The sequence below is a fragment of the Sipha flava genome, unplaced genomic scaffold (genome assembly GCF_003268045.1).
Source record: "Sipha flava isolate LNK unplaced genomic scaffold, YSA_version1 112_pilon_pilon, whole genome shotgun sequence".
In the NCBI taxonomy this organism is placed as follows: Eukaryota; Metazoa; Arthropoda; class Insecta; order Hemiptera; family Aphididae; genus Sipha; species Sipha flava.
Genome location: NW_020271731.1, coordinates 69,919 through 142,007, shown reverse-complemented (window position 1 = coordinate 142,007; position 72,089 = coordinate 69,919). Strand labels below are relative to the sequence as shown.

At 26.6% G+C, this 72,089-nt stretch overlaps 3 protein-coding genes and 1 pseudogene across 5 annotated transcripts; 3 read left to right on the top strand and 1 right to left on the bottom strand.

The window, feature by feature from the left end:
• Nucleotides 1-24,728: 24,728 nt before the first annotated feature.
• LOC112689695 lies at nucleotides 24,729-26,355 on the top strand (annotated as a pseudogene).
• Nucleotides 26,356-34,005: 7,650 nt separating this feature from the next.
• LOC112689688 lies at nucleotides 34,006-34,721 on the top strand. Its single transcript, XM_025563523.1, has 2 exons — nucleotides 34,006-34,483; nucleotides 34,579-34,721. The coding sequence occupies exons 1-2, from the start codon at nucleotides 34,006-34,008 to the stop codon at nucleotides 34,719-34,721; spliced, it is 621 nt and encodes a 206-aa protein (XP_025419308.1).
• Nucleotides 34,722-37,550: 2,829 nt separating this feature from the next.
• On the bottom strand, nucleotides 37,551-44,386 carry LOC112689635 (enolase). 2 transcript variants are annotated; one of them, XM_025563441.1, is made up of 10 exons: nucleotides 44,283-44,381; nucleotides 42,178-42,264; nucleotides 41,678-41,786; nucleotides 41,421-41,600; nucleotides 40,877-41,031; nucleotides 40,672-40,796; nucleotides 40,376-40,613; nucleotides 39,283-39,475; nucleotides 38,740-38,973; nucleotides 37,551-37,736 (listed from the first exon to the last, which is right to left on the bottom strand). In XM_025563441.1, the coding sequence occupies exons 2-10, from the start codon at nucleotides 42,243-42,245 to the stop codon at nucleotides 37,608-37,610; spliced, it is 1,431 nt and encodes a 476-aa protein (XP_025419226.1). In that variant the 5' UTR covers nucleotides 42,246-42,264; nucleotides 44,283-44,381; the 3' UTR covers nucleotides 37,551-37,607. The 2 variants fall into 2 exon arrangements, with proteins under 2 accessions (XP_025419226.1, XP_025419234.1); XM_025563449.1 differs by lacking the exon at nucleotides 42,178-42,264 and having other exon boundaries at nucleotides 44,283-44,386.
• Nucleotides 44,387-44,508: 122 nt separating this feature from the next.
• On the top strand, nucleotides 44,509-48,450 carry LOC112689651. 2 transcript variants are annotated; one of them, XM_025563461.1, is made up of 5 exons: nucleotides 44,509-45,240; nucleotides 46,365-46,527; nucleotides 46,600-46,835; nucleotides 46,901-47,072; nucleotides 48,236-48,450. In XM_025563461.1, exons 3-5 carry the CDS (start codon nucleotides 46,609-46,611, stop codon nucleotides 48,368-48,370), a joined length of 534 nt encoding a protein of 177 aa, XP_025419246.1. In that variant the 5' UTR covers nucleotides 44,509-45,240; nucleotides 46,365-46,527; nucleotides 46,600-46,608; the 3' UTR covers nucleotides 48,371-48,450. The 2 variants fall into 2 exon arrangements, with proteins under 2 accessions (XP_025419246.1, XP_025419253.1); XM_025563468.1 differs by lacking the exon at nucleotides 44,509-45,240 and adding an exon at nucleotides 45,513-45,977.
• The last annotated feature ends 23,639 nt before the right edge of the window (nucleotides 48,451-72,089 follow it).

Genomic DNA, 72,089 nt, shown 5'->3' with positions numbered 1-72,089 from the left:
GTATTGAAAATTTAATTTTAAATAATTCGATAATTTAATTTTATCTATAACTTGTTCTTCGATATCTACAGAAATATCAATTATTCTTCTAGAAATCGTGTCATTAAACAAAGGTAAATCATTCATTTTTTTAGCAGCGGAAGGCCCTAAAAGTTCACTAGTAACATCAAGTAAACAAGGTTTAATTAAAGTTTCCCCGATATTATACGATTTTTTGCATTTGGCTATATGAAATGCTACCAGATAAGATGCTTTAACTAATGAGTAATCAACCTTAGAAGTTGCAGACATAACTTTTTTTTGAGCCGTTAACTCTTTACCTTTTCGAATAAAAAAATCTATAGGTTTGTTATTAAATTCTTTATGCTTTGATTCCAAGTGACGAATAAGTTTAGCAGGTTTCATTGCTTCATTAGATAAAATCACAGAACACAATACGCATTGCGGTTTCGGTATGTCGTTAGAATCAGAAGAAAAACAAATAAATCCATACTTAATATAATCATCATTATAATTACGAACAAATGTACCTTTTTTCTTCTTCTTAGATGGTGATGCAATGATATTATCAACGGATTCCGAAACTGAATTGGTGGCAATATCATTATTATTTTTTTTGTAAAAATTCAGTAAGTTTGTTTGTTTAAAATTCATTTTTATTAAACAAAATAACGTCGTACAGCCGCCACGTCACAGTTGCAATTGAAAGCTGAATCAATAATGTAGATATGAAACTAATTGTTGCGATAGTATACGGGTAATATAATACACTAATAAAATTCCTAACGCTACACTAAAAATAAATCAGATAACAACACAATACGGACCGGCATCTCTTTTATCGCGGACCGGTGCCGGTCCGCGGACCGGCGGTTGAGAACCACTGATATAGATTATAGATTTTATTTGTAAAAATTGTTTATAATTATTTATTTTTGAATTTTATATACACAAAAGTATAAAAATCACGACTGAATTTACTATGAAATTGATTATAATAAAATAGTATGTAATATCTTGGTGTAAGCAATTTTTTCTACACAAATTTGGATACAAATAATTAAGTTAATAATGGTCGTACACAATTTTTTTTTCAATTACATTACATTAATAATATTTTTAAGATTTACATATGATGTCTAAATACCTTACTTTCTGAGCAGCAAACGAGCTCTGGCGGATTGAAAATACATAAAGATTTCTTAAAAACAATCCGTTCTTGTGGAAAATACTAAAAGAAAGTTATTGTAATAAATCAAACTTGAAATACTTTCGTTAAAATAAAAATATTTATTATAATTAAATTAAAACAATGATAGTTTATCTTCAAATAGTCAATACAAAATAATTATTATACATCCGCCTTCTTGAAATGTTTTCATGATGATGCAGTATCATCAATTAATAATTTATATGGGTAATATAATTTGTTTTCCAACAAACCAAATAACACATTAGCTCTAAGTTATAACAATAAATTATGAAAAATATTTATATATGATTTTATATGAATATATTTTTTAAGCGTATGATATGCGTTGCGTGAAAAATAAAAACAATAGCAATGTACAACATTTGAAATGTTTATACACCGAAAATTCTATGAAGAGTTTGAAAGAGTGCTAAATGCTAATCAAAAAGTAGCACTGTTAAAACGTGACAATATTTGAAAGTGAACTCTGATTCAACGTCTACTCCGTATATTATGAATACCTCTAATAATATTAATAACCTTCTCATATCAACCATCTATTTATAGTTAAGATTAATTTTTAGTTTTTTTTAAATAAATATTGAATTTAATGTTGATCAGGAAATCACGGTTAAAATAATGTGTAGCTTCAAATCCTTTTTTTAAAATTCCATGGGACTAATAAACTACACCTAGAAATATTAAACAAAAGTTCCATGATACTCTATAATTAATATTTCCAAAATCCTTATAATGTAGTTGCAAATTATGTTAATACATTTTTGTGCAATAAGATACTTCAACTTCCGGAAATTAAAATAATAGTAATAATATTTGTTTTACCTTTAAATCCTATATTAATCCCAACACGTTATTTTAAATGCCGTGTAATCATTAATTTTATTTTGTTTAACGTTTTAAAATTCAGACGATTAAATTATTATTTATTATTATGAGATAGATATTAGATTAAATAAATATAATAACACTACATCAGTTATAAGACTTTAATTTAATTTATTAAACATTCAAATCGACTATAAGCTCAATTTAAATTTTCAAAAGTATAAAAAAAATCATGAATTTAAGATAAATCCATGTAGAAATAATAATAATTTAAATTTGTTTTATATAATAAAAATAATTTAATCAGTTGATAATTGATTGCTTAAAATATAATTTATACAATTATAATCAAGTGTGTGAGGTTTTTAAATTATTTTTTGAACTGAAAACTGTTTTTAAAAAAATTTAACTAATATCCTCCAGATTAAATACATTTAACTGAGATTGACGAGGATTATTTTATTGTCTTCCGATATGTGATCTCCACTTTTTCATATCAGTTAAAGTAACCATAATAATTATATTATCCATAGCATTTAATAATTTAGAAAATTACATAATTTTATCTGTTATTTCAATGTATTCGTATGTTATTTTTAATAGTTTTGAAAATATTACTTATAGTAATTTAAATGATTTAGATAATATTAAATTAAAATGTACAAAATTTAAAACTTTCTTATTTTGTCAATTATTAGTTGTGCATTATCAATTATCCCTTGTTCTTCATTGACGAATAATCATTAAGTCATTATCCAAGGTTTTAATATTTAGAAAGTGTTCATTTGGCTTATCATGATATAAATGTTATTATAATCCTTCATAATACTTTTATAGTCATAATAAAAATGGTAATCTCATAAAATTGCTTAAAATAAAAACACATTCGTATTATAGCTGTGATTATTTAGACAGAAAAGGTATACTATTGAAGCTAAGAAATGACTACATCAGCCAACTTTACCCACCGAGTGCTTAGGACATTTTTTTTTCAAATTAATCGCTCAGTGGTTGAAACTTTCAAAGTACCAGAACTCTTAGAAACCTTCATAAATCAACTGCATTGTAAATTTCCCTTCATTAGCCAAATTACATTTAGCTAAACAAATATGTAAAATTACAATGTTTTTTATTGGTGGCTATTTATTTGGACTTCATATTTCTTGTCACACGGTTTAGAAGATTTAATAACAATTTTTAATTTGTAAATGTTAAAATCCATTTAATTATTAAACATTTAGAAAATATCTTTAATCATTATAATAAATCAAAAATAAGTAATGTATGTATATAAATATATAAATGTACAGTAAAATAAATTAATTTAATATAGTGTTGTAACAAGTAGGTATTAAACTAAGTTGATTACTGTAAACCAGCGGTTCCCAAACTTTTTTTTCTGCTGTGCCTTTTTTTGGATCCAATTGAACCATGTTGCCTTTGCTGTGAATAACATTCAAGACAGAATCGTGTTCATTCATTTAAAACCATATTTTTCCTAAGCAGGTAGTTTCGAAGGAATCAACGAACTCTCATATTTTACACTTTCTTTAACTATTTAAAATGGCACCGAATATTCAATTCATTTTCAAACTCATGTATAAAACTTTTATAAAATAATATTCATTAGGTAAAATAAATCCAAATAATTTTTCAAATGATTAACAAATTTAAAACTTAATAAGAATTATGATATATTTTGTAACAACAAATAATACATAGTAACAACATTTGATAATCAACTTTGAAAATCACAAGTTATTTTCTAAATATATAACAGCGACAAGAAAATTAGAATACTTTCCTTCGTCGGAAATCTTAAGTAGGAAATAACCTACCTTTAATTGACAGTAAAGTATTAAAAACAATTAATTCTTAAAATAAAGTAATTTATTAATTTATATGTTATAATATTAGACACGATCCATTAGTTGATTTATATAAATATTTTAAAAAAGTAAAGACATTAGGATCCCGAATATTATCTATAGAACTAAAAAATCAATTGTACATTACACTGATCCGACCAGTAATACTATATGGAGCGGAAACGTGGCCACTAAGAAAATCTGACGAAAATAAATTTTTAATAATGGAAAGAAAGATATCTAAAATATTATAACATCCTTACCTGAATTTTAAAAGAAGTTTCTTTTTATTATAAAATAATAATATAATATTATTAAATAATTGTGTGTTTGTAAAGTGTAGTTTATTTTTGGCTGGGACTAGGGGGACCCCAAATGTATGTAAGCATTGAAACCCGTGTGCGCGGCACACTCTGCATACCCGATTTTTGCGGCACTGGTTATGCCAGTATATATTATATAATGCACCATTAATCAAAACGATGTATATATAATTGCTTACAATAGAGAAACAACGAATACAACACATTACCAGACTACACCTTGTTCTGTGTATTCTCTCATGCAAAGTAAACGGATTTCTATGATGGGAAAACACCTAACAAATCGTAATCTCAGGATCTCTCGCACACGATCAGAATAGTAATAACTACACTACACCGAGAGACAATGTGATGTTATTTTGTACTTGATTTCGGATATTCTTGAACCTATTATTATGAATACAAGAACTATTTTCTAAATTAGTGTATTATTATAATGATAATTAATAATAGCCGCAAAAATATATAAACAGTTGTTAATTTTTTTCTACAAATATTTCATCTTGTTCATCGAACGTTAGATATATTTAATTTTAACTTTTATGACATATAAATATATTAAATATCATTACAACCAATAATGTATGATACCTATTTATTACTCTTTTAATTTTACTTAAATACAAGCTAGTCATTTTTAACATTGAGCCATAGTATACAAAGTAAAATTCTAAATAAACCAGTAATATTATTTATTTAGACATTAAGTGTCGCTCGTTTTTATTTCACAACATTGGCTGTATCACCTATAATAATTTAAATGTTATACAAAATAAAAGATTAAATATTAATTAATTTTTATATCAAATATGTTTTCAGAGTGACATAAGTCTATGTTTATCAAAAAAACGTTATTGATTAGTAACTAGGATAACGTGGAGCTAATATTTATCATCCATGGTAATTATATACGGTTACTTGGTAACAGTTATTAAATACTTTTTACGAAAACTGCTTAAAACAAATGTATATGATATGATGATATCACTACGAGGATAATTATTGTCTTTATTTTTTATTTCTTATTTTTTAAAATATACAGTTTTCAATTTAACTATTTACTAAAATATAATGTCTACGTATTCTACGATATTTTCGTGGAAGAATGAAAAATGTTGTCACATAGTACAATTTAGTCGGACAACTATTATCAGCTCAAAGACACATTTTCTATACATATCAATCACTACGTCATATTAGAATCATTAGAAAACTTAGTTAAGCACAAAAAGGGCCTACAAAAAAGATGTATCACTATAGGATTCTCTGCGTTACGTAACTCTGCGCCAAGCTAACGAATTATCAATATTTCAAATTATACATCAATGATTTATTAATATCAATAATAAAAAAATGTTTTTCATACGGCTTTTTGTTTGTTTAAATATATAATAATCATTCCAATATCAGGAGTATTTTGTTTTATTCATAAAACATTGATGAAATATCTATTTAGAGAAAAAAAATTAACTTTACGAGTTAAAAACTAAAATTCAGGCATGATTATACGTACAAAATAAAAAATCTAATATCTAGGAGTATTTTGTTTTAATTGATCTATTACTTAAAAAAAAATGAAACTTATTTGCTAAAAATTATAACAAATGCATAATAATGTACACAAAGTGGAATTTGTAAATATTTTCATAGCAAATAACAATATTTATGAGATGAATAATAATAAAGTGGTCTGGACAATAACGTATGCCATTGTTTTATGGGGATATAGTTGTTCAAGTGGAAAAACTGTTAAATTAAGGATTTCTTTTGATGCTGTTAACGCACATACCCACTCGACTCTTTAACAATGGGTACACGTACGACCATATTACATATACAAGTAGGAGTACTTCGTGTGCTGATGTCAAATTTTAACAACGGATATCTCAATATGTTTCTTCATCCAACGCCCACTAAGTCCAATGAGCGTTTAAAGAGACCTCATTCTTCGTCATTGTTCTACATCAATAAACATTGACACGACATTTGTTGACATCATATGCGGTAAACATAAAACTTGACATAAAACTCTCGTTACATTATCTCCATAATCGATATGAATTTACATTTAACTATCACATAATCTAGGTTAATGTGTTTTTAAAAAAATAACAATTTGAAGTAACTTTTTTTTCAATTACATTTCACAGAGTAATAAATACGACTACTTACAATTATATAAAGTAGATGCAACTATTATAATTTTGACATGCTTCAAGAACAAACGACTTTTTAATACACTTTAGAAATATTATAGTTAACAGTTAATTTTTCAGTGCTCAGCTATAATAACTTATAAGGCATTATATTGATTATTACCCTAATAATTAAAAATGAAATAAAACCATATTTCAGAGTATTGGAATAACAACAGATTTCTCACGAATATTAATTTCAACCAAAAATCTTTATCAAAAAAAAAAAAAAAAAACGACTATTTTGAAGAGTAAAATTAGAAAAAAGGGTTTATAATTACTAAATAATAAATAAACTTGGGATATGGAACTATGTATAAGTTATATTGAGCCCTTTTAAAATCAACATTTTAAAATATAATTCTTACAAACACAAAAAAATTGGCATCCATACATAAATGACAACAAAAAATGTATAGGTATCATCAAAACTCATTATTTTGCTCTATACATCAGGGATTTTGATAACAATTGTGTTTATATATAATTCGGAATCGTCAGTACTGAATCAACAATACTGCTAAAAATAATATGTTTATGTTAATATCTTTTTTGAAGTTCTTTATAGTAAACATACTATTATTTATTTATAATTTAATATTCTGGAGCAGAAGATTTTTCTGAGAATGCCAACAACAAGAAATATCCAACCAATTGGGTTCCGGGTTCAAACCCTCCTAGGGCCAAAAAAAAAAAAGAAAAGATAATTGTTTTATTATTGATGATGTGTAATATATTCGTAGTTTCATTATTACGCTTTGAACTTAAAATATACAACTATAAAAATATTATGATAATTAAATAATTATATTGATAGGCATTTGAAAAGTTTTGCTATTTTATATTCCAATAGCTATTGATTTACCGTAATGTAAAAGTAAACTGTAAATTAGTAAAAAAAAGTTGTATAAAATAATATTTATTTATACCAGTTATTTATCTTATTTATCTGTGCAAAAAAAAAAAGATAACGATTATTTTTGTTAACCCCCCCCCTCCCCAGAGCAAGATTGAATTTATACCACTAATATCCAACCATATGTATCGTCAAAAATGTCATTTTGAAGCAATTCTCCCACACGGCACACATTTCAACTGGGAATATAAAACACAACACGGACTATGTTATTATATTCTCTGCAAACATAATAATATATTCTTTCTCGTCACAAAACGATGTTTTGATTTACGCCAGTATAAATTTCAAAACTAACGAACGATAAATGGTTATCCGTCGGTGGCATATTCCGGAGGAAATAACATGTTTACCACACCGAAACTTGCAAATTGTCTTCCGTTCATATTTTTTATTTTTAGATTCAGAGTGAAACAAGAAATGTATTAGTTTTACCATATGTGTCTTTGTACACGATTCTGACCAGAAGGTTTTCTCCAACCATCACAATTTCTAGAGAGTTTTTATAAATTATTAACTATCTGGTTGGTACTAATTTAGTTGGTATACTTTTGAATTTCTCAAAAGTTTGTTGAATTGTTATGAAAAACAAAAAAAAAAAATAACAAAAAACTCGAATCAAAATCGAGTTTCAATTTTATTGCCAGCAATTTTTTATTTTTATTTTTGAATTCTTTCATTAGACTATAAAAAAATATTACAATTTTCTACACAATTTTATATTTATTTAAAAACATACTTTACCAATAATCATAATTATCAATACCGAAATATTATTATAATTATAGACATTAATAAATATATTAAATTTTTATACTGATAGGTGACACCTATATTACCTATATTTTATTGCTCAATAATAATAAGCGAAAAAAGGTATATTATTGAAAATAAATATGAGTTATGCCCCAAAAACTTTTTAGGGAGGCAATTTCCTTAGAGTCTTTCCCCTCTTAGGTACACCACTGTAGTATGTATGTATAAAGGCTAGATACACTCGTAACGTTAATAATATAAACTTCTCGTACGCAGAAAACAATTTTTATAAATAATTATTTTACCTATAAAGATTATGGTTCAGAAAATGTACAGTAATTTTTTGTAATTGTAAATATAGTATATTTATAAGTATTTAAACGTAAAATGTATTATTCTTCTTCTAAAATCAATTTTTTTTTTTTTACAATGATTTAAGTTAAAATATTTCACGATATTTTCAAACTTCGATTTTATTTAACTGAACGAGCGGTAAAATAAAATAAAAAATATCACTCTATCGGTTGTAAAGTAAAAACACAAAACTGTTAGGGATCAAAACAATTTAAATTTAAAAACATAAAATGGATTTTTTTTCAATACGGTGTGATTTAATTTATTAGTTAGATTTACTATTTATTATATTTAACTTAGTATTATAATCAAACAACAATATTTAACTTATATCTGCGTATCTGAAACCTTGGCATAATTTTTTATGAACCCGCACCTTTCTATGTATTAAATAACTATCCGGGTATCCCAAATTTCTTCCATTTATAATTTATATTATCAGAATATATATTGCCATCTTAAATTTGTATTCATGACAAATAATTAAAAGTAAAATTCGCATTTGTTATTATTTCATTGGATATTCATTTTTCAAACCAATAAATTACATAGTTTATTTTTTATTCAACCATTTGTGTTACAATAAATGAGACTGTATATTATAGTGCATTGAAATATTTTATAGGTATTTAAAAAAAAAAAAAATGTTCTATTCCAGTTCTAACCACGTACCAATGAATTTGAATACTTCATTATAATAGCCTCTAAATGTATTTGTATTAAACGGACAATTTATTAAGCTCCTAGCACTAATTATAGACTAGTTAAGACATGTTAAAAATATTATGAGGGAACAAATATATAGTGTATAGTTAAACATGTTTCAACTAAATAGATTTTACTCAATATTTCAGTGACTGAAAATAATTTGACTTAAAATGATTCAGTGAAAAATGTATTTAATCATCATACCAAAATAATTCGTTCCAATAAATCAAGATTTTAAATAATCAGCGACATTGATAATCAGTATCGCATGTAAAATAAATTTTGTATAACTTTGTTTAATTCGCTTTTCGACGCAATTAGCTTGATTAACATAATTGGTATAGATTTATTTAGATGCATAAATAAACAGAATAAAAATATTATTACTGCATATGATTTCACAGACCACATAAAAATAAAAACAAAATGTTCTAAAAAATACAACTGTGAAATTTTAGTTTATGTGAGTCATTCAAAAAAATAAAACTAAACTCGTCTTGTTTACTTTTCTTATTAATACTTAAATGGTATTTTATCTACAACTTTTTCAACTGTACGGTTGATAAATATTAAATGATATTGTCCAACTATTGCAAACTATTAACCCACCATACACGAGCGGATTTTTGAAAGGACCCGGTCTGACGGATTAAATCCGTAGGTCTTCGATGAATTGGTCCGCGGACTTGATCCTCTGTACTACCCACTAACGTTAAAATAAATATCCTTTGAATAAAACGGATCGGATCTCTCAAAAGACCTAGTCCATTTATGTATGGATTCATTTTTTGGTAGTTTTCATAGGATTTGATCTGTAAAACTAGATCCACTAATCTTTTAGTAAGTCTTAAAAGACCACGGTATTTTAAGTTGTGTAATTTAGCTAAAACGAAGTTTTTTCAACCAAAATTTTGAGGTGCCTGTAATCTACAATGGATGACAGAATAAAAATGAAAACATTAAGTATGAACAAAAAAAAATTGCTGCCGCAGCTGGTCTCGTTGCTATATATAACTATATTTCGAAATGAAAAAATAGGAAAAAATGGGTTAAAAATTGGATTGCCAACAGAAATATACTTGGCCATATGACACTACTCCGTGAATTGAATGCTAACGAACCAAACGATTTAAAAAAATTATTTGAGAATGTCAGCATCAGATTTCAATAATTTATTAGGTATATTATCAATACTACAATACTTTTTGTAGGATCCGGTCCCTATCAATTAGTGGCCGACAAAAGATTTGATCCGTAGGACTTATTCGGTCGGATATTTTGTACCTAAAGGATTCCATCCATGATAACCACACATGAGCGGATTTACCAGAAGACTTGATCCTTCGAGGACCAAATCCTTCCGAAAATCCACTCGTGTATAGCGGGCTATTAAGGTCATAGTTCCGATTATAGTCAACGAATTGAACTGTATGTATTTATCAGAAAAACCATCTATTTTCGCAAGAAATATATTTGCTACCTATATTGTATTAGTGCAGTGGTCTTCAACCTTTTTCAACCCACGACCCACTTTTCCTACCAAACATTTTTCGTGACCCATGTCAACTTCGTTAGCCATGAAAACCAAATAAAAAAGTTAAAATTACTTAATGTATGTCATTGTATAAATGCTTTTATAACTGAATAAATTAATATATTTATATTTTTAGGTAATATTTAATTTTTGTTATAAGTAATGATATAAAAAAAAATGCATGTAATGATACCGAAAAATGTATATATTATAATATACAAAAGAAATTAGTGCGATATTTGTCCCGGACTGTTTTCACACGAAATACCTCAACCTCAGCTCAATTTCACACAAACTAATAGATTTAACAAGTTAATATATATGAAAAGTAAATGAGTTTTATGGATTAAGTCGAGCTATCGCTATACGATTACTTAATTTGATTGTTCATTCTTTTTTTTTTTAAAAAAAAAAAAGAAGGCTTCAACAGCAAATATTATTAACTATTAGATGTTACATATTAGATGTATTAGGTGTTAGATTTAAAATTACAATATTTGACATATTATAAAGGTGAAGTAAGGTATAAAATTAAGATTTACTTATAATATTTGTGATAGGTACTGTATAGGGAATTTGACCATTTTCAGAGTTTGTTTTTCGCAAATACTTTTACCATGTTGGATGGCATGTTCAGGTCGGTCAGTACGTATTAAGATATATTGTGTACACTCCTCCACTACGTGATCGACAGTTAATAATTAGTGACAAGTGTCCCATATTGGTTTTTGATTATTTTTCTAGTTAGGTATAAGAAAAAAGTGTTCATTCTAATCTTCTACAAATTTAAAATAGTATAAAATAGTACGGTTTTGGGTTTATTCAAAAACATTTTTATGCAATATCATAGACATACATTATATAATATATATGAATACGAATTTTCTAAATTTTAAACAGAAAACTTATTGTGACCTAATCTTAAAGCTTATGCGACCCACCAGTTGAAGACCACTGTATTAGCAGTGTTGTGCTTAAATAAAAAAAATTATCTAGATATAGATAAGATATCTAGATTTAAAATTATCTAGATACAGATAGATAAAATCATTTTTATGTAGATATTTATATAAGGCATCAACATTTTCATCCGTTTGTAAGCGAACTCTTTTGGTCTTGGGTAATGATTGTGTTATGTAACGATCCATTTCAAAATATAAAATATTTCACCAATAAAATAAAATTGAAAGTTATAGACAAAATTATGAAAAATATGAAGACGGTCTGACGATAAATACTGAACACGTTGTGGATGAGAGTGTGCTGCGTACAGTACAAGTTTATAATAAATAACGGACGTTTCACGCCTAATATTCATTTTGTTGTACAATAATATTATGTTGACATATCAAAGTACGAATTTATAGAATTGGGGTCCTGTAATGACAATTATTTAGAGCACATGATTACATGAACAATGGACATAATTTATATATATAAATATTGAATTTAAGGTGATCGAATGATGATGGAAAACAATCAATTTGTGTGTAGGTAACGCGTAATGCGTATTATAATACAATATTATATTGTATAGATTGGTATTGCTATTTCCTTATCGAAAATTATTTCTGTATTTTAGTATTTATGAACTAAAATAAACCGCGCAGCTGCAATAATAACCAATTTAGACCTATGGTACGTTATCTCTGATTCTAATATTCTTGTAAATGCTCTTTCGGCGTTCGTAATACTACAGAACAATAGTAATACGGGTATGAGACTTCCCCGTATAGGCCATACTATGAAGTTATAAATAATTCTCACCTCCCATGCATATTATGTAGGTAATATATGCCTATATACATAATAAATTGTCATTGTTCATAATTAATAATAAATTTTATGTAAAACTATTTTAAAACCAATTTTTGCAAGTAAATATACAAATGAAATTTCTTATTTAGTTATTTATTTTATATTGAATGATAAAATTGTAGATTAGTTATTACTAATGATTAGATACAGATTTTGTGAATTATCTAGATGGCTATGATTTTTATCTAGATGAAAATTAGATGTCAATTTTATTTTTTATCTAGATAAGATAACGATATGAAGTTTTTATCCAGATAACATATCTAGATAAATTTATTTAAAGCACAACACTGTGTTTTAAGTGGATTACACACTATGCGATTCGAACGCTCGTCTCCGTGTGTTTCGAACGTCGTGATTTCAAGACGCAAACGTGTACTCCTTATACATTAAGACATTTAGACGCGTGTCGATGCGTTTTTCTGCGTTTTGAAATTGCACTACGCTTTCACACTAGACAATTTGGGTGCATTTCTCAAAAATAAAAAGCGCGACAAATATTATTTGAACCATTAAATTATTTGTACTTTGTTGTATACTAAGATAGTACTGCTGTTACCTCTCATCGTGAATGAAGTTTGCTGTTCAATTCGTATACTATTATATATTTATATCGTACTTCGTTGTATTTCGTTTTGTCTATTTTTTTTTTTTTTTTTTTTTTTGTTTTAATATGGAAGTATTAAATGATATTGAAGCCGCATGCGTTATTTTTGCACTATACGAGGAACACGAATTCAGCAAGAAACAGCAACAAGACAAAATCAAATCAAATAACAAGATCAAATAATGAAATATGTTATTGAAAAGAACTTACCAATATTCCATATAGATTCCTTCTTCGATACCTCATTAATAAATGATTCATTGTCAAACATATTTGACAATTTTCAAATACGTGGGTACAAATATGTAAATACTAAATACTTAAGTACAGGCACGTAGTCAGAAAATATTCACTAGGTGGGCCAATGTTAGGTTTATGAAAATATTGTTAAGCAAAAAAGGAACTGTTTGTTGACAGAAAATGTAGACACCAGGGGTGGTTCTAGGAGGGGTTCAGGGGGTCAGCTGACCCACAGTTAATATTTGTTGACAAAATTGGCCTCTTTGAAATTTTTTCTCTTTTTAGACCTTGATTTGAACTCTTGGACAGTTGGCCCATCGGAGTTACTTGAAATATGAATGCCATGTATATTCAAAATTTAAAATTTTTCAATTCATAATTTATATTTTAAATCATATCATTTTAGTAGATTAATTAGTATTTTAATTAGATTATATTTATTAATCGTAAATAAGTTATTATCGGTGGTATCACTAATTCTAAAATATAATATAAATGTACTTATACACTTTTATGAGCATATTGTGTTTTTTTTTTTACAAGGTATTAAATTCAGTTTCATCCCTAATATATGGCCTCTTGAAATGGCTTGACCCACAGTTCCTCGACTCTGGATCCACCTCTGGTAAACACCTTAGTTTTTCTGTATCAAAATAAAAATTTGATTGATTAAAATATTTATTAACTGACATTACATATGTTTAAAAATTATTACATATTAGAATTTAAAACACATTTTGTTGTTATATGGTTAATTATTTAAAATTTATTATTATTGTTATTTATATTCCATTGTTTGCTTTTATTTGATTATATAATAATTATAATAAAGTTAAATTCTAATACCTCTAGTACTTACTACTTACCAAGTTTGTATTAATTTACTATGACTTTGAAAGTATCCGTGTTATTAAGTACACATGTATTTCAAAATACCTGAAAATCTGTGTATTATTAAATAAACGGGTTAATACACGTGTTTAGTAATTATACGTGTATCCGTGTATTTAAATACACGTGAAATAGTAAGCCCTAATTTCAGGTGATACTGATTTTTTTTGCAATTCTCTTACTGATGAATTATTTCCTGCGTTTTGTCTCTTGATTGAATTTTGAAACTTTATAAAGTATTTAATTCCATCTCAAATAATCAATAATTAATTTTAATTTATTTATTCCACATATAATATTAATACCTATACATGTATTTATGTATTTATATTTATGTCTCTGAATAATTTAAACCTCTACGAAAAAAAATATTAACATTTTATTTGTTTTTTATTAATATGTAATATATATGATGTTTTTATATAACTACAAACATACTACCAAAACCGATTAGTGTATTAAAATAGAATGAAAAAATTTATAATGGGCAATGACGAACGATGTGCTTGAATATTGTAAATTTTATTCACAACTTTTTCCATATTTTCTCACGGTAACCTCGAGTATCAGAATGACGTGTTAATAACTTGAAAAAATAATAATACCCTATATACGTGAATTGAATTAGAATATATAGAAACAGAGTATTTTATTAATTATGTTACTTGTAAATCATAATTTTAGATACCTATGTGTTCCGTAGAAAATATGATTTATTTCGTTTATGTTATATGTACCTAGTACGTTATTTTCGTTTGATACTATTTTTATCTTCCCAAAATAGTTAGAAAAAAAATATTTTTTTATTTATTTAAGTATTTAACACCCCAAAGGGGTAATGAGTATAGTTTTTAAATTAATAAAAAGAATATAAACAATTTTAAATGATATATTAATACATGTTTAAAAGAAAAATATAAGTGAATATAATATAAAAGACAAGTAAATTATTTAATATTCATTATTAGATTTTTTTAAATTAAGTTGAGAATCAAAAAAGAAATTGAAGTTAAATACATTATTACATGTTTTTAAAAGGCGGTACTCCGGACTATTTTTGATAATATTTGTCGAGCAATGAAGTACTAAAAAAGGATGATTGTTTCTTGAATTGAAGGTTGAAATTTTAAAATTTATTTTACTTAGAAATTCTGGTGAGAAAAGTTTACCATTTATTAACTTATAGACAAAGTTTACATCATTAAATAATCTTCTAGAAGCTAATTGTTCTAAGCCTAATTCTAAAGCTATGGTATCTAGAGAAACATCTACTCGATTTAGTTTGTGTGACATTATCCTCAAAAAACGGCGTTAGATTTTATCAAGTTTATCAATAAAGTTAATTTGTTTAGGATTCCAAATGACTGATGCATATTTTAATATTGATCTGACGAGTGAGCAGTATAGTACTTTTAGAAAGTTTGAATTTTTAAATTCGTGATAATTTTTTCGGTTTATAAAATCAATAGCTCTTAGAGCTTTACTATAAATGAAATTTATGAATTGAATCTATTTATGAAACTATAAATATATTCACTATTTTTACGCTAAAAGACTATATGACACATCAGTATTCGCTAAAGTTTGCTTATCTAACTAAACAAAAATCTCACGCATTTATAATTTAGAATACTCATCTTACTTATTTTCATTTTTGATGCCATTCTAACTCTCATTATTCTATTGCATGTACCTGATATCAAAATATGGGTTTAATCTAATTATGGAAGTTACCCAACGGTTTCTTTCAAAATATTTTACGTTCTAGTTTATTATTATACCTGGAAAATCAAATTACACATTATTGGACATGGTGTGCCTTGCCATTACATTTTCCAATTGGTGACCAACCGATAATTAATCACTGGATCAGTGGCTCAACCGAAGCTAATAGGCTGGCGACCGATCGACCACTCTGTCACGGTCTGCTTAGACTTATCGAATTTATCAAATTTTACAGCTGAAAATGTTTCATAAAATTTGAACAATTTAGTCAATACATTCAATAATGTGAACTATTTATTTTCCAATTTTTCAAAAAAAAATATAAAAAAAATTGAGAACACTCTTCAGTCCAACTTATACATATCAGCAATACTATTAAATTCCGTTTATAAATTATATAATAATAATATAATTTCAATATAATATTATAATAGCCTTAGGTCGAAATCATTTTTCAAATGCATTAATTTATAATTGCATTCTAATTTAAATAGATACAAAATATTACGACTAATATAAATAATGACGAAAACTCAGACCCAATTATCAAACACATATTCTTATTTTAAGTATCAATGATATGTATAATATTTTCAAATTTTTTTTAAGTTTTAAGTTGAAATTCCATATGAAACAAAATCCAAGCTAATGCATACTTGGTTGTTGAGATAGCCAAATAATTTGAAAACAAAGATAAATCTATATTATATGATCTATAACCAAAAATTAATAACTCTGAAAAAACAATGTACAACTATTGTTCAAGTAATTTAATTTTGTTAATTTTTGACAAATTTATCAATAATAACAACATCTAATCTAACCTGTTCTTAAAATTCAAAATTACATGATTTATAAAAATAATGTTATAGTAATTGTCAGCATCCTTCAATCATTAAATTTATGTAATAAATTGTATATGAATATGTTTCAATTTAGTCCATAAATCATTATTTATTGCATTGTTACAACCAGTGTTGGGAATAGATAATGCAAGATTTATCTAGATAAAGATAATAGATAAAAAAAAATATTTTCAAAAAATGTTATTTTTTGGTCAATATTTTATATTCTAATATCTATGAAAACTCAATTATAATCATTATTATCAATAGGTACCTAGGTGTTTAATGTTTATTGTAGTAATGTAGTGTACCATTAAGCAGTATTTACGTATAATGTACAATATTTAATGATAGTTAATAATTAAAATGTTACAAAAAAAAAAAAAAAAAAATGAAAATTCCTCTGTACGTATCAGGATGAATACAGAATACATAAAAAATTATTTTAAGTTAACAATATTGTTTTCCATATAATATTAATTTTATGATTTTCATTATTCTATAAGTAGTTACGATTTTACGGGTTCCAAGAGTGAATTAATTTACTATTCAGTGTATGAGTTGCATGTTGTAACGTTTGACTCTCCTCTATGTGTTGGATTGTCAAGGTATACGTATATATATATATATATATATTTCCAAGTATATTAGACAGTGTTTTTATATAAATAGATGATAATAATATTTCTTTTTATTTTTTATGAATAAAATTACAAATATGACACAAACATATATAGCATTTATATGAAGATATATTACTGATTATTTTAGTTTTAAATGTTGAATGATTGATGGAGAACAGTCCTCCCAAACCGTAAGAGCTGCTTGGCTTGTTCGCGGCCAAAGTGGCGGGCGGCTGAACCAGCGGTGGGATGTCCTGGAATGAGTTGGTAATATAAAAAAAATAAAACACAACTGGTAGCGGCACTGTGGATGGCGGCTAAATATTCTTATTGCTAGGGAAGTTTACGTCGTCACAATTGATGAAGTTCAACTGGCAAGTTGTCAGTTTACTTAACTACGGGGAACTATGTAACATACAGTGAAATACAACGAATTATATTCTATATGCATAGTACCCATAGAAGTTTATCTGAACAACTGCGAGAGAGGTAATTGTAATTTTGTTCGGCCGGGTATTTAAGCGTGTAAGATCTGGATGGGTATAGCAGAGTGTAGATTGGCGATGTTTTTGGTTTTTCTTAGTTTTTCTTTTAAATTGAAGATGTATTGTGACGCGGAGTAGTTTCGAGAAGTGCTTACAGATATATATTGATGATTTTTTAGCAGTGGAGATCACGAAATTAATTTGATAGATTAGAAAATGTAAAAGGAAATTCGGAAAGAAAATCGTTAGTGAAAAAAGAGCGCTCTATATTGGGTATTAAATGACGCGAAAGGTACGACGCGCCGCGCATATCAAAGAGAGCGGGTTCGTCGGTGTCAGTTGCATAATTGGACACCACTAGGTGGCGACACATACGTGGTTCACGCTACAATGTGTATACTAAAATCAAATTCCTACTATATTTGGAACTTCCATGAAAAATAAGAAATTAGGTTTGAAAATACCAAAAATATTTTTCCGCCATGAAAATACAAACAAAATATCATACCAAGAAATAATAATTATTTATTTATAATACAAAAATTATGATTATGAATACAAAATCTATATATATATATATATAAAAGAAGGTCAGCTTAGTTACAGAATTTATAATTCAAGAACGACTGGACCGATTTTGATGATCTCTGATTTGTTAGATTCATCTCCGTACGAGAATAAAAATAACTCTAATCTTGGTAAGAATACAGACAATTATCTAGATAAGTTAAAATTTTATCTTAGATAAATAATAAGATACCTTAGCGTTATTTATCTAGATAAGATAAAAGATAACAAAAAATCTATCTAGATAAGTCCCAATACTGTCTACAACACTCCAGTTTTTCGTAATAGTCCATTCGTTATTTTTAGTATTCTGAAAATTTCAATACAACTTGTATTTTATTTATTAGAATTAACTCCACACAGTGGTCGGAAACGTAATCTAGCTTGCCTAAATTAATATCTTTGAATAAAATCAATATTTTTGAATGCGATTTTTTTTTACAACAATCTATATACAGAGGTCAATTTGAAAATAAAAAAACATCTTTATGAAATTTAATTTTTGGAAAATGTTGAGTAATTTGTCCTTTTATTATTTATTTATTTATTTTTTAAATTTTTTTTATTTTTTTATTTTTTTTGTCCAGATACTGGAACCGGGATTGTCATGAGATGCTCACAACCAATTCTCTAACTATCTCTACATCTTTTCAAACCACTTTATTACCTTATTTTTTTATTTAATTAAATATAGGTTAGGTAGGCTACATTCAAATTATGAAAAATTTTATGAGATATTCTATAAGATTTTAATAAAGGCTGTACCTTTTTTTCTTCGTTCTTTCAGAACATTCACTAAATATTTTAATAGGATGACCAACATTATCAGTTTTTATTTTAGACGAAAAATTAAAAACTGTTTTAAGCTATTGGTCTTCTTTTTGAACAAATTTACTATAATGTCTGTAATATTTATTCCACTTTTTATTTAAAATTATAGTGAAATTTAATAATTTATTTTTTATTTATTTTTTGTTATCTGTATTATGTCCCTTTACGTTACATTGCTTATTAATAAACTCTTATAAATAAAGCCTGGACTCAACATTAGTAAGATTTAATGATCCTTTTTTCTGTCACAATTCAAATAGATCGCAAAATTTCAAATTTACTATGTCACTCTCTCCATTACTAGTTCCTAGAAAGAAATACATTTAAGGTGTACACGCAAATAGACACAATTTTTTTTTTTTTTTTTTGATCTGTGTAGCCCATTAGTAACATTAGTACTCATTTGTACCCCTATAATTTGTATGTATTATTAAATTGTAAAAACGAATACATTTTTAAAACCACCCTTTTAAATTTAAAAAATATTGAAAAATCGGAATTTTTCAACGTTGTAAAATGAAAAAATAATATTAAAACATTTTTAAAACTTCTAAAAATGTACTTATCTTGCTCTGCAGTATCCATAATATATATCAAAAGAAAAAAAAATCAAATCTAAAACGTGTGCACTTAGTAACACGTGATATAATAAAGAAAACGCAATGATAACACTATACCTTCAAATTTATATATTGTATACGCTTATCTGTGAATTCAGCAAGGTTAGAAATATCTAAATTTATCATAAGCTTCATTTTATCTTTAATAAATATAAAGTCGAAAATGATTTTATGTCATAAGTGGTATATGACATAATCTTAAATTTTCATTTAGGCAAGCTAAATTACGTTTCCAACCACTGTGCGCCAGTCGGATTTTTACAAATAATATGCAATTAATACAAGATATTATATAGATACAGTATTGTGTACATAGATTAACTTAAATAATTAAGGTTTAAGAATAATAATAATAACTGAATTACAAATAAGAAACAGGAAATAACGTTTAATTCATCTAATCGACTTTTGGTTGGCTTCTTTAATCCAAAAAGAAGTTTTAACTTTAAATAAACACCATGTACATATTATAATTAAACCAATATACATCCTTCGCTTTTCTTATAATATAAAACGTCCACTATTTTGAATAGTGTAAAATGTATGATTTTGAATGATATCTCCTTGCAGTTCTAGATGTTGGGTGCGAGAATGCAGTCTAAGTGAGATATAAATTACACTTACATTATATTACGGCGTAAAGATAGGACATACGTTGATGGAGTTCGTGGATGATATGGTTGAATCTATATATATATGACACGATAATTGATTTTAAGATGGCGTACATAGTACCAATTTTCGTAAAAATAGTACGTTCTTGACAAACCGAAAAGAATAAAAATAAACCATCAAACTGGGAGCATAGATCAATCGCAATTCAAAACAAGATTTTAAAAAGCACTCCATTTATTAATAAAGACAAATTATTATTATAAACAAAAATATCAAACTCAAATAATTTTTTACATGTATAATACATACCCAATCCGTCTATATAGAATTATAGATTATATGATTGAATGTCTTAAACATCTAATGTATTTTCAATTCTGTATTTCCCCTTCTGCCAAATCATATTATAATGTGTATTCTGAACGCAGTTAACAATTTATCACACCACTTTTACAAAATAGGCAATTTCCCGGAGATGTAAAAGAAACTTACATTGTAGTATTTACAATAGGTAATGATAATTGACGTATCGAAAATAAAAATCCACAATTTTTATTTAGTCTGTAATAATCTACAGAAATCATATTAATGACTTAACTAGTTTAATATTTTTAATAAATAAGTTATAATTTTATTTTTATTATTTTAATTTTTCCATACACAAAATTGTGTACAATAAATATTTAAAATGAAAGATTAAATGTATTCTATTTTTGTGACTGTATACAAATTCCTCTTATATAGTCATTAATATAGGAAAGTATTAATTTAACGTAAACCAAACATGAACTAATTTCAAATATTTATTCTTTGTGAATAAAAATGTTTTCGTATGACGAATAAAAGTTAGTATTTCTAAAAACAAAAATTAATAAATACATGCTACAGGTGTTATGATAGATTAAATGAATAGCTAACTGCAGAAACGGAACAAGTCCACTTTTCCTAATTTTTTAGGAATGATGAAAAACTGAACATGATATGTTCCCTTTCTGCAGTAAAGTGAAATTTCCAAACGCTATATTTAGCGTTTGGATAGTCGGATTTGACTCCTTTCTACAGAAAACGATGTATTTACGCGTACTTAACAAAAAATGATAATAAAATCAAATTTGATAAAAATGGACTTATCCCGTTTCTGCAGTTAGCGATTCAAATAGTCTACAGTGCTACATTGTTTTGTATAAATCAAAAATTATACTCATCACAAATTTAAACATTGTTTTACATTTTATTTTTAAAATCGCATTGGTGTGAGCAGCTTGAGGGTAATAATAGTATTAATCTAAACGATATTCAGTATTATACTCAAATCAAACCACGTAAGATTATTTCGAGGAATACAATGAACCACCAAAAATTTAAGTAGTATTTAAAAGTTGTGAAACAGTATAGTCAAAACGTGATACACAAGCAATGACATAGATAAAACGTATTTCTTACATTAACGGAAAAATTATACTGACCTAAAAACTTAAAACAATAATTTGACATTAATTATTTGACCGTTCTCGTTTTACATGGTTTTTGATATGATCCATAAATTAATATTAAAATTACTTACACTAATTTCAGAATACAATAACCATATGGTAAGTATTATTTTCGTGTATGCACATTATTTTATGTTTTGTTCTGCATGTGATTATACTATGACGAGTGTTGCTAAAATGTAGAAGCCGATTATTTTCCTATCAGTTTTTCACAGCAATTACTGAAATGTAGTGCAAACCCCAAATGTAAACTGTAACTGGGAAGTGTCCTTCAATTGCCTATATACAGTGCCGTCTTATATAAATATCATTCTTACAGTGGAGATATTAACATACAATTGTGAAGTATAAATTATAACACTTAATACAGTACTAAAAAAAATTGTTTACTTATTATTTTGATATAAAATAAGTTTCTCTTTATCTCCACATAAAGTTTTGATGGCAATTGTAATGCCGAAACTTACTAGTGAGCTTTTCGCATTCATTGCTGTAAATATATTTTTGTTCTTGTATAGTTCATTAATGTTGAAGTATAATATTTTATATTAGAATTTCTCTAATAAAAAAACAAAAATAAAAACTTAAAAGATTATAATTAAAATAATAGTTAATATAACAAAAAAAAACGTGACGAGGCAATAATAAAAATATGATTTTTGGCTCTCACTATGACGTCTAATGAGTTGGTTGATTATTGAAAACTTGTAGCACGCAAATGTGCAATTTCAAGCCGAAATCGGATATGGCTGATAGACTTATATAGTTTAAGGCATATGTCAGTCTGAATAGATCTTATCATCTGGAAGACAAAAAAGAAACAGTAGTCTGCTGGTGATCAGGCAGGATTATTTGTTGATAATACATTTAATTAGAGGCATATTGTATAACAGTATGATCCTATTTCTTGTTTTATTCTATAACATGACCATTAATGTAACAACCGATCAGACAAAATTATGAAAATTACACATATTTTTATAGTAAAAAACAAGCTATTATGATGCAGTGGATAAACATGTTAATGATTGAATTTAACAAAAAGATGACATATTATTTATTATTTTATTTTGAACCACATCTAACTTCTATAACAACAATTATAATCTACCATACGTCATTGAAATACAAATTTCGAATGTCAATAAGTTCTTAAAGAATTTTTGTGTAAATAAAGAAAATCTGTTCTTGAACCCGGGTAAATTTGAGGAAATGACTGTCATTGAGATATTTCCTTCTTATATATTTATCGGAATCTAGTCGCGAACGTCGTCCACAACACACATCTGTAATACATTTGCTATACGTTATAATATATATCTATTATAAATGGTTCGATTTTTTTTCAATTTTTATACTGTCGTATGCAGGAAAAAAAACACATCTAGTGCTGATATATTATAACAAAAAAAAAAATCAAAAATATTACACTTATTTAAACAAAGTCTTAAAAATGAATTAATAAACTGCTAATTAAGAAATCGTGCTTTACCGACTAGGGGTAGAATACGATTCCGTACGGTCCTTATCAGCGTACGGAATCGTACACATTTTAAAGCATACGATTCCGTACGTTTTGTACCTGAGATTTTAGTGTAACGTTGTCAGATTTCTAAATAAGTTAAAAAATTATGTAATTATAAATGTAATCTATTAATTTGTATAACACATATACGTATTATACGTCGTAGATATTATACAGTATCGGTCGACATCGACATCGTCTCAAAGTAAATCGCAATAACACTATTAGATTTGATATGGTTATTAATCATTACAAAATAGTTTATCAGTAACAAAATAATATATTCGTGTATGTAGGTACATCAAAACCAAAACTACTGATAATCTACAGCATACGACATAATATCTTAATAATAAATTAAGATAGGTATCGTTTTGCGTAAAGTGCGGTGCGTTATAAAAATATAAAAATAGTGAACATGGAAAATGAAGTGAAATTTATAACTTCGGAAAAAGGAAAACCACTGGTATTATTTAATTTCCATAAATATCGGCTTATACGAACACGAAAAGATGGTTTAAAAAAATGGTTATGTATACAAAAATTGTGTTATGCTATTGCATTGTGACAAATAGAAATTTAATTCATCAAACATCAAATAAACATAATCACTGTGAAAATCCAGTCCAAAGTGCCGAAAGACATGTACTGAGAGAAAACTGTAAACGCAATGCAAGTGGATTTATTTCTATCCGACCTATTAAAATAATTCGAACAGAACTCTTAAAAAGCGTAAATTCAGAAAAAATTGAACATAGCGATATACAGTCAATCAGAAAAGCCATGTATGACAAACGACGACAAATATACCCGGCTTTTCCAAAATCTTTAATTGAATCAATTGAACAACTCAAAAGTATGCACAATAATGATGTACTTAAATTTAAAGGTGAATAATTTATTTTTGTACCCGATAACAAATTATTCGTTTGTATAACTACAGAACAAAATCTAAGATGTATGATTAATTCATCAGATTTTTTTGCCGATGGTACTTTTAATTACGCGCCAAAACATATTCAGCTCTATACAATTAATTGTTTACAAAATGGATTTTATATACCTGTGGTTTATTTTTTCTTGCCTCATAAATCTAAACAAACCTACATTGACATGTGGTTATTTCTTCAAGAATTAAGTGAAAAATTAATTTTCAAAAGACTTGTTATTCAAAAGTTACATTTAGACTTTGAGATAAGTGCTCATGAAGCATGTAGAGAGGTGTTCCCAAATGTAGAAATTCAAGCATGTCGATTTCATTTAGGGCAGTGTTGGTGGCGAAAAGTAAATATGCTTAAAATGTATTATTTCTTTATAAAATGGTAATATTCAACGTTACAGATTAACTTTACATATAAATTCTGAACAGCGACTCCGAACAGCATATACAAATGACGACGAGTTAGAAAAATGGTTAAAGCTATTTTTCGGGTTGCCATTTCTATCACCACATGAAATCGAAAATGCATTCATTGAACTTGTATCTATATGTCCTAACCTAGATATAGGATTTTTATTTTCTGATTATATATTGAAAACATACGTAGAAGATCACTGTTTATTTCCACCGAAAATTTGGGCTCAAGAGCCATCGGAAAATCCTCGGTATGTATAATAATATATAACTATGTATGACTTTCTTGGAAAATTTTTTCTTATTATTAAATAATTATAATTATTAAGAAACATACTTGCTTAAAGTGTATATAAACATACATAAAGTATTTTAAACTAGAATAAAAGATAAAAAATATACAGATAAATTGTATCGCCAATTTGTTTATAACCACCACGATTAATTTTTGTGCGCATAGCATAAAAATAAATTCTAACATGATCGACTCTGTAATCGTCTGCGGTATACCGGTCGACCAGTTTTATCATATAACTACATTAATTTTATATAAACGTTTTGTTTTTATTTATTTATTTATTTTACTATATATTTTAAAGTACAACAAATGGATCTGAGAGTTTCCATAGAACATATAATGCCAAGTTTCATAGTCCACACCCTTCAGTTCATTTGGTTATAACAGTTCTAAAGGAAACACAAGAAGAGACTTGCACGAAAATAAGAGCTGTGTCTAAAGGACGTTTGAATCAAATGGCCTTAGCCGACAAACAGCGATTACATTACACAATAACCGAACATAACAAATTTTCAAATCATAGAAATATAATAAAATATTTATCAAGTATTTTTATTAATTACCAAGGTATCAAATTATAATTATTAAACCATTTACAAATTATATATTTTAAATGTTTATATTTTTTTATTTTTAAATTACAAAAATTAATTGATAATAATAAATAATAAATGGCAACGTTGCATGGAAAATCGTACGGAATCGTGTTGTTTTTGGGATCATTTTATAATCCATTGTTTGTTAGAAATCGTACGGAATCGTGTTCCCAAAAAGGTAAAACGTACGGAATCGTGCTTTACCGACTAGAACGGCCAGGCTATCAGCTGGTGCGCGGTTATATGTCGGCAACGCAATCAATACAGATAAAAAAATGAAACAGCAACAATCAACTACCTCCAACACTAAACCAAAACAATCGATATCTGGGTCATCGAACACTCAAAATAATTTGCGTGAAACTCGCACATTAAGTACAACAAGCGATGTATTTAATTCATCAGTTGAAATGGAAGATAATGACGTTAATTATGTTACGCAAAAACAAAAGAAAACTTCAAAACATAATCTTTCTGTGACAGATACACTTGAATCAAAAAAAAAACCAAACCAATGTTTACGATGGTAAACAGATTTTCCCCTCTCGCTATAAACGATGAACCTACCAGCAAAGAAAACAACTCATCAGAAAACAGCGAAATAAAAATAAAACCACCACCGCCAATAACCGTACGTGGTATGCTAAATTTCATAGGATTCCGAAACGAATTAATAAATCTAATCGGGCTTAAAAATTTACGTGTACGAGTAACCACGGGTTAAGCAAAGATTTCCACAATCCCCACTAAAAAATATCAATGGAAATTGGTGTAAATCTGATCTAAAAAAGCAGAAACCTTTCAATCTCATCTCTCGGATATTTTCCAACCCCATCAAAATATTGGCAATCAAAATTTCTCTAATCACATAGAAAGCTCACTTACATCTCCGCTTCCACTATACCTTACCCCTAAACCATTCACTTCAGGTGAAATCCAACACCTTATAAAATCTCTTCTCCTCAAAAAATTACCCGGACTAGACTTAATCACCACTGAAATGATGCGATAACTATCAAAAAAAGCACTAATGCACCTCACTCACATACTAAATTCTATCCTAAGACATTCCTATTTCTCTCTTCACTAGAAAGTATCAGTTATAATCCTAATTCCGAAATCGGGTAAACCTCCCGACATCCCATCGTCCTATCGTCCTATAAGCCTCTTACCATTTTTTACCAAACTCAGCGAAAAATTAATACTTAAACATATATCCAAAATTATAAACGACAAAAAAGTAATACCCAACACTCAGTTTGGGTTTCAAAATAAACATTCCATGTTCCATCAAGCACACCGTCTAACCGACATCATAGCATATTCATTTGAAAACAAATTTTACTGTTCCGCTATCCTAGTGAATATTGCTCAAGCTTTTGACAAAGTTTGGCTACCGGTCTCCTATTTAAATTAAAAATATTTCTAACACCTCCTTACTTCTTATTTTTTAAATCATACTTAGAAAATCGCCATTTCGTCACCAAAGTAGGCTCTGAATTCTCCCACTTATCACCTATTTTAGCTGGAGTCTCCCAAGGTGTTATCTCATCCCCATTATTGTACAACATATATGCAGCAGATCAACCAACATTCGCCCACGTCCGTAGCCGAATTTGCAGATGATAAAATCATCTACACTTCTCATAAAGGCCCATATACTACCGGTCTATTTCTACAGTCTTCTCAATGACCTAGATCTATGGTACTCAAAGTGGAAAATTAAGGTTAACAATGAAAAGTATTCCCATATCACTTTTACCCTAAAAAAAGGCTCCATCCCTCCTATCTCACTTTCTAGCCAAATTATACCACCAGCTTCCAATGTCAGTTATTTAGGATTAACACTTGATAACCGCCTAACCTGGGCAGAACATGTCAAACAAAAAAGACAATTGTTGAACACTAGGCGAAAAGCTCTATACTCCCTAATAGGAAAAAGCTCCAAACTCTCCTTAAAAAATAAACTTCTATTGTATAAATCTCTCCTAAAACCAATATGGTCCTACGGGATTCAGCTATGGGGCGCCGCTAAAAATTCAAATATTTATAAAATACAATCTTTCCAATTCACTACATTACGAATCATTACTAAAGCTCCCTTCTATGTCATAAACCATACATTACATACAGATTTAAACGTACCAACAATTACTGAAACAGCCACTTAATCATACAAACTCTTTCGTGCACTCCTTGCAAACCATCCAAATCCCCTAATACTTGCCCTAAATTCAAATACCATTCCAGGAAACCCACCGAGAAGGCTAAAGAGAAACTAGAGTCGGGACTTAGCCTAAAATATATAACAAAATAAAATAAATAAAAACCAAGTCAAGGAGTTACTACTGGGTAACTCCTTTAATCAAGTTATTTATGTCATTATACTATTAAAGCAAACATGCTCATTATATTAATAAATTTACATATTGTATATATTCCGATAAAATAATAAAAAAAAAAAAATAATTTATTTATCGTTCTTCTAAAAATAAAATATTATCTTAAGAAAGGTTAAACTTTCGGCCTAGTGTAATTGAATTGTCATGTTTCACTAACGGATATGAGGATAGAAACAAAACAGACACAAATTTACCTAATGCAAAAACATTTTTTTAAAAAAATAGGTATAAGTACATTAAAACAAGATTTTGGACAAAGAACTTGAAAAAATATTGATTATTTCCCATGAAATAAATATAAGAATCTTGTTTTGATATAGAAAAAGAAGATAAAAATACACACTTATTGAAAACTGTTTATGTTTTAACGTACAATGCACGCCATTTTTTACAAAATACAATGTATAATAATTAGTTATTATTTATTAAAATTTCAGCCTACTCTAAATGTACATTTAAGTATTGGATTTAAAAATTATGGTCCCTTGATTTTCGTTCTAACACAATAAGAATTGTTTACATTATATTGTAGGAAAACCCGTTGTTAAAATAAAAAACCACTCCGAATTTTTAAAAAATAAGCTATTTTTTATGAACGACAAACAATTATTATTGCTTTTTAATAATAAGATTAATGCGCAAATGTAAAATAACTAACTCATTTTATTGATTTTTCATATTTTATTTTATAAAATAATGAATTTTTTTTTTTTGTTTTGTAAAATTAACTTATCAAACTTTGAATACGTGATGGTTATAAATCTTAATCATCGATACATGTATTATTATGAATATAATTAATATAATTAATACCTACATATATATTTTATAATTTTGCAATAGTGCCCATGCATGAACGGAAAAACCTAAACATAGTTTCTTATACAGAATTAATTGGCCCATACACAACTAATATATATATATATATATATTGACAATATTTGACTAACATATTAGATGACCACTAACGTATTAATATTATTGATAAGTATTATTTGATTAAGTGATGTTAGTTTAAACTTCAATTCAAACGCAGATAATATTAAGCGTTTAGTGGTACACCTAACTAGTATATAGAATACTTACGTGTATTTTATAATATTATTATAACACTTGTGAGTTTTAATAAATAATAATATTTTTATACAAAAATTGGGATTTTCATTTTGTTGGCGCGTTAACGTTATATATGATTAACCAATTTTTCATGAAGATTCAATATACTCGTATATATATAATATATAGGGTCTACCATTAATTCCCAATTATCTAAATAGTTTCAAATGTTATTCTTCTTTTATTTCTTTTAAAATTTTATGAAACTAATGAAACATAATTTAAAAACTGTTTCAGTAAAGATATTGCGTTATGAGTATATCTTCGTGGGAAACTATAACTACAAGATGGTTCAGTACTACGATCTCCAAGAAACTCATTTTCCCTTTTTCCCATTCACTTATAAATACATTTATCGACCACGGTGTCAAAGTATAAAATATTTCGAAATATCTACAACACGAAAATATATGATAATATTATCCATGATATTTATTGTTTATTTTTTTAAAACATTTTTTTTAGCGTTAAGTAATATTTCAATTTTCAATTTCAAATATTCAATATTAATAAGAAATGTCTCAAAAACTTGACCCTATATTTGTGCTATACGAAAAAAAAAATTAAATACTTAGTATTCACTAAAAACGTGTGATGTTAAATATGGGTACCGAATGATGAATAAATAGTTTGTACAATAAAAATACAAAACAAATTTTTCTTATATTCTTTGCTAATAATTAAGTACTAAAAATAAATATACAAAAATAGTATTCACCGTGAATAATGATGAATCATCGGTTTATTAAAAATATCACTATCGAAGTAAAAAATATTCTTGGGACGTATTCAAAAAAATACATTCACATGTAACAATCATCGGTACGCTAATTATTTTTTTTTTATACGATTTGTTTCAATTATTAAATCGTGCACGTAGTTAGAGATTCAATGATTGTATTGTTGCTGAGTACATGTTATTACAACAACGAAAAACGTATATTGATCCATGTAAACGCATATTCATCAATATTTATGTAATTATAAAAATATATTTTAAACTGTGCCAAAAAATTAATCGTAAACAATAATGTAATTAAACCGTATTGAATCTTTATAATTTATTTCATAATCTTAAAGCTGTACCTAAAAAATGTTTATTTGTCCAACATTCCAAAACATTGCGGTTCAAAAATTGGCAGTCAACAATCGTTAAGAAACTTAACTTATAAAAGTAATGTCATTATTAAATTATAAAACTAAAATTAACTAACGGCAGTCGGATAATGAGAGTACGTTTCGATCATAAATCAAATCCATGGCACGCGAAAAGATTTTGTGGGCACGCGAAAATGTTTACTTAAATATTTTATAATATATAATATAGGATCTATAATATATTATAAATAATTAAAAAAGCAATATTATTATAATTATTATTATTATTATTATTATTATTATGTACCTAAATTAACTTTTTTATACTAATACATTAATTATACAATCAAATTATAATATAATAAAATATAATATTTTTAATATTTTTTTCATGACACGCTCTATAAAAAAAAAAAAAAAAGGTAATTTTGGGTACGCAGTGTTCAAAAGGTTTGCCATCCCTGACCTATATCTATTCACAGTAACTGTAAAATTCAAGAGAATACCTTTAGAAATGGAGCGAAAAAATTAAGCAAAAATGAAAAAAACTTGACAAATATTAAGTAACGGTTAAAATGACAAATCCTTTGATGCACATGCGAATTATGCGCTCAAAAGGCATTGTTTTTGAGCATCAAGAAAAAAATTCGATTTGCATTGTATATCTTATACGTGCCTTAATCGCGTACACTACATTGCTCTACGCATCATGAACACGTAACATTATGATATTGAATATAGGTAAGCACGGTATATTATACCTCTCATCACTGTCGTAGCACTTTTTTAGTACGCAGTTTTTTTTTTTTTTTAATTAAGGTACCAACACGCACACCAATCACTAGTGTTGCACAGGTACCTACGCGTATTGATGAGTTATATACCTAACTCGTGTATGTATTTCATTTTGGCTTTGTTGTTATTTCCGCGCACAATACACAGCATAATCCTGTTTCAATATAATCCAACTCGTTACAATAATATTATAATAACAAAGATTCATGGCTTAGACCCTCTCTACGATGACAAGTGTTATAGCGAAATTTGCACGATCGTTGAGATTATATAATGATGAAATAAAATAAACCACGTGAAACACGATTATACAACAATAAATGACTTAAAAATCACAGCTACGTACTATAATCTTCTGGTTAATTATTGCGTTCCATCACATATCACATTTTGAGTGGTGAATACGCTTGTACCCGTATTTAATTAATGAATTATAATTTTTATATTTTCTATTTCAATATATAAAGATCAATACAAAATCAGTTCAGCATAATATCTATTGTAAATAAATCTATTGTTTATAAATCCTTTATTAACCTGGCTTATGAGTTCACTGCAGGTGTTTGATGAAATAAACAGAAATAAATTCCTGTGTATCCGAAGGAATAATTATCAGAGACATTTAATCATTTAATATAATTTAACTGTTAGAAAAAAGTATTAGAAAATAAAAACGAATGCATATCTATTAATTTCACATTCTTTTGTATTTACATTAATTTTAATTGTTTTTAGATTTGTATTCATTATATAGTTGAAAATAACTATATTTTGTAGGTTTTCTAACAACATAAAATTTGTTAGTTTTAAAACTACAAATTATTTTTATTTTATTTTGAGTAATATTATTTTTTGACATTTTTCAGGATATTAAATCCACAATCTTCGTGTAACATTTATATGTTATGAACAATATGGAATACCGGGCAATTTATACATTGCTCGGGCAATTTGCTCCTGTCCGGGCAATTTGAACCTCGAATATAAATAAATACCCAATTACAAAGTTTCTTGAAAATCAAGAAATCTGGACTGGTTAATCGTAAATATCAATTATAGTCCATATATTGTTGTCTAAATGTATCGATAAATTATATTACTTTTATCAAACTGATATAGGAAAACAATAGTTATAAGGTTAAAGAATATAAATAGCGAGTAAGAAATATTTTACTGATATTTTTTTCTTTGTTCTGCATTATAGTAGAAGTATGAAAAATTATTAGTAAAATATTATACAGTTATAATAATAAGTATTATTAATATTTCTGTTCGATGTTCAAAATTAAATTGAATTGAAATACTTAAAGCGTATCTTAGTCAATTTTGTGACGAATTTGTATGTGTTGTTGACGAGAAAGAAAGCTGTCTCAAGTCTAATAAGTATATAATAAGAGTGAATATTTCAAATAGTGAATCAGCCAAAAAGTTTATAAATGTATTTACTTTGGCAACTAATGTTTCATATATATTAAATTCAGAATTACCAAATCCTTCAAAGTAAGCCAAAGCACAAATAACTTCAACAATATATCTTACTATTTTGTACTAAAAATAATTATATTTTAGGATAATTTTTCATAAGTATTACAAGTGTAAATGAATACCCTAAACCTAAATCAATGAATTATGTATGCAACATGAAGAGTATAGATAATATATTAAAGGCAGACTCATCTCTCTTCACATAAGAAAAGAGTTATAAAATTACCTCTTAATAAATAAAATAACTTAAATATTACTTAAAATCTAACGTCACTCACCAAAGATAATGTTTTTATTATAATAGAATGAGTAGAAATATTTGTATTTTTTTTTTTTTTTGCAATTAATTTTGATTACTAAATTCCACTTACAAAATGTTAAATGTTCATTTATGTGCTATAATATTATAATTTATAAAATGTATTTAAATACAAACTGCTAAGTAAGTATTAAATAGATGAGTAGGTACCTAACTTACAAAATTTGCTATAATAAATCTTGTATGACGCATGGGAACAGTTAGAAGGCAGTATAATTACGCATTATATTATTTAAAATTATATATTATGTCTATGGCGGGTACTTGGGTAGTATTCAAGATTCGTAGTATAGAATAGATGATATTCATACATTTTTGTATTCTGGGTTTATAGACTGTAAAGTAGTAATGGGGTAATTACGTAGGGTAACCTTGAATTAACGGTATAGGTAATTTAAAGACCCTAAATAAAAATATATAGGCTTATATTATATTAGTCTTCTTATATAGGCTATTTAGTATAAATATATTAGTTAAAAATCACTTATATCTAGTTGCCAATTAGTAGATGAGATAAAATATCTACATTCAGCCATGGCCTATGATGATAATGCGATGATAACGAACTAATTAGATATTAATATTAGTTCGTGATATCTATACTTAGCCATAATAACAATAGTATGATTTACCCGCGCAATTTAAACCAACTAATGAGAACAGCGTATTAGAATAAGGCGCTGGGGCACTCTAGGGTTTGGTAATACGCTGCCGAACGATACCCAGAAAGATACCATCCACCTTATAATTACGTTTTACATCTTCTAAAAGGGTTAAGTCAAAATGGAAGATTTCCCGGCAGACAAATCAACCAACAAAGACGCAGAGCAGATATTTTTGATGATAATACAGAGTTATAGGTAATAGCATACATAAGAGCTAATTCACGTTCGTCAATTAGGCATGTTGCTCGCAAAATTGACGTTTCATATGGTTATGTTCAAAAAATTTTAAAAAATCACAAAATGCACCCATATAAAATCAATTTCATCCAACATTTGCGTGCAGGAGATTCAATTCGTAGGTTAGAGTTTATAGCTTGGTTCAATGTTAAATTATTTGATGACCCTTTAATAGTCAATCATATTCTTTGGAGTGATGAATCAAAATTTACAAACAATGGCATTATGAATAAACAAAATCATCGACATTGGGATGACACAAACCCACACTGGTCACGTGAGGCTAATTTCCAAATGGTCTGGGGAATAAATGTATGGTGTGGATTAGTTGGTGGAAAGTTAATAGGACCGTTCTTTTATAATGGAACGCTTAATGGTAGACGATACCTTAATTTTTTAACCAACGAACTACCAAGACTTTTGGATGATATTTCATTAGACATACGAGAACGAATGTTTTTTCAGCATGATGGAGCACTAGCTCATAATGCAATTACTGTTAGAAGATATTTAAATTCAATATTTCCGAACCGCTGGATTGGTACCTATGGTGTCGTTCCTTGGCCTTTACGATCTCCTGATTTAACGCCACTGGATTTTTTTTTTATGGGGATATTTGAAGACTGGTTTATGCAGATCCACCTGTCAATCTTCAGGACTTAAAAAACAAAATACAGGCGGCATGTGATATTTTAAGTGAGAACCAAATCAAGGCGGCAACTTCAACTGAATTTTTGAGGCGACTTGGATCATATTTAGAGCATAATGGCGAAAACTGAACAATTCATAAGATAGATTTATTTAATCTATTTTATTTTGTATTATAATATTAATATTACTATTATCATTATAACTATTTTGTTATGAATTTAATTAATTCAATAGTTTAAATTAAAAATAATATCGTAGACTAAAAATAATTTTTAACAATTTCACACTTATTTTATTATTTCCAGTGGTTATAAATGAAAATTTCATTAAATACGATTTATGCATAAATTCAAATTTTGATTTATTCTAACTTGGTCAATTTTGTAAATAGAAAAAAACTTTTTATACAAAAAACGTTTAAAAAAAATAATCTATCCGAATATATAAAAAAAAGTAGTATTTCCATTAAAAAAATTTAAGTTGTGTTGCGCATGCACACACCAAAAGTGTTGAAAATTTGAAAATCATAAATAAATGTGTATTTAAGTACCCCCTAAGCACTCTAAAATATTCGCTTCAATACAACAATACAAGGTCATCCACCTGAGATATTTATTGTTACCTTAAACCGTGATCACACTGTATATATATATATGAATATAAAATAATGAAAAAATATCGTAATTCAATAATCGAGTTATAAACACTAATAACGCGAATGGGTCCGAATGCATTGGAATCACCGATAAAAGTTATCAAAAAAATCTTAAATGTCACTACGATTATAAATAGTACACACTATAATTGTGGTCAAAATAAAAGCTAATTTTATAATAAATATTTTTTTTAAATATTGACCTATACTCTTGAGACTAATCGTTAAACGTGGTTTACACGATGCTAGTTTACTAGCTACCAATAAGCTAGTTAACCATTTGCTAGTATAAAAGCATGGCCTAGTTGAGTATGCTAGTAAACTATTTTGATAACAAACTAGTTCGCGATTATAGTAGAAACATTTCGACTTTTTGACAAACTAACGTGCTATTTTATCATTAGCGAGTTATAATAGTATTATATAACCAGAGGCGTAATTATATGTTTGCCACGTGTAGGCTTTTGGAAAATTGCCGCTCTAAATAACTAAAATAATATACTGCACTAATTGAATTATCATTTAATAACCTACTATAATATAGATATTAATTAGGTAAGTACGTAAAACAAATTTTATTTAAATATAAAAACATTTTCTTAAGATTTCTTCTTCAACGAGTTCCTATTCGTTCCGTATGTTGGAAATCATATCGGCAATGTCCCTGTCACGTAACGTCCGAAATAAACCAACTGATGTTTTACTTTATCAATCACGGAGATTCTTCATCCAAGATATCATTCTTCTTCCTACATTTACTTTTCTTTTTATCTTTCTTTGTAATATAAGCTTAAGTATATTGTATCGCTGTTTATTTCTCATTATGTGTCCAATGTATTCAAGCTTACGAGCTTTTATTGTAGTGAGAAGTTCTTTCTGATTACCCATTTTTTCTTTCTTAAGATTTAAACAGTTTTTAATAATAACTAATAACCAAAATACTTTAAATTAAACCTTTAAATTTGCCTCTACGTTCCTATAATGTTTGCATACCTATACCTAAATACTCCACTGCATGTAACTGAACTACTAGTTGTTTATTCAGCAGCTTGTATTTCCCCGGTAGTACAATATACTAGCAAAATAGATGTATAGTATCGTGTATATGAAATATCCATTTTATTATGTGCTAGTAAGATAATGGACTAGTAAAAATCATTAGTTGATTGTAAACTACGCTTTAAACAAAGTAGTTGGTTTTCATATCGCTTAAACCCATAAACTAGCTAGGCTATTTATCGCCATACTGCCACGGTCAAATATCGCTGACCATTGCGATAGACAGATGCATTTAATTTGAGAATACTCAATATCTTTGTAGTATACCAATAATTCACTTATTTAACACAAATAAGTAAAAATTGTTTTTCATTATTTTTGTTATTCCAAACCAAACGCAAGGTAAGTGATATATAAATATATTCTACCACTTACTCGTATTTTATACTGAAATAAAAGGCTCGTTTCACACTACACGGTTTAAGCCGTACAAAAAAAACCAGATTTATGTCAATCCCAAACTTGAAGTTTAATAATGTTTAGAAAACACAAGTCTTGTATTATTATAATAAACCACAAACAAATTATTGCACTATGATTATTTAATTGTTGCAACAAAAAACAGCAGAAAAATTGTATTTTTTGGGTACATCCTATTAATGCTTGGAGAGAGGAAGTTGAATTATTTTATACTTTATTTAATGACATTCAAAATTATGAAATTAAGGTTTTTAATTATTTTTGTATGTCAAGTAACAATATATTATTATAAGTTTAATACAAATTTTAATCAATTTAAGTTCAATTAAAAGTTTAGTATTAAGTAAATACCGTGCATTTGTTTATGCGTTGTAATTTTAATTACATGTATTGGTTGGAATAATTTAAATTGTTGATAATTTCATAATAATTATAATTATTGTTTACATACCATCGATTAAAATAATGCAAATACAAAAAAAGAAAATTTATAACATAAAAGTATTCATTTACTGATCAAGTAGAATATATTTAAATTAAAAAAAAAAAAAATGTATTTTCACAAAAGGATTTTGTAGCCAAAACAAGCTTTAACAAGACTATTATTTTATATAAAACAAAATCCTAAAAATTCTACAAAAACATAAAACAATTTATTTATATAATTTAAGGTAATGCTATAAAATAACAATTACTTTTGTACGTATATTTCTACTAAAAAAGTATATACCGATTTTGAATTAATTACTTAATTGCTATTATTGTTTTCGTCCAATACAAATATTGAAATATTTATAATAATAGTATTCCTTCTTGTTCAGCATTTCTTAGAAATTCTTAATTTATTCATCATAGGAATATTAGCAAAAATAATATGCAATTAACATCCTTGGGGGTTGCGGAAGTTTTTGCCTGCATACTTAGCACTGCTGCCTAATTCTTCTTCAATGCGAAGTATTTGATTATACTTAGCAAGACGTTCAGAACGACAAGGAGCTCCAGTCTTGATCTAAAATTATAAATAACTTGAATAAGTATAAGGAATTATAATAATATAGAAAAATTTAACTAATGTCATATATATGCACAGCCAATTTTTTTTTTAAATTTATATACGTAAAGTATAAATTTAAATATCAATGCTAATACTACTAGAATGTATAGAATATATTTATCACCGCAATACATCATAAAGGTATGGTTTCCAATCTGTGACTAGCCGCAATGATCGCATAATTGGCTACTCTTTAAGTAAATATCTTAATGTGGTTTCTAATGTCCAATAGACATGGCAATTTTATTCTGAACGATTTCATTAAATATTTTTATAAACAAATTATTTCGATAGAAATATGTCAAAAACTCTATTCACTGACAACTGACAGTGAGCTGTTAATTCCATTGTGGTTAGTTGCAGCTTGGAAACCTTACTTTTTAAGTCCAAAAAAAATCAAAAATGAGATTCAATATTGTCAGAAAAAAATACTGTATAATAAAGTATCTAAATATCTCTATCTTTTAACTATAATTTATAGAAAATTTAGATATATTTTTAGCAAAATTAGAAAAAGTTAAATTTTATAAACACTTTATATGAGTGTCCTAAAAAAATTGTATTTAGAAAATTATGAAGTGTAAATTGTATTAAATTTTGCATATAATAGATGTAATAATTTGAATAATTATGAAACATTAAGATTATGGCTCCATTATCATGTTTGAAACTAGTAAATGAGATATTAAAATATGTATAAAACAAATATATCAAATAATTTTTAAGATTAAAACTTCACTCATTATACACGTATATATTTTTATATAGGGGCCTTTTATTTATGTGTGTACAAAATTAAAAAACTTCAATTTATTTATATAAATGAATGTTAATTTTTATAATTGGAGATCAGTTTTGTAATTACAAATATTTAAGAATTTTATTAAATCTTCAATGCATATATATATTTAACATCTTAATAAATTAAGTAAATGTTAAATGTTAATTTAAAACTTACTTGTCCTGTACTCAACCCAACAACTAAATCAGCAATGAATGTATCTTCAGTTTCTCCTGAACGATGAGATACCATTGTACCCCATCCATTCTTTTTGGCCAACAAATGTGCTTCAATGGATTCGGTTACTGTACCGATTTGGTTGACTTTAAGCAACAAACAGTTACAAGCTTTCTTCTCTACTGCTTCAGCGATACGTTTTGGATTTGTTACAGTTAAATCATCACCAACAATCTAATATAAAATATGTAAATATCAATATTTAAAATGGTTTGAATACAATTATAATTAAAAAATAAATAGTACAATTTAAATATGGAGACTACAATTAAATCTTTGGCTTAAAACCATTCATATCAACAATTATTTGTAAATGTAACTAAAAAAATAATTGGAAAACATTTGTATAAATTAAGTCAACAAGATTTAAATTTTGTATGAAACTTATATGAATATAAACTATGAATTATATACAATACAGGTATATGCATAGGTATGCTGAGATGACATACATCAAAATGAGAATGTTAACGTCAATTATACCTGGATGTCAGTAGAGCCAGTAAGTGCAGACCATGCTTCCCAATGATCTTGATCAAATGGATCCTCAATGGAAACAATAGGGTATTCTTTAATGAATTCTTTATACAAATCTGTCAATGCTTCAGTTGAAATAATTTGACTTTTATCTTTGCTTTCAGATTTATTTTTGAAATCCAAGTCATACTTTCCATCACTAAAACAGACATTAAATTAAAATCAATATAAAATTAATGTTATATAATTATGTACTGAAAGTGAAAAATTATGCTATCTTTGAATTCATAATTGTAAATTTCTTAGGGAAACATAGTATAGCTTTAATGGATACAAAATATTTATAGTCATTACATATTGAACAAAATTAACATATTTTAAATTTTAAGTTTATATATTATTCAGATACTTATTAGCTTAAGAATGAAAATAACATAATCACTAAGTAAAAATTATCAAATAAATAAATAACAAAATTAGGGCCAGGATTTAAATGCAAAGTGCATATTTTTTTGGTTGATCATACAAAGTGCTTTCAAGAACATAATTTGTTTCATCATGTAATGAGGATTTCAAGGCTATAAATTGTATTTTGCATTTTTTTTTTTTGCATATTTCGACGTTTTTTTATTTTTAGTATTATTGGGTCATTTTGTTGGTTTTTAATGCATATTTGTTCAATATACTAAACAAATTTAGCCTATTCAAAATAAAATCAAAAGATAAATTATTTTCTTAACACTTAAATAAGTTTATCAGGTTTTCCCATACACAATGTCAACCTTTATTTTTCAATTCATTTTTGATCCTATCTTAATTTAACTCATATATTACATGCGATTGTGATTATAATATATTATATAGTATATTAAATAATGCCCAAAATAAAAATATATATAATTTATTTATTTTTAAGGTCATTTATGAGGTAAAATGCATTTTTTTAAGGACATTTTTGGCTATTTTTTAGACCATATTTGTATAGTTTTAAGTGCATTTAAATCTGCGCCCTACTCATAACTATATTAGAATGGATTGTTAAACATAAAAATGGTAACAATTAATGTTTTTAAATAATACGATGTATAAGGTGCCTTACACATAAAATTCAGAAGCAGCAACATCCATTCCAATTTGAACTTTTCCTTTATATCCAGCCTTTTCAATAGCAGTTTCAATTAAACGTAAACCTTCTTTGTTTTCAAGAATATTAGGAGCAAAACCACCTTCATCGCCAACTGCTGTAGCATCCAAACCAAATTTGGCCTTAATGACATTTTTAAGGTTATGGTATACCTCAGCACCAATTTTCATAGCCTCGGTAAAAGTACTTGCACCTAAATTTACAAATATGGATTAAATGATAACTCACATTTTCAGTTTAACAATCATTACCAGTAGGCAAAATCATGAACTCTTGCATGGCCAACTTGTTACCAGCATGAGAACCACCATTGATAACATTGAAAGCAGGAACAGGCAAAATAATTTCTTTGTTTCCAGCCAAGTCAGCGATGTGCCTAGAATTGCCATAGTTAAATTTTTATCAGAAATTGCAAATATCAATGATTTATTATTTTTAATAAAAATTTATAATTACTTGTAAAGAGGAACACCTTTTTTAAAAGCACCAGCTTTAGCTACAGCTAATGAAACACCCAAAATAGCATTGGCACCAAGTTTAGATTTGTTTGGTGTTCCATCTAATTGTAACATAGCATCATCAATAGCTTTTTGTTCGGTGACTATGATTCCCTATAGGCATAAAAAAAATTTATAATAAAAATGATTATTCAATTTTAAAAATACAATACTTCTGAGTTTCATTATAATTGAATTAAAAAGATATAATTATACATTTACTGGTAAAATTTTAAATCTTAAGATCACATAAATGTAATTTTCATTTCTTGAAAAATTATTTTACATAAGATTTAGGTTAAATATTAAGAATAAAATGTAATATAATTTTAGTATAAAATATTTTACTCATAATTTGACATTAAATTAAAAATTATTTAAAAAATAAATAAATACTTTTTGTAATAATCATATATTAACTAGGGTTCTATTTTATAATTTAAGATAATGTATGAATCACTTCATTTGTTTAATTATAAGTAAAAAAAAATAAAAAAAAATACCGATTTAATAAGAGCTGGAGCAATAATGTTGTTGATATTATTGACAGCAGTAGACACTCCTTTTCCTAGGTAATTGCTCTTGTCGTTGTCACGAAGTTCCAATGCTTCATAGATACCAGTACTGGCACCAGATGGAACAGCTGCACGGAATACTGGTCCATTATCAATGGTTAAATCAACCTATTTCCAAAAAAATATACATATAATTTAAAAATGATTTTAATAAAATCTTATTACTAAAATAAAATTGAACTTACTTCTACAGTAGGATTACCCCTGGAGTCGAAAATTGAACGAGCTACAATTTTTGTAATAGGCATGTTATTGATGCAAGAAAATTTGTTGATACTTGAAGTCTGGAAATGTCTAAACACAATAACTAAATTAATATTTAATAAAATAGGTACCTATACAATGATTGATTATTTTGGCTGATAATCAATTAGATATTTATAAGGCAATGTCAGAACGAGGTTATGGTCAAATGGCCCACAACTAATATAAATATAACATAATCTAACATTGAAATGCTAAATCATAAACCTGAATTATTTAGGTTAAATTTTATAAACCTACAACTACTCAATTTTAAAACAAATTATAATATTTAAGAAAGATGCTTATGAATTTATATTGATGATAATATAAATTAAGAAAATTAAGTTCATAGTTTTGTTATGCAGATAAAATATGATAAATAAAAGTGAAAATCAAAAATAATAAAGGATTATTAATTAGGAAGGAAAATAATACAAACCTAGAAAATATTAATGTAATACCAGGATACAGTTTGAAGTTCAATAGATATTTATAAAAAGATACCATCACAAATAAACTTTGAATTCTGAGGACAAAATATTGTAGTCATTATAATATACAATAAAAGAGTATGAATATCAAAACAGTATTAAATTTAACATTATAAAGACATAGAAAATTATTTATAAACGAATACACCACATATATTATTATTAAGCAATTAGTATAAGTTAATATATTATATTTTAATATATTCAAAAACAGTTTGATCATAATATTTTAGTAAATATATATAAACTAATATTTTATTAAGTTTATCTCTTAATAAGCAAAGGTCACAAGTTATGATTATAATTATGGATACGAAGGCTAATATATTAAAGGTGACATTAAACTGAAAATTTCTCAAATTATAATAAGCTAATAATAGGTAATTTAGTAAGATAACCATAATATAATATTAAATATTATGAGGAAAATCCAAAATATAAAGTTATTTGATTTTTAAAATTAATGATATGTAAATTATCATTACCTACAATTCATTAAAAATGATAAGACTAATGATTCATTTTTAATCCTCGTGTATAAATATAAATGCATAAAATATAAATGCGTTTTTTTATAACTAAAATATAGTCATTTTTATTGTTTTGTCTAAATTTAATAATATCGAAAAGCTCATAATCTTTTTTTTTTTAGCCATAATAGATATATGTATGAGGAACTTTATATTATATTTCCTAGACTTGTTGTCAAATTAAAATTATTTTGTGAATATATTACAAAAATACAAATATAAAATTTTCAAATACCTATAAATACGTCAATAATATCAAAATCTTTTAAATACAATACCATCTGTAACGAACATGGTAATATAAGCATCCAATAGAGATTTACTATCTTTACCAGTATTATTATTTGATTAACATTTTTTATTTGACAATTGTTGGGAAATTTGTTAAATAAACCTCAAAAAATACTAACTAAACAACATTTTTTATCAAAAATATCTTATGACAGTAATGACCCAAAAAATTTTTTTGATCAAAATTGTGTATACATATACAAAAAATATACAAAAAAACAACATTAAATAAAACCAATATTCTCAGATTTACCCAGTATCTAAAAAAAAATCATGAAATAATTACATATAAATCAAGTAATTTGAATACTTTAACCATGTCCTATCTTGCAAATTGACTCAACCAATTTCTAAAATTTCAGTCTATTTGGCTAACTTATTAACTACAAACAATGATAAAAATAAAATAGAATTTTGTTTTAAAACTAAAATGCATAAGATTAATAATAATTAATAAGTAGTTGAACATGAAGTTCAATAAATGTATGCCAAGCTATAATTCAAGGTCAAACTAACCTTGTTTCACCTTCCTGCATTTTATTTATACAATTTACCAAACAAGACAATTAAATCCCAAAAAAATAAGACATTAAGCAACATAGCATTGATAATTTATAAAATACTTTGGGGCTAAAATACTTCATATCTACAAGATTATCATTAAATCACATTTTGCATGTAAATCAGTATTCATAATGGCAAATTACAAGCACTTGAACATAATGATATTTGGAAAACAATTATAAATCTTTAACCCACGTAGGTCACTTTTAACATAGAAGCAGATTCATATAAACTGAATGATAAAAAACACCCTCATAAATTACAGGTTTAATAAAATACAAGTAACGTGCATATTCGTTATACTTCAAAGCAAAACCAATTCTAAGACTCGAGACTAGACGTGGAATCGATTAATGCGGGGGCATATTATTATAATTTCCGTCACTTTTTAACCGTCCCTAGTACCAATACACGATTTGGAATAGCTCACGTAGTGCAAGCTGGAAGAGTATAAAAAAAACTGTACAGTTCACAAGAGTAACAGCACTCGTAAGACCCCTAGTGTATTCTCGCGAAATGATCCGATTAAGAAGTGCACCAACCCGCTCCGGGTGTGGTACAAACATTTTTTTTAATGCGTTTCGAATTCGATAAGTTCACAAAACATGATTTTTCAAAACCGTTCATAGTATAAATATATTATAATAAAAATCATCGATAGCACTTACTGTCAACGTACGAGGGTGAGAGTTGTAGACAACACCTGAGGTCGATAAAAGGATTGACGTGTCTAGGCGAGGTCGTCAGACGTAAATGAACGATTCCATACGGACGTCAGACACGGTTATCGATCGAGCAAAACACACGGACGCACGCGCAGCACCGGGATAAATTTACTCCGGTAATACGCCAGCGGGGAGGGAGGAAGCTGTTTTAAGCAGCTGTGGATCGTGCGGCCGGCAGGGATAAGTGACGCTCATTCGACCTATGCCGGCAACGCGAAGGTCAAAAGAAACGCTCGAACACCGATTACAACGTGGCACAGTGAGGCCCGCCGGCCGGCACGATATATCTCCCACCGTCGGCGTCTCGACGCCACTGCGGTACCGGATATATTATTTTTTTTTATATAGTGGCAGCAACAGCTGCGGTTCACCAAAATACCAGAGCCGCGGCCCCTCGCTGTTGTTGTTTTTGTTGTTGTGGTCGCCGTCGTCCTCGTCCTCACCGTTGATGTCGCCGCCGCCGCCGTTGTTGACAATGTTGACATTTCGCCGGACAGTTGTGTGCGTCGCGGAAGAGATTCGATAATAATAATAGTTAGAAAAACGTTTATTTTTTGTTTTTATTTTTTTCCATTTTCTCGTACACTACCCGTCTGTTTTGTACCATGGATATCTATGACATTATGACGACGCATGCGGAGTGCTCGATGAAAATATAAATATTACGTTATCTTTCTCCACCGTCGCGGTGTGGTGTGTGCATGCACGATATTGAACATTCCGTGCACATTGCGATCCGAACGCGTGCAACGCAGTAAACAACATCAACCCGTAGCCGCCACTAGGTCGTCTTGTTTTTACTTTTTTTTTTCAATTTTCTCTCGCTCCCTCTCACTCACTCATTCGTCGTGTCCCGTTCGACGTCTAACAACATGAAGCACCACTGTTGGCCGGGTACCAGGTAAACATACCGTTCGTCTTTATTACTATTCTTTTTTTTTATTATTACTACTATTATTATTATTATGTTTTTTGGCGTTTATAGAGCGTTTATATATAGCTAGCGAAAACAGGTTTTTTCATTGGCTATTATCGTTTATAAGAACCGCGCGTTCTCCCCGGTACCCCGCCATGCCCGTTCGTTTCCTTCCCTCCTGTCCTATTACAGCGTCTGCCGAACAGAATATCTGTTTTGTTGTTTATGTTTCGCATGTGCATGAAGTAATCTCCCTTTTTGTCCGTTGACACCAACTACTCGCACAAAATGTGGTCACCATGTGGGAGATGATGGACTGTATATCATCTATGGCGTATCGCCTCTGCTGAACACGCATAATTCATACTAGTTATGCAGCGTTTCCATGGTTACGCCGACGATGCCGTTGTCAATTTCACGCCAATATGTTCTTCCCAACTACGTTTTTAATTGTTTACACTCCGTACTATCTATATATTATTTATGTGTACCGCACAATTTCCTATAACTCGTTACGTTTTTGTGCCCATACATAATTATTTCACATAAGGCATGGAAACACCGATTTAACCATTTGAACCGAAAAAATATAGATATAGCCATTGATTATAAATACTAGTATTTATAATCAACGATATAGCTTTTGTGCATCGACTTTGTAATTAAATGTGTTTTTATACAATCTAGCATAAATTGCTTCAGACTCCATGCACAGGCACCAGGTTTGTGTTAATATTTTTTTGTTTCATTTTTCATTTTTTACCTTGGTAAACCATTTTTACCATACTTTTTAATGTATGATGGTTATATAGATAGATGCTTGAATGTAATTGAGAATGATATGAGGGCTAAAGGTGTGTGCGTAAGAGGTAGAGAAAATCCAGACAAATGGAGGTTTAGGACAAGGGTTGCTAATCCCAAATAATTTGTAAAAGGATGAAAGAGAAGAGCATTTTCATTGTATGAGTAATAAATGTTATAATTAAATAATTGAGATAAAATAATAAAATAAATAAATAGTATATCTTCCCATCACAATAAATAATGATAAAATTCAAATATACAAATTTGTGTTATTTTTAAATTATATTCTATAAATATTTTTTCAGATTTTCAAGACTGAATAAATATTATTGAACATTAAAACTAATATATCGAAAAGTCACAAAAACTAAAAACAACTTTGTATTGTACTTAGTGTCAAAAAACCACAAGTTTATATAAATAATTTAATCCTTAAACTACAAAAATGTCTTTTCTTGTTATGTGATAGTAAGTATTTAAATAGTATATAATATTTTTATAGAGATAAAATAATAATATAACCATTACATATTTTTATAGTATCAAAAAATGTCCAGAAAGCTATTAACTGACGAACAACGAGAGCAATCAAGAAAGCGTCGTTTAGAATGTGATCGTGAACGACAACGAAGAAGACGTTTAGATCCAGAATCAAGAGCCATAGAAAGAGGAAAAAATACTATTGCTAAAAGACTCTCCAGAGCTAAAGGTCTTTATGAAGATAAGATTAATAATCTGTTTTCACTTCCCAATATGAACTGTAATAATTTATCATTGTAAGACAAATTATATAGATTTTTAAATTATTGAAATAATGAAACTTTTATTTATGTATGCTTAGGTTTCACAAAAAAAAATTTGTGGATTTAGAAAAACATAATCAATTAAAAAAGGAAAGAGAAAAAGAAAAACAACATAAAAGAAGAATGAATCCTGAATTCCGTACTAGAGAACATGCACGAAACAAAATATTGAAAATAATTGCTCGACAAAAACGTTATTATGTGGGAGAGGTACGAGTTATGGTATAAAAATTCAGTATTCACAATATTAATATAAAAAGTTAAATTAGTATTCGTATAAACAATAACTTGAATTGTTAATATTAAACACTCTTAAAAAATAAAAAAAATAAATAATTCAACCAAAATTAATTACCACTAATAATACATTCTGAATGTAGCCTACAAATAAAAATACGCCATGAATTTTAGCAGGAATTTCTAAAACTACTCGATTATAGTTTTATATAAAGAAGTTAATCATTGTTTGTATTTTAAAAAAAAATAGCAATATTAATCCCATTGTTAATTTAAATACTAGTATTATTATATTTATCAATTATTAAATTTGTACCAAAATTATTCAGTTATTAATAATTTATTTTTATTTAACTACTAATTTATTGGCCATATTATCAAGACTCAATATGATCCGTTAAATGATTGGTATAAGTTATTGATGTTATTGTTTTAATAATTACAGTAAAAACCAAAATTACTCTTTTCTAAAAAAATTTTGGTAAGTTACCCTATAAATTATTACAGACTTACTGAATTTATTGTGATTTATCAAATTACCAAATATTAAATTCTATATCAAATATAGCAAATCGGTAATAAAAAATCTCATAGTATTATTTGAAAGCATTCAATTTTAATCATGACTTGTTTTGTAATTATTAATCTTACTTATTCCTACAATAGTATACTATAAATACCGGAATTTATATACAAACTTTTCATTAGAAAACTTAGGTATTAAAATGTCGAATGATTATTTCCACTCATAATAGAAAATGTGAATAATATTATTCGGGCTTTATTTCTTAAAATATATTTCATTTTGTTAATATGCTCTTTGAATGTATAATCTGATATCTAACAATACCATTTTACCAAAACTCTAATTTCTCATTTCTTCTTTTAAATCAGAAGATAGTATCTTTTTAAAATATATATATATATATATATATATATATATATATATATAAATATATATACACTTCGCAATGAAGCATCGAGAGACTACTATTGTCTCAAATAAAAAATAAAAATCTATGTACAAAATAATAAAATATTTTATATATATTATTATTAACCAAATGTTTATCAGCATTCTGTAGTTACCAATTATATTCTTAAATTGTGTAAACTAATTATCAATATTTATATAGGTAGTGAGTTGTGATTGTTGCGGTGAACCAATAGAAAGTGACCATATATGTTTTTCCAATATACTATCAATTGAACTCTACAAAATTGATGTTAGCAATAGTACCATAAAAAAAAGGCATAAATGGTACTTATGATAGCTAACATTTTTTTTATTTAATTTTTTTTTTTTTTGCAAACCTTAATTTTTATTTTATTTTATTTTTTAATATCCAAAGTTCTGAAGTCATTAAAATTACTGTTTTATTATTATTTTTGTTATGTTTTGTTTTAATAATGTTTAATTTCTATATTATAAAAAATAACAAATATGAGTTAAATTGATGTTTTGTTATATAACATCAAAAACTTAAATACTTAATATTTTATAATTCATTTTAACGATGATATCTGATATCAATGAGTGTTATAAATAATATATTAAATCAGTTACGATAACTTATGCATTTTTTAATATTTAAATTATAACTAGAACTTTGGACTTAATAACTTAATTATATTTTTCATAAATTATTACTTTAAAATAACTTAACTGTTTATAACTAAATTTTAATTATTAAAAACAATTCAAAATGAATTATTATCGTAAAAACTAATTTTTTATATTATAACTACATTACTAGTAATACATTTATATCTACATTTGTAAATAATTACAAATATCATTTTATTTTAACACACTATAGTTTTACATTATTTATTTTTATATTTATCAATAGTACAAATGTAGTAATTTTATAAATATACGTACACATGCTATTATTATTTTATTTAAAAATAATTCAATTTTAAAGTTCCATTACTTCAATTAAATATCAGTTCTAGAATACATGGCTATTGCAAAAATATCATTAACTTTAAAAAAATAAATTAACATTTTTGTTTTTGATATTATTTATTATGATTTTTATAATTTTATCTTTTTAAACTTATTTATTATTTATCATTTTATATATAACAAACATATTATTTTATTTTTTGTTCTATTTTTAATTTTGCTCAACAATTTTCTTTTATTTATTAATCTTTTTCAGATTTGATTTCAATTTTTTTTTTACATTTTTCATATGTGTAAGTAATTAATTTTATTCTTGTGCAGAGTTTATATTATTTAGTATAATACTTAATATTGTTTATTTAAAATTATTTAATTTATATTATATTTATGTTTATAATGCTGTAGTAGCAAAATCAGAAAATGTATACACCGAGCAGTGTTAATTGAAAAATGAAGATATAATGCTATTTTACTAAATGACAGCCCTTATATAATTATGTTATAAAGATGTGCAAAAAAGTTCAATCCACTTATTATTAAAAATTATACCGTGCTGTTTACTTAAATGTGTAATGAAAGTATAAATATTAAATTAACTCAGAATTTAATTTTTAATTCATATTTTTGTAATAATTTTCCTAACCTCTATGTAGGTTACAATTTCATAAACTTCTGATTTTTGAATGGTAACTATTAGTTAATATTATAATAGTAAATAATTTTATTAAAATTGTAAACAAAAATTTGATTCTTTATATAGTTGCTATCTTAACATTAAAACAAGAATGATTAATGTTTCTTTCTACTTTTATTGATATTAAAATTATATAACAAGACTACAAATTTTATTTTTATCCTTAAAAATTAAATCATTATTAAAAAATTATTTGTTGTTTGAATGTTGACTAAAATAATAACGGTTACCACTTAAAAATCAACATTAATCCATATATATATGGATAAAAAAAGTAATTTTAAAGAAATAATTGGCAAATGGATATACACAGCTTATATTTTTACAAAAGTATTCAAGATTGGCACAGATATATTATAAAGAATATTATTATATTAAAGTAAGTAAATAAATCATACATTAATCATGAAAAATATTAAGTTTTAAAATTTTTAATAATTAATCATATTTTGTGATATTTTTCTTGAAACATGAATAACTCATTTGGCTCGTGTTTCAGAAAAATAAGTATTAATTTTGTGATATCCCAAAGATGTTTGTAGAAAAAAATTAATCATCATTTTTTACAAGTGCTTTATTTGGGTGATGTGTTTTACATATTTTGCATATTTCTTATATTTAACATTATAAACTTGTATTGTTTTAAACCAAATGAGTACAATAGTGTTATCTATTTAAAAATATTCATAATTAACAAAAATAGTTATTTTTTGCTAAAGGCTCATAATAATATATTATAAAATAAGGAGGTGGTGTAAATATAGTTAATTAAATATCCATTACTGTTTCTAAATTTTATTAAATCATAACATAACAATACATGAACAGATTAAAAAAATAATACTCAAATTGTTTACTTTTGAAACAAGCAATCATCATTTGTGGAAGATTTACATTGGATCAAATATTTGTCAACAATTGAAAGCAGGTGCGTAAGATAGATCATATCTTATTCAAAAATAACATTTGAAATTTTTTGACTTAACATACATTATAGTGGTTGAAACAATTTAAAACTGGTGTGGAATAAATAATCTATTGGTATTCTTAATATAAAATACTTTAATTGAACTATAAAAAGTTATATTACTTAGCATCTTTAATTGCCAGCTTTTAATGATTAAAAAACAGGATATTATGTGAACCTTAATGGCCCAAATCAATTATAATATTTAATGTATACCTATTAAATTATGTAATTATTACATATCTTCACTTTGAATATTGCATTTGTATTCATGTACAATGTACATATATACTTTTTTTTTTATATATATATATACTTTATTCCATTTAATGATAAAATACTTTCAGTTACATATACCAGTCACCAAGAATTTATATGTACATATATACTTATAAATTCTTGGTGACTGGTATATGTAACTGAAAGTATTTTATCATTAAATGGAATAAAGTAATTACTTTGTTTTTAATTGCTGTGAAAAGACTTATTAGCGATCTGTATATTTCTACTCCCCTTCAATTAATTTTATAACAGATTTTTTAATTAAACAACAATAGGTATGTTAGTAATTTTTTATCATATTTGTTGTATTAAACAAAGTTACAAGTTACATTTGGGACATAAATTCACATTACCAGATCAATACGAAAGATTCTAGTTTTATTTCTTTGTAACTTTTAAAAATACTACTAATATACTAATAAAACAATAATGTTTTTCTCAAATTTTCAATATTAACAAAAAAATAAAAATTACTGAATGTTACAAATAGTAGTTATTTTCTATGTTGTTAAGACTTAATATTTATTATAAGTAACTATAATGCGTGTCAAATTGTTGACCCTTAAATTATACTTGGCTAATCCTACCTGATAAATTAATAATACAATTAATGTTTATTTATGGAAACCTTAATTTTGGCAAAATTCAAACAAAGTTCTATACTTAAAGTATTTAAATTTATTTAAAACTACCATTTTAGTGTTTTTTTTTTAACTATAAAATTGCCTACTTATTATTTGGAAAATCATGGCCAATTTATAATCTATAAGTAAGAAATTGACTATATTTCTAATTTTATTGATAAAAAAAATCTAAATACATATGTATATGATAAATGTGTTAATTTAATATATTAGTTACCCCTAAGAAGATGCACACTTGCATATTTGGTCTCCGTCTCACAAACATACAACAGCAAACTTTAATTCAGTAATTTTAAAATTCGCTTTATTATAAGAGAAGCTCGTATATTATCAATCTATTATAAAAGGTGAAACATTATCTATGTTGGTCAATTTTTACGATGTTTTACTATAGTTTAATTCAGTGGTTCTCAACCGGGGTGACATAGACGCAATATAGGGGTGACACAAAATCTCCAAAGGAAAAGGAAAAAAAATTAATTTTAATAAAATCATATTATTGTCACAACTGTCATGTAAATAGTTTATCTTTAAGTTTGTGCCTTTATATTATTTAGATGGATAAATACGCAGTATTTTGATTTGCGAAATCGCTGCATTATCGATTATTTTATTGATTTAACCGGTGTCGTTAGTCAGTTATTTTTTAGTCGCTAGATATGTATTGTTATAGCTCTACAATTCTAAAAGAAAATATGAGACTCTGTCTTTCTATCATCAGTCCTCGACTTCCTCAACTTTGTAAAAACGACCAGGACCCAATTTCTCATCAGTTTTCATACACAGTTAAGAATATTTTTTATTTTGATGTTTGGGTGACACTGTGTTATATTCTAGTGGCTAAAGGTGACATGAACGAAAGAAGGATGAGAATCACTGGTTTAATTAGTTATAACCAGGGCTTGTAAAGTTATTGCACTAATAAAGCACATTTTCAAGGTTTTAACCTATTTTAATTGAATCATGAATAATGTTAACAAATAAAGAATTAATTAAATAATGGTACATGTAGCTGTTGTAATTTTTCAATAGCCGAAGTTAATTTTTCAAAGTTTGACATAATATACATTAATCTTAATCATTTTTAATATAAACCGCATCGTTTCTACCCAACATGAAAACTATACAAATTTTTCCAAAATTCTCGCAATAATAAACCGCCACATTAATCCAACTTCCCCAAATAATGAAAATTGACTACAAAAGTAAGGTTTGGTTTGGCCCTTCCGTTTTAAATATAAGTTAAAACTTGGGGCTTTTCTTAAGATTTTTTACATTCGAAATAAGTTTTTCTACAGTGTAAAATAGACTTATAATTATATTTGCAACCTTATGCAGTCTATGTACAACACATTTTATATAAATAATTTTAAATAACTGTTTTCAATAACTATTGTTTCCGATTCATGTGGTATTCATATTGGGCGAGGTCTTTAATACGATTGTTAATTTTTACATGTTGTGATACGTTGAACTTTTTGTCAAAGTTTTAATTTCAGAAATTTTTATATTTAAGAATATGTCTTTAAAAATAACTTAAAACTCTAAATTAGCAAAATTAAATTTCATACATATTTATTATCGAGGAATTGTGAAACAAATTTGTATCTTTGTATGTTCTAAAACTTTTAAAAAATATATTCATTTACTAAAACTTTCGAGCCCTGGTTATGAGTGTGAGAAATATTAAAATTAAAATACAAAAAACTCATTACTAATTTAAAAATTTTAAAATAATATTAAAAACCAAATGATTTTCTTCTCTTTATGTTTGATAAGAAGTAAATTTGATCTAATATTAAAGAAAACATAAATTTACAATGTTGTTCATTTGTAAAACAGAGAAACAACAAATACTAATATGTTTCGAGAATACATTAGTTAGAATTTTCTTCAGAATTAATTAATTTTGAATCTGAACATAATATGTTCCTATATATATATATATATATATATATATATATATATATATATATATATATATATATTCTTTATCCTATTTCCTATATATATTATATAGGTATATTTATTATACCTATATATATTATATAGGTATATTTATTATACGAGTTAAGAAGTAATGAAATTAATTGTTTTTCATGAAGACGTTCTTTACTATAAAATGCTACTGAAACGGCTTAATTGTTTTTTAATTGTTTATATTTTATAACTATTGTTTATCATGTTGGTACATACATACCCATACATACCTAATCGTTAGGATTATATTTAAGAAATATGAATGACACTTATGTAAAAGCCTTGATTGTTAAAATGCCAATGAAAATTTAAATCCACTAATTTGAAACTAATAATTTTGAATTTACTTTTTGGTAGCCTTCGTTTAATTTGTTAGGTTTACAAATGATTTTGGAAATTGTTAAATATTGAAAACTATACAATCATTTTTAGACATGCAACACTATAAAGGCGCCGATTAATTATTGTTACTTACGTATTAAATAGTAGTGCTATAATTAAGTATTTTAGAAACGAACGTTCTAAATTCAACATCCATCAATAAAATACTAAGAATTTGAAGATGTAATTAAAACACTTTCTGATCGCGTTAACTATAATTTTAAACTTGCATATTTTGATCATAATAACGGTATTAACATTCATAACTAGATAAATTCGAAATTTTTTAAAGCTATAATTTTAATCGGAATTGACTAAATTAAACTAACTTTATTTCTCAAAATAAACAATACCATTTAACAGTCAATATTTTATATCTTTTATTTCAAATAAGTAAAAACCAATGTTTTAACACTTCGTATTACACTTTACAAATAGTATAGTTTGTTATAATTTTATATTATTTGCATTAGCTATTTGGTCTTCAACTACTAACTCGGCACAGTTATTTAGGTTTACTACTATTATTAAATTAATATACTCTTCAATGCACTATTGTAAGAATCACATAGTTATTATTTATTAAAATTAATCGTTCATTAACTTTCCATGGTTATTGGTGATTACTTACTGTGAATATTATTTTCTCATTATTCGTTTATTAAAGTAGATTTTAATGATAGCTCAATTAAAAAATAACCATATGCTAAATTGTGTTGGAATTTCTGATATATTTTTTCTTTGTATTCAACTTAATCATTTTCCTTTCAACTTGGCCCATAATTTAAACCAGTTTTTTCCAACCTGGACTACGTTAACACTATTAAGGTTTCACAAACAGTCATCATAGAATATATAAATTATTAGTGTAAATACAAAAATAAAAATAGTCATGGCGTATGTTTTATAGCTTATATTCAAAATATACATTAAAAAGTGTCTCCTAATTTTACAATTTATTTGGGGGGTGTGGTATTTTAAAAATATATAAAGGTATATCATAGAACAAATAAGATTGAAAACCACTGATTGAAATCAAATCGATGTTTATTGATGCTTATTATTTCATTAATAATTAATGTATTATTCATTTTTATTTAAATAACGAAGCCCCTCCTCCGACTCTCTTGAGTTTTACGACAGATGAGACAATTATGCTATAAGAAGAATTATTTTTAAAATTGGGAGCTTGGTTCAGATTTTTCAATAAGTTTGTCGTTAAATTATTATTTTTTTTTTCTTTAATATAAATTATATTAAATTATTTATCAATAATTGATGTAAATTATTATTCAATTGCTATTAGTACGTAAATCTTTAAAAAAAAAACACAGTGTAAATTTAAACGAGAGCTTTTAATTATTTAACTTCTTACCGCGATAGTATACTATGATGTCTATTGTATAAATTCTTAATCTGCTCACGTAACAAATTCGTCGATTTTAGAAAATTGATATAACAGTAAAACGAAAATATAACAGGCAGCGAAATAAATACATGCAAATACGTATTCGAATACGTCATTTGAAGTGTCCGTATATATCGGGGTTACGAAAAGGTCGTTATTGACGCAATGGATTTTTGATAGATTATAAAACCACATGATGTACACCGGCCCAACGCTCTATTTAAAATTAATGTTACGGCTAGTGTCCGGAGAACGGCTAATATTAAAATTAGGCGGCTAATCTTATGTTTAGCAATGCTTTTGGCTAATGTCAAAATTTCGGACTTTAGCCACCAAAAACAAATGGATAATCTTAACACTAGCCAATAAAACCAACATTATCCAACCGTTATCGGCTAATGACTAAATAACATTAGCCATAGGTAAATTAAAAATTTAAAACTATTTACAATAATAATACAATATTTTGAAATTTTAATTTTTAACGAATATTGATATGTTGGGGAGTTGTATAGAGGTGAGCCATGCACGTGGTAAGTAAAATATTTTTAATAATATAAATATTGTACACAGTTTTGTAGTGCATTTTGATATTATTTTAAAACTGATATTGATTGCAAAATTCATATAGAACATATGATAGAGAAAGTCTGTAATAATCTACCATAATTACCAACTCAAGTTTATATATAGTTAAAATACCAGCTTGTAGTACTTTGTAGATATATCTTGTTTTCAAGCCTGGGAGTTACTAAGTTAAAAATTAAATTAACTTATTAACTTAACTTATTTCATTATTAATAAATTAACTTAACCCATTAACTTGAAATTAACGTATTATTTTTTCGTTTATCCCAATTAAGTTAATTTTGATTTTCAAGACCAGAAAAATATTTTTGTAAAATATCGCATTCGACAATAAGTTCATGGAATTTAAAAAACTAAAAATGAAAACCTTAATATTTATCTCAGTATTAACTATTGATAGAGGTCCCACCGTTCTCGGGACAAGTATTCAACCGTCTTCAGACTATTGAGTAAAAATAGTCATGCCACCCATGAATTGCATTACCATTGTCATGAAAAGTTGCTGTAAATCTATATAATAAAAATAAGTAAATATTATCATTGACTAAATAATTCTTAATAAAAATTGTACTCAATTATTATTAAAATTATTCCATAATTTATGATATTATTAAATATTATTGAATAAGAGAAGAAATGAAAGAATTTTTGTATGACTTGAACCGTTTAATTATTTATATGGATAATGTTATTTAGACATTAGCCATATTTATGTGGATAATGTTAAATATTGGTGGATAGAGTTCGAAATTTAGATATTAGCTAAACTTGTGATTACCCAGCTAAACTGCAGTTAAGCCATACTTTTAACACTAGCCGTAACATTAATAAATGCAACCCTAATCGAAGGCTATACGTATACGCGATTTTTATAATTTGTTACAAATTAATAATATGTTCATTTTTATAAACGTCAAACAACACGTAGGTGATTCTTAATATAGTTAGGACATCAATGCGCTATTTACATCATAATATTACTATTCCAATTTAATTAATCAATGGCTATTTTAGTACTGATCTCAATGCACTTAACAATGATATAATCAATTTAATCTCTATTGTACTGAGAAATCGTTATAGTAATCGTCGACCGTCCTAAATTTATTTTTATTTAAATTTACCAAGGCATTATTATTGTACCATAATATAAAGTAGTCGTTATCGGTGTATATATATTTATACTCAAGATGAATTAAGATTGTGTCGCTTGTATAACAGGAAGACACAATTATGCAGTATTTATGGTTTTTTTTAAATTTTCTTTTAATTTTTTTTTCCATGTACCTAATTTATGTAAATTGTATTTTAATTAATAAATTACATATTTTTGCATATTTTCTAAATTTTTACTACATATATACCTCATATTATGATGTTATTAAACGTATGTATATGCGCATATTTGATTACTTTTTAGAGCATATAGTTCCGAGCCTTGCTTATTAATATTACTGCTAGGTGACGACATTCTGTGTGTCTATATATATAGATATAATATAATGTAGATATATTGTTTTTTCGAAGCATTCTGTATACTCAAATACACACACATACACGTAAATCTATATATTAATTACATTATATTCTCACTTATATTAGTTGGTATAAATACTTAAATCTGTGATTCTACTCTAATTTATCATTTTGAACGATCTCATCTAGTAATTGGTAAATATTGAGAGCCAAACATTTTTTAAAAAAATTCTGTGAGCCATCTTTCGAAATGAAAATTGTAATTCAAACTAGAGAAAAAAATTGACTTACAAATAAATTTTTTAAATTCATTTATAATGTGTATTAAAGTATACAAATGTTGAACTCAACTAAATATTTATTGTAATAACATCGCGATTTTTGAACTATGTAATTTCACAAACTCAATATTTTTAAATCATTAATTTATTCTAGTGTAGTATCTATAATTTAGTCCTCTATATACCTCCCGATTAAGTCAGTTATTATGTTGTATCAAACGCTTAACACAAATCAATACAATGGAATCGGAGATAAATCAGTTATATAATTAATTTATTTAAATGTAAATGATTGAATAGTTACTGTAAATCAATGTTATTTTTAGAGTACGTGCCAAAAAACCAAATATTTAATCCACCTTCCTGTAATGTGTATATACTAACCATAGTATGGTTGAATAAATAATGTGAAATGGAGTTAAATTCCCAATTTTTATTAACATATTACTTAACATACATGTGTGTACAGGGGGCGGTCAAATGGGGCAATTGCCCCCGGGCGCCGTATTTTTTAAAAGTAAGGAGGCGCCCTTATCTGCACTTAATATGCTACCTGTGCCCAGTGGTCCCATAGAAAAAATTTTGCCCCGGGGCGCTGAAATGTTTGACACAGCTCTGTGTATGTGTGTGTACGTATATAGGTCAAAAGAAAAGTTGATTTTTGAATTTCGATTATATTATCATTTCAGTTCCATATATTATCTGTATAATAAACACATATTAGTGTGTAGATCTAAATAGTTTATAAGGATTACCTTAATGCTTTAATCAGTTGCGTATCCAGAGGGAAGGTTAGGGGGTTATAACCCCCTCAAAAATGTTTAGTATATTGTCTATTGATTATAATAAAAACACACGAAATTCAAAAAAAAATTATTATTACATTTTTTATACCCCCCTCCAAAAAAAAAAAAATTCTGGATATACTACTGGCTTTAATGAATAATATTTTTTTAAAAAATATACATAACATTATTGGCCCTAAAATAATTCTGGTCACTAATGTTAAAATAATTAATAATTGTATTTTACCGTCATGAAAATAATTCGAAGGTTATTTATAATAAGATTTGTTTTTATTTTTGAAGTTTAATAGATCTATATATTTATACTTACGTGTAAAATAACAATATAACCGTATCATATTTTATAAATTAATTTGCGTAAGTTAAATTCTATAGTGCGCATATATTTATTATAATTATTACTACAAATAAGATGATATGGGTTATTATTTAAATAATATAATTTCGATAACGTTATAATACATTATACCTTTATTAATTATTGTATAATTTAATAGTGCTCCGTCATAATATATATTTAAATATTATGTACTATATATTAAACAATAATTAGGCTACTTGGCTTATAAAAATTACGTAAATATTATAAAATAATACTTAAAATGATTCGTTTCTACGATTGACGTATTTAATGTAATTGATTAAAAATTTTCATTCTCGGAATTTAAAACTAAGTAGAAAAAACATTAAAACTGTTTCAATTGTATTTAATATTTATTTTCGATTAGATTTATTTTTTTATGATGCATTTAATAGACAAATTTCTTTAAATAATAATTTATTAATGTATTTAAATTTCAAAGTTTTTTCAATTTATCTCTTTATTAATGAAAACGTATGTAGGGGAATTATAACTTTAGTTTTTATCATTAAACTCAAACATATAATATGCAAGAATAAAATGTGATAGCCTAAAAAATAATCAAGAATTATAATTTACGTTTACACTACAATGAAAATCTTTATACCCGAGTAAAACTTATAATACAGTCTAATTGTTCGAAAAAAAAAATGTTTGAAGGTTTAAAAAATATAATTTGAAATTAATATTCTACAATATAGGCGTTGTATGTAATTTTTTCAGACATATAAATATCATAAGTTGGTCACACAACTATAAAGAACAAACTGTCATCTATTATTATTTTCACAAAAATCAGAGAAAACCGGTGTTCGAAATGTTTCTAATAAACGAAGGAGTTGTTAAAATTACATTTTAAACTCTTTTTAATTGGATTAATGAATGGAAATTGAATATTTTGTAACGATCAAAATAGATTAGTGTTCGTGTTTGGTTTTCATCAATAAACAATAGCCATATTAAATAAATGCGCGATCACCTACAACATCGATGAACGAAAACACTTTTGGAATTCCCTCCAACCTCTATAATTGCACACCTCTCTATCCGTTTGTGTGTGGTATGTTAGTGGGTGGTCATGTAATAATTGCATGATAACGAGTATCGGCCAATTATTGTAATTAAATATTATTATTATTATTATTATTTCAACGAGCCAGTTTTCGTATAGTTCTGAAAAATATTATACTGGCTCACTTTTTGTGCAGCTGTTCCGTCGTCCACAACATGAGCGAGTGAACCGGACCATGCCGGTGCGTCTTGGGACGATGACCAATTGTCCAATTGGTCGGTAATATATTACAATTTAGAGAATCAGAACTATTCTATTATTATTATTATACCTTGGCCGGTATTTGTCAATATTATTTTATACACCAGTTATATTTTTATAAATCCGCGTATGGAAAATCTTCTATATTTTTTTTAATTCATACTATAAAAAGGTGGAGGTTTTACGCCCGTCCGAGCTTTCCTCCACCATGTAAAATTTTTATTATAATATATTTATATTTCTATTTAATATCTTGTTCTTTATTAAATCCATTTACTCCGACCCCAAAAAGGGTCTCGGTATTTGGTTGGCGACCCATATATATATAAGGGTGATCGTCAACGGGCGCTCGACAGAATCTTACTGTATGAGACGTCGCAATTTGTTTAAAAATTTGATTTGTTGTTTAATGGAATTTAAATTAGAAATATATTTAGTGCCTCGACATTAAAATTATTTTGTTAACGGAAAATACATCTGGAACTTAAAATTTTAAATGTTTGAACTAATTACCTCGTAGTGTGTATGTAATTATTTTTAATTAACTATTTTCTTAACTTGTGGTATAATATCAAATCGCATTTAATTTATTATTTTAAAACTTAAATGACACACATTTATAGATACCTATTACAACGTAATTATATAAATGTAGATTGATTTTCCTAAAATTGAAGTAAAATGACTAACTTCGAAAGTACAAACACTCAAAGCAATTTATAACATTCTGAAGTAACAATAATAATTGGTAGTGACGGGTATTCCATAAGGACAGTTAATCAACGTATAAGTTATTTCATATTCTATTTTTATTTTTGTCATTTGGTATTGATCATTGACGTAATTTTGCTAAAATTCAGGGGGTGCAAAACTAATCAAGAACGGTACAAGCTTTCAATGAATTGTCAAAATCTTTAACTTTACAAATTAATTTACCACTTTTAACTTAATTCCAGTTCCTCGATCAAAATTGTGTACAGTATACACAATTTAGTACCTATTAGTATATATTATGAACTAAGTAAATTTTATGATATAAATCAGAGGCAGCCAAACTTTTTTCGATCACGATCTATTAAAAATATACTTCACCTTTGAAGATGGATTTTCTTGGAAAAATTTTTTATAAACCAGAATAAAAGATAAAAACTATACACATAAAACTTATTGACAATTTGTTTATAATCACCACGATTAATTTTCGTGCACATTGCCTAAAAATAAATTCTGACATGATGATTCTGAAATCGTCCGCGATCGACTATTTGACTACCCCTGATATAAATATATAATAATAAGTTAAGACCTTATAATTTATTTTTACTCTCATTTGTTTATTATATTCTGATTATCAACTGATAATGTTCGTTTATCATTATCGTAATTCAAAATAATCATGTTTCCGTTAAGGTAAAAGATATAATATAAATATTTAAATTTTATGATATTGGTTATATTTTTTTGGATGTACACCACTTCATTAAAATCCATTGACCCACCATTGCACTGGCTATACATTATAAATGTAGAAAATTTAGGGGAAGTGCAATTTTACAGTTTTGCACCCCCTCAAAAACAGGGGGTGCAAGTGCATCCTTTTGCTCCCCCGAAATTATGCCTATGGTATTGATTATAATTGAAATATATCTGTTAAATTATTTTATTTTGTAATATATTATTACATTTCTATTTCTAACCTAGAGTTCTCGTCTAATAATAAAAATAAATAACTAATTGCATTTTCTCCATCTAATCCTCAAGTCTAAAGATATCTGTACATATCGGAAAATTGAATGGATCATTATTTTAAAGCATATATATAAACGTTTAATAATTCATGCACCTGCCATTGTATTATAAAATTGGTAGGTATAATATGTTACGTATAACGTACAAAACACACTCATTCATCCGCGTGTTATTACATTTTATAGTTATGTATATATGGTCGTATAATACAAAAACATTCTCACGGGTCATATTTGAGGGGTTAGGGATCCCATTTTCTTTTATATTATTATTCCTAACTGCGCAGTTAACACATGTATGTACCAGTATACATATATACATGTATACTATATAATGAACATATACCTACTGGATTATACGTCAAACGGTCAAATGATTTATTGGGTTATAAATTATATCGATTCATCCTGTTTAGAATTTCCATGAACGCTACTGATCACATGTTCTACGCCTATATATACACCCACAAACCATGTCCATAATGTTTAAATAAAACGTTTTTTGAATCGATACGAATATATAATATACAGTACTCATATTACATTGAAATATACAAATTCACAACTATTTATACTTGATGTTACATTTCCGAAGTAATTAACTTTCTGCAAACCGGAAAACATTTCCTTTTTTCTGCAAAACTTTTTGAAAATGTTTTCATTAAGATTCACAAATAGATAGTCTGTCTAATATGTTATTATTTTGACGTGAATATACCAAATCAATCTCGCTATGTGAGTAACTTATTTAAAATTGTTCATTAAAAATGTGTACTTATATATAATGATTATCTGATGTTTTATAATGTCAGTTTAATTTATTTTTTCTGATTTAGGAACTGCGATGTTCATAATATTTATTTACAATTGGTTATTTAAATGTAAAGTTAAATGTTTTGATTTTTTCACTCAGATAATTATATAGTATACTTAAATTGCAATGTAGTTATCTACGTAACCATATAATTAAATTAATATTTCCCTCGATACACGCACATTACTCCAATGTACCCAAAAATGTACCTGTCAAAATTTTAATAAACAATAATTTATTTTATGAATATTTTGTTAGGCCTTTAAATTTTTTAACTTTAATCCTTTATTGTGCGGTAATAAAAAGTTACATTTAAGGTTACATTTGTATTTGTATTTCATTTGCAACTAACTTGTACTATATATTATATATTCTGTTCGTAGATTCCAAATTTTTTTAATGATCAGGGTTATGGACTTATAGGAGTTTACATGTTTTTTTGATAATCATTCAAAACATAGCTAGGTATGTTAGAGATTTGTTTCGTAATAACATGAGTTAAAAGTATTTTTTATTTCGCATATTTAGCTGTTTTTCTCCAACAATTGCGTATTTTGTTCTATACGTATTTAATTGCATTTTTCACGCGTTATACATTTTATAAATATATTGAATTTGAAATTGAAAAAAAAAGTCGATGAAAATGATTGACAATTTATCAAATACTAAAATAAACACCTATCTACTTATCATTCATTTTTCTAATTATGTATTGTTCAATAAATAAAATTGGTCATTTCAGAAAGACCATTTATCCACACATTTTAAAAACTAGTTTTATGTGATAAATATATTTAACTAATAATAATGCATATTCCCTGCGAGACCGCCATATCATAGTTGGTTTTTTTATAAGGGAATTAAATAATTCAACCATTTTCAATTTTTATCTAAATTGAACTTCGATCTCTAAAACCAGTTTTTTACGTTTCCTAACAGTTTTCATTTTAAGGAGATATGGCTTAAGGAGAAATGATCGATTCAATTAATATGTTGAAAATGGTATATTCATAATTTTGTAATTCATGTGTTTTCTTCTTGCGTTTTCATTATCTTCATAATACTATTGCTTTATAATATTCTAGTAGACTAGGTACAATTTTTGTTTTGTGAAAATTAAATTTAAAATTTCTAAAGTATTAATAAATACATATGTCACCTTCCATCTTATATTTCTGAAGTCGGTAGTTCGGTATTCTTAATTTACCAAACAGTACTATTTTATAAACTTTGTGAAGTGCCGAAAACCGTAATACTGTATTACAGCGTCTTAAAACCGAAACGCATGTGAAGTCATCAGTTAACCAAATTGATAAACCAATAAAAGTCAACAGTTTCTTAAATTTAATGCTTTAACAAAAAAATATCAGTTTAACAAAGATTTATCTGAAACGTTATTTGCTTTTATATACAAGCTAGAAAATGTAAAATGTAGATAATTTTTTGATAATTCTATAATCATTTTATGGCCACAAGGCTTACAACATGATAATTTTTCTTATTTTTGACGGACACTTTGCCGTATATGGTGAAATCGGGAAAAGCAATTCAAGGACTTTACTCAAAAATGGTGCATGTTGCTTGTATTGCACATGGATTTCACCGTGCGGCCAATGATATTGGTTCACTTTTTAATACAGTTAACCAACTAATATATAATGTAAAAAAAAAATTATATTATAAACACGACTTCTCGAACTCGTATATTTAAAATATCCTAATTTTCAAATGTCACCGCAACCAATTTTAACGTGGTTGGTTGTCGCTTATTATTATTATAAACATTATGGCGTTAAAAAAAGTATTACGAACAAATTAGTTGAAAACGACAGGAACAATTTCTAAAAAAGCTAAAGATATTTTTAAGAACTCGTATGTGAACAAACATAATATAATGATATCTGAGTCTATTTCTTTAGTGAAATTTTTCAAAAATATATTACGAATTCTACAAGGTGAAAAAAGAAAAACTGTTTATAAAAAATTTAAAATTGTAATGGGAAAAAGTAAATAATTAAATAGTGTTGTAAAAATGTAACATATTAGAAGGAAAAGATCTTGAAAATTTACAATTCAATAACTATAAGTATTATTATAAAAGCACTTATATAACTTCTGTGTTGATCTTGAACGTTCGTTTCAAGGTACTAACATTTAATAGTGAAAATCGTTGCTCATTTACATTTGAAAATATTCGAAACATTTTAGTCTCATAATGCTATTGTTCATTTGGGTAAAGTTTAAATAATTATTTAGTCATAATACAACACACAAAATGTATTTATAATTGAAGTTTCTTCTTTTCTTCTTTTTTACTTTTTAAGACGAGCTAAAAAAAATAGACTTCTAGATCAGGTGTGATACGGGGATGAGTGAATAGTATTGTAATATTTTGTATTCTCTTAAATTTGAAACTAATGTACCACTGCACTCAAATAAACGATTTTGAGTGAAAAAGGTCAGATAGCTAAATTTATATTGCTATGTATAGTAGAAGGATGAAGTTTCTTAATAAAGTGGGTTGAACTTATAATGCTTTAACCAACTCAAAGTAAAAGACATCTAAAATGTTGAAATATCAAACATTTTAAATGCCTATAAATAACAAACTTTATTAAAATAATTTAAAACTTTGATATGTTTTTAATTAAATAACTAATATCGCTTAATGGAAATTAATTAAAACATCCGATTTTATTACAATTTCATTTAGTAACGCTTATCAAAATATTTCCAACTTTCCAGTTATTATTTTTTTTAGCTTAAAAGAAAATATTAAGAAAAATATTGTATAATATGTACTTGTATTAAGTAAAAAATTGAAAATTGTATGATTTTTTACTAAAAAAGTGTAGTGAAATTTTGTTATTTTATATTTTTGTTAAAATTCTAATGCTCATAAATTTGTATCATTTTTCATCAGTTATTGATTAATATCTATAAAAAACTTTGTATTAAACTTTCAAAGCTAAGTTTATCATAATAATTTCAATTTTTATAAATGTTACAAAAATATCTTTTGAAAATATATATATATATATATATATAATATATCTATTTATACTCTATAGAAAATGATAATATAAGTATTTAGTGAAAAATACATGTCTCTACGATCATTATTTTTTAGTTACAACTAACACAAAATATAATTTTTGACGAAAAACTGTTAGGAAATTCGTAAAATAACTCCTTCGAAAGTACCAACTAGAAACTATTTCGTATCTTTTATTTTGCACTGATTGGTTTGTCAATATCATATTCACGGATATAAAAGAGAATATTTCATTCAGATTTTTAAAGAACTTAAAAACATCGTTAACTTAATTTAAGAACGTTTTGTTTTTTTATGAGTAATAAAAATATATTTAAAACATAAAGTTCCTACCCTTATTAATTATAAATTATAATTTAATTTTTAATACCTTCATTTTTTATAGTTAATTATAGTTAATTAGTTTTTTTGTTAATTATTTTTTAAAATTCTAGCAACCAAAATACATTATTACTGATTATTAATTATTCATTCTATGATTTAGATTGAGTAAATTATTGATCGATAAAAGAAATATTCTTAATTTGTTTACTGCATGCCTTAAGTGTTAACCCAATACTGACATCCTATATATTTGCTTCTCCATCTATTATTATCCACTATTATCCTTATTTTTCTAAATTACTTTTTAGTGCATCATTATATCATAAACATATATATATATATATATATGTGATATTTAAATTGAAAAATTAAATTTGTTTTACATTTAAAAATCATAAACGCTACCAAAATACAAAATAATATTTTTTCTTCGCCTACTATATTGTTATTTCGTTGAATTATGTGTATAATATGATCATTATTTTTGTATAAAACTTAAAACCTTTGGATTATATGTTTAAAGTTTATGACTTTTTCAGTCTCCCTTTTCAAAATTCTATAAACAGAAATTTTACTATTTATTAAAATACATATATTTTTGTATTATCAAAAATAATTCATGCATGCTAAATGTAATTAATAGTATTATCTTAAACCCTATTATAGCCGTAAGCTTTAGAAATATATAATTGGTAAAATAATGCCGTGCAAAAGCCTTACAGTTTCTAATAATTTATATTCATTTTCCATTTTAAATCTGTTGTAATTTTTTGATTTCTACATTCACTGAAAAAAAACAATGATTATTAATTTTTTTTTTACTGAAGTTATCCTTCTCACACCTGACCAATACGGTGCCATTGGTATAATTATCCTTTATATATTCGTTAAAACCCGTGTTAGATTCGCACATCTGAAGTCTAATCCTATATAAATAAAAATGTTTCGTTGTAATCAAATACACACACACACACATGAGTAACCATGAGAGGTAAAATGGTACAATGTAGGTATGTATATCGAAATCGTACAAAAATGACTCACGTGATATCCTCGACTGCCAATTAACTCCTCGGAGCGATTATACATACTCGACATTTCCATTCAATGTACATGCACTGCAGCAATACGGGCATGGTCATATAATCCGTTAATTCCCGGAGTGAGCTAACCCTTTACCTCGTTGAACATTCCTGCACTACATTGCAGTCATAACGTGTCAATTAAAATTAGTATCTGCGTGCATATCATAATAATATGTGCAGTCTTACGGTAGAATACATAACAAAACGTAAATTACCCGATACTACCCTATAGCGTTCCACTCTGGTTGTAACTATGATATTACGATTAGTTTAATGAAGTGGAGTTTGCGTACTTTGCAGGAGGTAGTAATAATTGGGCGTCAAAGATGAATATTAAATTAATGTTGAATCATAAAATTATGAATGCACCTAAATATCTATAATGTTTAAATAGCCACAAGCCGTCGAAATTTAGTTAATTACTTTAAATTGTTCGTTACACTTAATAGAGCTTAAGTATAAAGGTGTGGTCATAGGTACTGCACATAAAGAAGAAAAACCGTATTATATGTAAACTCAATCGATGTTTAATTAAAGTCAAAACCAAATTATATTTAGTCTTTAATAACATATATTTTTGAACTAGTAGTTTTTCATTCAATGAAATAATTATTATGAACATAGGAAAATATCAAAAACGTGTTGATAGTTAGGAAATATTTTAATAATATCGAAAGAATCTAGTTAAAATACCAAAAACCAAAATAACTTTCTTGGTGCTTTTTATCAACAGACATTAATGTTTTATTATGTTGCTCTCTCGCCGGTACCTTATTTTACATATTGCACGCTCCACATAGAGAACTCGTAGAATTATACGTTTTACCTAACGATAGTCAAAGAATAATCGCTTTCGCTTCTGATGTCATACTCATTAATATAAGATCAACATCTAACGTTACGGGTGAGATATTTCACCACGCTTAATTTGATGATATTTTATTATAAGTATAACCTGTGTACAGTGTTGGGAAGGAACACGTTCCTTTTACAGGAACAAAGCTTGGAACACGTTCTTTTTCAAATATTGGAACAAAGAACGGGAAAGAGTTCCTATTTTTGAGGAACTTCAACGAAAATGATCGTTACTCAAATTATGAAAAAGAAAACATTTTTAATAATAATATTTTCTAAAATATAATATTGTTTAGTATTTGTAATTTGGTATCACTTTGTCTGTCACTAATAAACTGCCACAAACCTAGGACTTATCGAGGGTATATTAAATTTTTCGTCCTAATTAGTTCGAGATAAGCATACAAGGTATAATATGATAATGTAATCCACGGATGTATAATTGTGATATAAACGATGTTACCAGGACGAACGGTTATTCACAGGAAACATTTTTTGTACGATCCATTTCATTATCAATATAATAAACGACCATGATAATAATCACGTTATCGGTTATGATTAAGTCTTATCACGGAAAGATTACACAAATATTAATCTGAATTAATAATTAAAAAAGACCACAGATTTAATAATTTTGAAATATTAGTATATTAAATTTTTATTTTTATACGATTTATTTATATACATGCAGTCAAAAGTAGGTACAGTCTATAAACAGGTGTGTAATAAATTAAATTAACATCATAAAATTGACATGAAAAAACACACATCATTGTAAAATCAATAAAATCGTCGTTCTAATTCAAAACGGTCAATAATTATAATATAATAAATTAAAATATAGGAGTTATATAAATAATATGATATGTGTAGGTACCTATAATTCACTTAATAGAATAATTAAAAATCTTAGTCAATAATACATATTTAATCAGAAAACAACTCGTAAGCGTAATATTTTACATTATATTATATTTTATTTTATTTATTTGAATTTAAAAATACGTAAATTTAAATTGTACAATAATGTTTGAATTTGAGGGAAATGCATGGGAGTTTTTGTATTTTAATGTTGGTACACTTGCATTTTAGTTCTTCCCCGATTTATGCGTTTATTCCATGGTAATAATGAAATGGATCGTACATAAATTTTTTCCTGCGAATAACCGTTCGTATTACCAGGAGGTGGACACCTTTGGGTGGCAGGCTGATAACAAAGAATGTTACATTCAATGTTTAATCTAGGTTCAGTTAACTACTTATCAGAAAAAGTATTGAACATAAAAATTAGCTGATTATTTATGGTTAAAAAACTGTACAAAAAAAAAAAAAAATGTAAAGGAATGAATACGATTTCCTTTTTAAAAGGAACTTTCCCAACACTGCCAGTGTATTTCAAACGCACTATCGAGGTATGATCACTTTACCTGATAAGGATGTAAGAAATATCTTTGAACTACCGAGATCAAGTAATGTTAAAATTATATTTAACACAAATTTTTGAAGGAACCTTGTATTTGATATGAATTATCATCGAGAACGCCTAGTTATCTCGATTAAAATAAGCAATAATAATGGAATTTTGTTTTTTTTATTTAGGTATTCGATTCATTTTAATTATTTCAACATATTAAATGTTTTTACAATCTTAAATTTTACAAATTTCAATAACAATAATAATGATCATATTATATTGATATACTTCATACCCATACCACACGTATTGAAATAATTCTGTTAGTAATAATTATGGTGCTGTTATCCGATTAATGGCCTCCGTTCCATAGTATATCAAAAATCCACCTCTTTGTTTAAAATGACGTTGGAGCCATAATATTCTCAATAACTAAATAAATTTCATACCTTAAGAGTTTTGTTACTGAACCTTAACCTCCCTTCTCATGTCATATTTATGTAAAAAAATAAATAATAATAATTAACAGCTAATTTATTTATTGTACAAATAATCTTTACACAATGAAATATTCTTTTAAATTAAAAAATGCTACTATATAGTGGTATGGCATATGATGTATCTGCTGATAAGCGATTTGTATTTTTGTAAAAAAAAATATCAGTACCCTTTTATTATGTTATGTATACAGACCGTGTATCCCTAATCATTTTAATCTTATCGAGATATAGTTGGACCAAGAGTTTAAACAATATAATAGATTTAACCTCTTGAAAACATCCGGTCAGAGCTAGTTTACAGTAAAAATTATGCAAAATTCGTTTTACGTTTATGATATTTTGTTGAAATATTACAATATCGTAAATGTTCGACCCGACGAGGTGCATCACTAAGAAAATCAAAGTAAATGAATTATTACAAAAAGCGTACTATACTGTATTAAGGTATTCAAAAATCAAATTCACGCTGAACACTAACCGCTGTATCTGACTGTACACATGATGGCATACATATTTTACCTTCTATTTCATTGGTTCTTGCTATTACATACAGACTTGCTGTAAACGTATGAAATTTAAGGGGTCGTTTTTTTTCTCTGTACGTTTTGAATCGTTCTAGAGCAATGAATTGAAAACGTACATAATTAAGTTTTATTGTCAAAAAATACCAAGTAAATATACATAAAGAAAAAAAATTCTTATCGAAAACTAAGCTTCGAACCCCGTGTTCGTGTACAATTTTTACATTCTGTTTTCGTCGCACGAGATTCCAATAAAACCGTACGCAAACGAACATAATACCAATGCGCGTTCGATGAGCAGCATCTGCTTCTTTCACGCATGTCTTCCCTTAGTCAATGACACACGACCATTGCAGCATTATTAACAGATGCACCAGTCGGCGTTTCGGGAGTATACTCTCGTCGCTATGCGTGCGCGTGTATATAAGGATAGTAATAATAATAATGTACTCACCGCTGCGTTCGGTAGGCTATGGGCTAGGAATTTTTAAACGAGAGTAAAAATATGGGTTTGGTTTAGTGTTCTTTATACGCGTTATAATGAATCGTGTGCGCGATTAAGAATACACGCGTATATATTTGTTCAAGAATTTCCCATTCTCCAATAAATTATTAATAATAATTATTCACCGTTCACCCAAATACGCGCACCGCAGCACATATATAATACGTATACATACTCGTATACATGTTTGAGAAACCTATGGGCTTAGTTCAACGACCACCCGAAGGTTATTCGATATTTCAAATCATATCTAGACACGCGGTAGCGTGTCAAGCCAAGTTCTAGCTAACAGAACTGGCAAGCAGCACCGTGTGTAATATCACACGAACCATTTGGAGCCACTTTTGACCACCTCATAACTCAAAAACTATTCCACATAAACATGTCAAATTTGGCTTATATATTGAGACTTACAAGATGCATATGTGCTCAACATTTCATAAACGCACCTCAAATTGTTATTTAGATATCAACGTCTCAAAATCGTTATTTTTATCGCTGATTGACTTATAGATCAAAATTCTAACCCAGTTCCAAATGACCTAGAAAGTTCAAATTTGGCATACAAATAGGTAGTTAGGTGAATACAAAGGAAAAAATCAAAAACTTGTACATTTTTATAATTTTTTAATTAATTGATTTTTTTTTTACAATTTTTCAATTATTTGATCTATTATATTAAATTTTTTAATTAATTAAGTGCCTCTAATTCAATGTAATGTAATGTTGACTTATGTAGCTCCGCTAACCTTTTCCGTATTGCTACACCAAAAATACGTCCAGTCGAATATGTGTCAATATTGACGACCCGCGTGCAGCAACATACTTTTTTTCTATTTTCTATGTATGTAATTAATATTCATTTTTAAAAAATTACAATTAAAATAATTAAATAATTTATCTTACGATTATGAATCATCCACCCACCAGTAGAAATTATTATAAATAAATAAAATGATGATAATTAAAAATATACTCAAAAAGAGATAAAATTATTTTATATTTTATACTCTGTATACAACAGAAAATATTTTATAATAAATTTTATGAATAGTATAAAGTAATAAACTTTATTTATAGAATACGTTATGGTAAATTATTGTAATCGACGAT

Coding starts and splice junctions, on each gene's coding strand:
- LOC112689688 (XM_025563523.1), top strand. CDS start 34,006: ATGCACCCATATAAAATCAATTTCATCCAACATTTGCGTGCAGGAGAT. Junction 34,484..34,578: donor ATTTCCGAACCGCTGGATTG/GTACCTATGGTG, acceptor TGGTTTATGCAG/ATCCACCTGTCAATCTTCAG.
- LOC112689635 (XM_025563441.1), bottom strand. CDS start 42,245: ATGGTATCTTTTTATAAATATCTATTGAACTTCAAACTGTATCCTGGT. Junction 41,601..41,677: donor GGGGTAATCCTACTGTAGAA/GTAAGTTCAATT, acceptor TTTTGGAAATAG/GTTGATTTAACCATTGATAA. Junction 38,974..39,282: donor CTGGCTCTACTGACATCCAG/GTATAATTGACG, acceptor ATTTTATATTAG/ATTGTTGGTGATGATTTAAC.
- LOC112689651 (XM_025563461.1), top strand. CDS start 46,609: ATGTCCAGAAAGCTATTAACTGACGAACAACGAGAGCAATCAAGAAAG. Junction 46,836..46,900: donor AACTGTAATAATTTATCATT/GTAAGACAAATT, acceptor ATGTATGCTTAG/GTTTCACAAAAAAAAATTTG. Junction 47,073..48,235: donor AACGTTATTATGTGGGAGAG/GTACGAGTTATG, acceptor ATATTTATATAG/GTAGTGAGTTGTGATTGTTG.